The sequence below is a fragment of the Barbus barbus genome, assembly GCF_936440315.1.
Source record: "Barbus barbus genome assembly, chromosome: 20".
Classification (NCBI taxonomy): domain Eukaryota; kingdom Metazoa; phylum Chordata; class Actinopteri; order Cypriniformes; family Cyprinidae; genus Barbus; species Barbus barbus.
The window spans coordinates 27,731,365-27,792,312 of record NC_136748.1 but is presented as its reverse complement, the minus strand read 5'-3'; the positions used below and the strand labels follow the sequence as shown (position 1 = coordinate 27,792,312).

The window sequence follows — 60,948 nt, the reverse complement described above, 5'->3', positions numbered from 1 at the left end:
GTAACGGTGCCGACGAGATGGGAGTTGTGCGGAGCCATGTGCAGGCTTTTATTTTGAAACATGGTCAAAAACACAGACAGGGTCAAACAACAGCAAACAGGTATGGCACAGGCAAGACAAAAGAGCAATCCTAAATGGGCTTGAGTCAGATGACAGCAAACGTAATCCAGAGGGGTAATCCGTAAACGTGAGCAAAAGTCCAGGCGAGGAGCAAACACAGTCCGAAACAGCAAGCAAAGGGTTAATCCAAGATACGTTGGTAAGAATCAGGAACTAGGAAATCAGGAAACACAACGAAACTAGACTTGGCCTGCATTGGCGATGCAACAAATGCCTCGTTTACAATGGGTTTAATTGATTTTGTGTCGTCGCGCCAGGAACAAGGTATCACAATACAGTAAGGGGTGTAACGTTTCCGTCTCACGCTTGAGGTATTCGGCCAATCACAACGCACTGGATAGCTGACCAATCAGAGCACGCCTCGCTTCTCAGAACGATGAGCTTTGTAAAAATCGACGCGTTTCAGAAAGGCGGGGCATATAGCAGCAATAATGTACAGTATGTGGAAAATAATGTGTTTTTTGAACCTTAAACCGCATAAACACATTGCATTACACCAAATACACAAAACAATGTTCTTTTTAGCAACGTCATATGACCCCTTTAAGGTATTGGTATGCTATTTTGGACGCTATGTTTCACTAAGAGGCTTTGGTTGATTTTGAAACGGTATTTTGTTGCCTTTTTGCTGCGCCAGTATTTGGTGAGGAAAAACTGCTTATTCATTGGACATTGGGCTTTCAATCACATTATGTCCCGCCTGACTTTTTCGTATAGGGATTGGTCAGACTCTCAAACAGGCGGGATCTTGCAACAAATTATCAAATAGGTAATAAATTTGGTATCGTCATATAGTCAGTGGAAATTTGTTGTTATTTGGTATTTTAGTTAAACGTTCACAATCTTGTTTCATGCTATTGTCAGTTGTAAATATTGTAAAAATCCAGTTCTGAGCTTGATATTTGTAATTTCACCTTTACAGCGTTTAATCAAGTAGCATGTAATACCAAACTATTCTGTATAATACATGTAAAATGTCAGTGGGAATGCAACGTCTGTTTGACATCTGTTGAATCTGCCGTACTGTCAACAACTCACTAGTGTTTTGTGCCATGTATTTGCATGATCTAATTATTTAATCTCTTAATTTAATTGTATTGGTCACGGGTGTTAAAAATGAAATGGTTTATTATCATTAATTGTTAAAGAAAACTTAATGTTGGTTTTTGATGCAAAAGCCAAATGTTAAGGCCAAAACACAAATCAATAAAAAACATAGAGCATATTCAAACTCTGCCTCTATGATGTCACAAAGATATTCTAGAACTAGAATATACGGAACTCTAGAGTCATGAGACTTTAATCATAGTTTGAGATGAGAAGACTGCATGAACACATTTACTAAAGACCAACAGCTGGTAAAAAATGGAGAACATCAGTCCTACAGCTTTTAACGTGTTTGATGAAGCACGTTTACTGGGTGAACACACTGACTTGATCATCAGGGCAAATGACAGAGAATTTCAAGTGCACAAGATCATCTTGTGTGGCTGCAGTCCTTATTTTAGGTGAGCAGAAGCATTTAAACTGCAACTGTGTACAAAGTAGCCTATCTAGAAGAAATAATTATAATCATATAGACCTACATATTTTTCATCAATAACATCATAATGTTGAAACTGCCTAAGATGTCTAATGTGAGTGTATTGGCAGAATACAGGACAGTATTTAGATAAAAAAAATTCTTGAAATTTAATTCTTCTTTTTAATGGAATTGTAAAAATGTTTATGAGTTTATCCAGCATGTTGAATTTAATATATGAAAATAATCTGTTATAAATTACAATCTATGAAAATTACCATGAATTAAAGCAGCATATATTTTAAAGCAACATGTTATTCTACCTGCGAAAATTGAATTAAATTGTAAATAATATTTTTTTAGTGTGTGTAACACAAATACTCAATTAATAATGCCTGTATTTCTTTTTCAAATTTGTTTGCAGGGTTATTTTCTCCACTAATTGGAGCCCAACAACAGAACATTTCTATGATATTCCAGGAATGTCCCAAAACATCTTGTCTCTTATTATTCAGTATGCTTACACAAGATCTGTCCTCATTACAGAAGAGAATGTGTTGGAGCTCTTAGTAGCGGCTGATCAGTTCTTAGTCTCAGGTCTTGTAGATGCCTGCTGTCAGTTCCTGGAGTCACGTTTATGCCCGGAGAACTGCATTGGCATCTGCATGTTTACAGAGGATTTTCACTCCTGCTCAAAGCTCCGCCATAAAGCAAAGCTCTACATCCTGCAGCACTTTGAGGAGGTTCTGCAAGTATCTGAAGAGTTCCTGGAGCTCTCACTGGAACAGCTTGAGGAGATCATTGATAAGGATGAGCTGAATGTCAAACAGGAGGAGGTGGTTTTTGAAGCCGTGCTCCACTGGATTGATTACGCACCTGAAAGCAGGAGGAAACACATTGCCATGCTTCTGTCAAAGGTAAGACAGAGAAACTATCTTTCAACAGCTTGCACTGCAAAAACGTTTTTATTTCCTTTTTTTTTTTCTTTTTTTTTTAGCATGTTTGTCTTGTTTTCCATTACAAATATCTAAAAAGTCTTAAATCAGGATACATTTACTTTAGAAGGAAAATTACTTGAGATACTAAGTCTTGTGTATTAAACAATATACATTATTAACAAAATTAAGTGAGTTTACGCTTAAAACAAGAAAAATGTATTATCATTTTTATCAACATATTGAATTAGTTTTTATTCTTGTTTTCTGTATTTCATTTTAGTTTTATTTCAGTTTTAGTAATTTTGCTGTGTGTTTTTGTTTTTATTTTTTAAATAAGCCTATATAGTTTTTATTATTTATTTAGTTAGTTAGTTAGTTAGTTTTATTACTTTTATTATTTCAGTACATCAAAATGATGTTGCCTTCACAGCTGAAATAAAAAAATATATTTTATTGTATTTCAGGTAAAGTTTATTTTATTGTAAGTAATGATCATTTTAGTTTTTGGTTAAATATAACAACCCTGCCAATGGAGTAAGAAAAATAATCTTGTTTTACTTTTGAAAAAAGTTTATTTTTCTTGAGACACACTGAGAGATATTTTTCTTATTTAAAGCATAAACATGCTTAATTTTGATAATTTTTTCATAAAACAAGATTTAATATCTAAAATCATTTGTCTTTGTTTTGCTAAATGCATCTTGATTTTAGAAAGGTTAGATATTTATACTAGAAACAAGACAAAAAAAACTGAGTAAAAAGATATTTTGTAATGCTGCAAGCACTTTGGGCACCATATCAACTGCCTGTAACAGCCTTGCAACAAGCTAGCAATTCTGAAAGTTGAAACTCTCTTCACTGTGCTTCAGGTTCGAATGGGGTTGATGACATCAGAATACTTCATCAATAATGTAAAGAGCAATGCACTGGTGATGGAGAATGAAGCCTGCATGCCTCTTATCATCAGTGCAATGAAAGCTTTGTTTGAATTTGACATGGATGTACATGGACCCATCAGCTTAGAGCTCATACATCAACTGACACGCCCACGTCTGCCCTCTGCGATCTTATTGGCCATCGGAGGATGGAGCAATGGCAGTCCCTCCAATGTGATTGAGGCATATGATGCAAATGCAGACCGCTGGGTCAATGTGACTCTTGAGGATGAGCGTCCCAGAGCCTATCATGGCATAGCTGTCCTGGATGAGTTTGTCTACTGTGTTGGTGGTTATGACAGTGTGGAGTATTTTAACAGTGTGAGGAAACTCAATCTTATCACTCAAACTTGGAATGAGGTGAGAAATGTTGTAGGTCAACAGGTAACTTTGATGGGTAAATCTGAACAGGTCAAATGATGGGTGTCAGTTTGTACCTTGATATGGACCACAGTGCTTAATGAAGCTGGTTTAAAAAATAACACCATGGTTTTATTACCATGGTACATGTCCAAAAAATGGTAAAACCATGATACATTTTTGTTTCCCAACAATTATTATAGTTTTAGATATACTATAATATAATATAAATTACATTTAATATTAATATTTGGATAAGTATTATTTAAGTATATTTAAGAGAATACGTTACGTATAGCTTTTATATATATATATATATATATACAGTATATAATTTTATTTTAGACATTAGTAATTTTATTTAGTAATTTTGAATTCTATATATCTATATATCCGTATATATCTTAATTTTTTTAGTTTGACCTACTTTAGTACTTTTTTTAGTTTGACCTACTTTAGTAAACTTAATACAAATAAGAAGTGTTGCCTTGGCAACCTGCTGATATGAGTTTAAGGTTTTTTTTTTTTTTATTACATGCAATGACTTTTTTGTGTGGCTTTAGTTTTAGTTAACTATGATAACCCTGATAGTATAATATAATATAATATAATATAATATAATATAATATAATATAATAATGTTTGGACAAAAACAACCAGAGTTATCTTCATGACTGTGTCAAAAAAGTACATTTTTAAAGCATATTTATACTTATTATAAAGTAAATTTAAAAGTCCATCAATCATCATGGTAATACATTATGCTTGATTGCAACTGATAGAAGATAACAATGAGTGCATTGAAATGTATGTATAGACACTGACTTAAATGCTAAAAAATGTTAAAACCATGTTGTGTTGTAGGTGGCTCCCATGTATGAACGGCGATGCTATGTTAGTGTTACTGTTCTGGATGGGTTCATTTATGCCATTGGTGGCTTTGATGGACATGGACGGCTCAAATCAGCAGAACGCTATGATCCTGACATCAACCAGTGGACACTGACCGCATCCATGAATGAACGGAGGAGTGATGCCAGTGCCACCTCACTGCAGGGCAGGGTAAGAACAATCATCCGTGACCTGTAAAACAGGACGGGTGAAACTGAAAAATGTTGAACTATAGCACAAGAATATTCATGTAAATAAGAAACAGAATATCATATGAAATATACTGTCTGTTGTAAACACAGTTACGTGAAAGGCTTTAGTCATGAACATCATGCATATTATATTGTGTGTGTTTGGCAGGTTTATATCTGTGGTGGTTTTACTGGGACAGAGTGTCTCTTCTCAGCTGAAAGCTTCAACCCTGACACAAACCAGTGGACTCTCATCGCTCCCATGAGAAGCCGCCGCAGTGGTGTTGGTGTGATTGCTTACGGGGATCTAGTTTATGCTGTGAGCATTAAACACACACATCACTGTTATTTTAGAATTATTGACATACTATATTATAACTTTTATTCATATTTTGCATTTAATTTTTAAAACATTTTTAGGTATTTTCAGATTTTATTTTAGTAATTTTATTAGTTTTTGTTATTTAAATATATTTTTATGTCTATATAGTAACATGATTTTTTTTTGTACATCATTTTAGAACACAGTTAAACTAAATGTATTTTTAAATACATAATTTTTTTCAGTTTTATTATTTTAGTGCAAAAGTCTAAAGTCTAAATTTTTAATAATTTTCATTTCTGTTTTAGTTTATTTTAGTACCTCAAGTTAAACTAAATGAAAATGAGAAATGTTGCCTTGTTAAACTATCTGAAATATAATAAGTTTTAATAATCTTTTTTTATATATATTTTATTTTATTTCAAGAACAATTGTCTGAATAGTTTTAGTTAACTGTAATAATCCTTACACACCTACAGAATCATGGAAGCGCAGTTTAAAGGCTGTGTGTATGTAAATGCATGCATGAATGTGCATACAAATACACAGAATGCATTAAATAATATATATATATTTTAAAGGTTGGTGGTTTCGATGGTGCCAGTCGTTTGCGGAGTGCAGAAACCTACAACCCAGTGACTAACACCTGGTGTGATATTGCATCTATGTACAATCCACGCAGTAACTTTGGCATTGAGGTGAGATGTGGACAGTTATTATTTGTATTTGTTGAAACTATGAAATACATTACAATAATGATTTGGTAATTATGAATATAGGGAATATGTATTAGTCCCATATAGACACTAAGTGTACAGTTGCATCTAAAAAAACTCTAGAAGGCTTCATGGAAATGTCAAAATTAATCAATATTGCATGTGTGTTGGACTATGAAAACATCTCCCTAATTTCAAGAGTCAATTCTATGTTGTGGATTATTAGGTTTCATTGAAGTGTTTCATCAGTACTAAGATTTATTCATATAAAGGTAAATACTAGCTGAACATTATATAATTTCCTTTATGCCTTCTTCAAAATCCAGGTAGTTGATGATCAGTTGTTTGCTGTCGGAGGGTTTAATGGATTCAGCACAACGTCTGATGCGGAGTGCTACGATGAGAAGACAAATGAATGGTAAAACTAAATCTCACAGCATGAGCTAATGCCTCTAAATGAGGCCTAATTGCACAACAAAAATGAATGAACACTGAATATCACTTTAGTATTTCTTTGCATTCTCAGCCTGTTTTCTGCTTTCCACACAGGTTTGATGCAAATGAAATGGCAATTTTCCGCAGTGCTCTGAGTTGTTGCGTTATATCAGGATTACCTAACATGGCACAATATGCTGCCCAACGAGACGCAGTCCAGATGCAAGATGAGTCTGACAGTGAATGACCTGCTTCCAGCCTTCTCATAGCACCTATGAATAAATGCAATCAAAAAATGAGTTTGTATATCGTCCTGTTAGATATGGTGTTGTTCATCAGATTATAGGTTCAAATCCTGCAAGTGTAAAAACAATAAACTATCTCAGTGTTGTCCCATTAGGACTGTTCCTGTATTATTGTACTAAGTTGCTTCTAAATTACAACAAAATCTGAATCTTAATAAACTGGAAGTGATACATTTGTGTGATAAAAATGACAGTAAATGAGTAAAAATAATATTGGGAATTATGTTAAGTAAAATGTCTTGTTTTAATAAACGGTTTAATAATCACTGTAATTGACTGTCTTTCAGAGTGACCAGTGAATAACTTTTGGTCTTTTTTATATGATCACACATTGTGTATGATTGATTTAACTCCCAAATAGTTTGTGAGGTTTTCATTACTGTAGGCATAATAGACACATGGAAATACCACTTTATGTAACTTTTGTATTACATAACAATTTTCATTTATGACTTCTGAAAACAATAAAGATTGTAAACAGTAAAACCTGGAGGCATTTTAGGATGCCTACCTCATAAAATAAGGACATCATCAGTTGTACTGAATGTGTGTGTAACACTAGGCTCTCAGTCAGTCCAAGTTCAGCTGTGGAGTAAGTTATTCATTCATTCATTTATTTATTTATAAAATATATATATATATATTTAGCGCCATCGAGTGTTTAGAATGTCACAGTGCCTTGGCTTTGTTTTGGTTCCAACTGACGTCACTTCCTGTATTTTAAATATGGCGGATAAAAGCATGAAAATGTCCCGCAGGTTTTGGAGCTTATGAAAGTTATTTTATGACATTTATTTGCTGCTGACAAGAACACAAGCAAAACTAAGGTAGGTTTCGGCTGCTGGTGAGGCGGTATATTGATAGTGTGCAGCGTTTTACTGAATGAATGGAATATTTCATATTAATTCTCTATTGCTTATATAGACTGACCTTCCACTGAAGTATTTTGAATGGTGTTTGCAATAATAATCGTATGTATGTATATTTATCAAGTGAGTAGGTTAGTGCACTAATATCAATCTTTTGCCACGTCTGTTTTCTGTATAGAAATAAGTAGAATTATAGCTGCAATCTGAAGTGTACAGCAGAATAAGTGTTTACGTTTTTTAACCGTGATGTATTTTGTAGTATTTGCGTTGTATTAAAAGTTTATGTACATTTCCATATATGTCTACCTGAAATTAAACTGGTGTACAAATCAGCTACTTATCCATAAACTGTCAATTCATGTATTCTGTTACATTTAATGAATTAAGTCCCATGCATTTGACCTCAAAATGGTAAATAAATAGAAAACATGTTATTAATGAAACTTTGTGTCATTGTATCTCAGCAGGTTTCCACGATGAGCAGCAGGAGGAAACGTGCGCCGCCGGCGCGCATGAATGAGGAGGCCAAGAGGAGAGTGGAGTGGAATATGCATGAAGATCGGAGAAATGAAGGAGATCTGGAGTCAATCCCAGCACCGTCTGACAGCTGTCATATTGGACCGGTGCTTGAGAGAAACCAGGAAGAGTCAAACCAGGGTTTTACATCTTCTGCAAGACCATCAGAAGAGCGTCCAAGCTGTTCCACACTGGATTCTCTTCCAGATACCATAGAACTGAATGTGATGCCAATTTCTGCTCTGGATCAGGGGTGGAATGCGCTGATTGGAGAGTTTAACCTGTGTCCAAAGATTCCCATTATGCTAGGAGACAATTCCTTCTGCCTGCAGCAAACAGGTGACACATTAAGTATGAGTCTGAATAGTGAAGAGTTGGAGGTTGAGACTGGCAGAAGTGATCCCGTCTGGCGTGTGCCTGTTGAATGTTCATTTGGTGGAATATTGTTGGAGGATCTGGATTGGCTACAGAAGAGGAAGGTCACGCTTCAGGAGATGAATCACTAAAGGTGCGTATTTCAAAATCATCAGCATTAAGCGGTTTTGTGATTGACACCGTTCTCCAAACATTCAAACAAATAAATTGCTGTGTTTTCTCTCCATTTGTTTTTTTTGAACAGCTGAAAATGTTTCTTCTCGAATCGGGGTTGGGCAGACCAGAATTGGTCAGTGAAGGAAATGGGCGCATTAAAAAAGCCAATCAGCTAATGCAAAAATTAATGGAATTCTTCTATGACTTCATCATTCCCGGTAATCTTTAGTTTATGACTAAAAATGAATTTTTAAGAACTGTTTTTAGTTATATTGTAAAAAGAAACAAAAAACACAATACAGTAATGCACTTGAGCCTGGAGGTGGAGCTGCACTCTAAGGCCCGGGTGCATTAGTGTGATGTAATTTGCATAAGTGAATAAATTAAATGCATATTAATTAACAAACATTTGTCTACAACAAATAAACAATGAGCCTTAAAACAAATTACAGAAGGACCAAAATATGCAAAGTTTGTTTTTCATAAAATAATAAATATTTTCTACTATTTAACATGAGGTCATTCCTGTTTATTTTTATAAACTGAGTTACAAGTTGAAATTATTGCTGTGTGGCAACATATAATGTATTTTGAACATTTCCTGTAATATTCATTTGTGAACTTTATTCCAATGGTAGAGGTGATGGACAATGAAGAGGAGGAGTGTGACACTGATCTGGAGCGTCAGAACGTTGAGGAGCTGTATGATCACATCAGACACCTCCATCAGACAGAAGCAGCGGAGCAGAGTTTCGATGTCCAGCACCCGGGCCTCATCCCCGTGCTGAGACCCTATCAGAGCCAGGCGGTCAACTGGATGCTGAGGAGAGAGAAGTACAAAAGCAGCAGCTCTCAAGGTTCAGACATGTTCTACAAATGTTCATCATCATCTTTGCTGTATATAAGTGCATGAATTGGTTCAGTGCTTATTTACAGTGTTTGTATTTCTTGCACAGAACAGAGGTTGCATTTTCTTTGGTGAGAAATGGTCACGATTTGTGGCAAAAAGCTGTTTTACAATCCCTACACTGGATGGTATGATTCTTTTTCTACTTGGAGCAAAGCATACTGAAACTGTAGTTAAAATACTACAGTAGTGCATGGATTTTCTAATCTAATAATAACAACAGCATATAGTTTTATACACAAGTCATTGTTTAATTCCTTTGAACTCACTAACAGCTTGATTCGAGAGTTTCCTCTGGCTGGAGTGGACTGGCCTAGCGGGATCCTTGCTGATGGGAAAACCGTGGAAGTGCTGGCCCTTATTCTGTGTAACACCCGGCAAAACCTGGAGCACGGGGTTCTCACTTTGCCAGTGGTAAATTTAAGATTATACGTGCCCTTAAGTGCATGCAAATTAGTCAAAAAATAATGATGACTTTTCATTAACACTTTACAACAAAGTTTCATTGGTTAATGAAGGAAAGCTCTTCACCTGCAAAGATAGTCAGTGGCCCCAGATTATTGTTGTTTATATTCACTGCATGCTAAAACCAACACACTTGACTGCCTGTGTAGCCTTAGAAAGATTTAAGACACAGTTCCAGTGACAGTGATTTCTTAATTTATGTCAGAGAACAATTTGTCAGCAAAATCATCATGCAAAATAAATCAGCAATTTTTGACTTTTTGTATAGAATAATAAACTTATTCAAATTCAGTCATATCTGCTCCAGTTTATTTGCGTTCACAGTTCTTTACTAAAGAGCGTACATTAGGATATCTTAATTTTTTTTGAATTTTCCAGAAATTACACTTTTTTGTTTTACTCTTGTGTCTCTGTCCTCTCCAGGGACAATCTGTGAATTACTTTGTCCCTCCTCCACCATTAGAGAGGCAACGGACCATTAAACATGAGGTGAGGCCCAAGGAGAAGATCATTTATCCAGGTAAAAATGTTTTTAAAAAATTTTCATTTTACCAAAGAAGGACATGTTCCTGGATCAGCATCCTGATTGGTCCTGGAGCAGCATTTCTGTCAACCATGTTTCATTAACATGTTATCTCATCAGATAACCTGCTAGGTTAAGGTAGGTTTTAACCTGTTCTTTGACAAAAATGTTATTCAAGGACTGTCTAAGATTGTTGATCCAAGAACATGTCACAATTGTATTAATGAGTACATACTTTTATGCAATTTCTATCTTTTTCCAGCTGTGCGTGAGATGCTGTTGACTGCGATTAAGGAAATGAGGTTTGGGAAAGGAGCGTCAATCAATGCCATTTTTGCTTATCTACGGACCATGTACAAGTATGACACCCTAAAGAACCGGAACCAAACCCCAGTATATTTGTTTATTTTAAAATACAAATGTATTTTTTAAATAACAACTAAACCTTAATAAAAATGTATAATTTAATGCAAAATTGTATGAAAAAAGGGAAGTGTTCCTCACTAATTTAATGCAAAATTGGATGAAAAAAGGGAAGTGTTCCTCACTAAATGAATGCATGGAATAATTATATTTTGAAACAATGCATTTTATGTATTTATATGCACCAGTCTAACAATACATAGCAATAAATGTTATGGCCCATTCACAGCAAGAGCGATAACTATAGAGAGATCTAACCATCCACACTAATGCATGATAATGTTGTTTAAAGTTTTTATCATTCATTAGCTGGAAAAATAGCTCTGATAGTGATTACTATAATATAATTGCTCAGTGTCGTTATTTTTAAGTGTAAACCTCCCAGTTCTCATAGAATTAGAACATTATCAAAACTTGTAGTTATCGTCCTTGGTGTGAATTTTTATTTCGTTTTAGGTGTATCAGGGTGTAAAGAGACACGGTTTCATCCAGCCTCACATTCTAGCTGAGCAGGATGTGGTCATCACCACTTATGACGTGTTGTGCACTGAACTCAATTACGTCGACATCCCCCACAGCAATAGCAAAGACGGCCGTCGATTCCGCAACCAGAAGCGCTACATGGCCATACCGAGCCCTCTTGTGGCCGTGGAGTGGTGGCGGGTCTGTCTGGATGAAGCTCAGATGGTGGAGTGCACCACAGCCAAGGTGATCATATCATTGTCATATTCATTTTGCAGGCATTAATCCTGTTCAGTTTTAATCCCAGAGACAGCACAGTCCCAGAACAGCTTCATTTGGAAAGGCAAGGACATTCATTTTTATAATGGTAAAATCTCTTGTTTTTCTCTATTCAGGCTGCAGAAATGGCTTTGCGTCTCACATCTGTTAATCGCTGGTGTGTCAGTGGAACACCTGTGCAGAGAGGTTTGGAAGGTAAGCAGAATTAATATTGCATTGAAATATAGCTTGTTTATACAGATAAAAAATATCTTGAGATAAGCAGCATGTATTTGATAAAAAATACAGTAAAAACACTAATATTGTTAAATATTATTACAATTTAAACTAAGTGGTGTTCCATTAAAATGTATTCATTGATATAATTTATTTATTTATTTGTTTATTTGTTTCCAAACAACCTTTGATTCAAAATTTAAGCGCAAAATGCAGTAAATTGTAGTAGTAAATAATCAAGGGATGTTGTCCTCATTTAATGAACATATAAAAAATTATAATTTTAGTTTAGTCATTTTAGTCCCAATTCAAATATATTTACTGTTGTTTTCATCCAAAATTTTATCACATACTTTTCGATTAATTTTGTGTGCATTTGTATCATTGATTAGCTTTTTATTTATTTATTTATTTATTTATTTTTTCAAAATATATAGAGGCTTCATGCAACCCACAATCTGATGGAGCTTATGAATGCAAAGCATCCTGGGATTCCTCCAACCTTGAGAGATGACCGTCTCAAAGAAGAGGTTGGGTAATCCCTCATCGACTTAAATATGAGAAAGAAAATGAGATAAATTTGCTAATCATTTCTAGTTCTCTGTGTTTTCTTCCCAGGCTGAGCAGCTGAGGCAGCATTACATGGCCAAGGTGAACTCTGAGGTTTCTGAAGCACATCAGAACCTACAGCCTGTTCTTCAGCACATTAAAGAGCAAAAACGCAAGGTAAAATCTGAGTTATCGCACAGTTTCAGCTTCATGTTTTAGCTGAATTTTTTGTATGTACTGAAGTTTACTAATTGTATGTTCTGCCCTAGGTGAACCTTCGCTCTCCCTGGTGGCTGGATGTCATACAGCAGGCCATTCAGTACTCCATGGACGACGACCTTGTGGGCCGCATCCAAAATGAGCTCACTTGCAGTTATAAACAACAAGCCAACAAGCTCTCATTGGCAGACAAGTAATCCATCACTTGATAGATTGCGAATAATGTAGTTTTTGATGGAAAATAATTACTATTTAACAGAAATATCTTACTCATAGGTTTCGAGATGCTCGTGGTCTTCAGTTTCTGCTCAGCACTCAAATGGATGATTTGATGAAATCACAGAAAACGGTACAAGATGCTGTAAAAAAGCTGGAGGGGCCGCCATCTCAGCAAGTCATCGAGGAAGCAACACTCTGCCACCTGCGACCTGTTCGTCTGCCACTGAACAAGTAAAATATTTTAAATGTTTATGGACGTAGTGCATGATCTCAATTACAGTAGCAGTACCAAACTGTATAATGCATGGCCTAACTGTCAATGTTTTTATTTTATTTTTTTTACTTGTGTTTGAGAAATTATACATTTCACCTTTAAATTTCATATTTGCGAATTATTATAATTAGGGATGTAAGATATTGGATTTTGCCGATATCCGATGTGCCGATATTTTTCAACTCATTTTGGCCGATACCAATATATTTCCTTTTGTTTGGAAACAACACCAAGTCTCTCATGTGCAGAAATTATAAGCAAAATATTTTAATTTTGGTCAGTTTTTAACAAAAACTTATTAATTAGAATTAAATAAAAAATTATGAAGACTTTTTAGCAGTACATCGAAGCTTTGAAAATAACTATAAATAAGCTATATCAATCGCTGCCGATATCAGTCCGATAATATTGTGCATCCCTAATTATAATTGATCAACTTTGAATTTAAAATTTATTGCTTTAATATTTATTCCGTAGCTGTGTGTTTTGCAAAGCGGATGAACTCTTTACGGACTACGAGTCAAAACTTTTCTCCCACACGTAAAGTTATAAAACATTAGGTTAGTTTACAACAGTTCAAAAATTGTAATAGACATAATTTACTCATACTCACTTTATTCCTTTATGACAAACCTTTGTTTCTTCTATAGAACACAAAAGGAGATATTTAGCAAAATGTCCAAGCTGCTTTCAGCCTTACAAAAAATGACAAAAGCACACAATAACAGTATCATAAAAGTAGTTCATATGATTTATATTCTGAAGTCATGCAATAGCTTTATCTGAGAAACAAACTGAAATTGAATTTGTTATTTACTAAAAATCATGCTTAAAACCATGGTCACCATTTAGTTTCATTCAGTGGGAAGTAGCAGCTTGGCTATAGAAAAAAAATTCTGTTCCACAATAGAAATTGATAATGGTTTTGAAAGGGATTTGTTTAACCATTTGGCAAACTATTCATTTAAAATATATATGCAGTAAGGATAGTCAGTAAACTTTATTTTTTAATGCATTCTGGGAAGAGTGCTGGGAAGGGGCAGACGGCCATCTTTGAGGAGATGATTGAGGATGAAGAAGGACTGGTAGATGACAGACTCCCCACGACCAGTCGGGGTTTGTGGGCAGCCAGTGAGACAGAACGAGCCCTTAAAGCCATCCTGTCCTTCGCCAAGGCCCGTCGTTTGGAGTCTGGCCTCGTAGAGGAGGGAAATTCCTTCATGGATCTCTTTGAATCCTGGAAGAAAGAATATAAGGTTTGAGGTTGTTTTCTCATTGCATGATGAATGATGCAGTGCTTGAATGTCTTCATCATAATGTCCTGTGCTCTTTCAGCTGCTGCATGAGTACTGGATGTCACTGCGGGATCACGTGTCGGCCATAGATGAGCTGGGCATGGCCACCGAGAGGCTGCGTGTGCGGTTACCTGATGAGCCCAAACCCAAAGTGCTTCATATCATAGAACCTCACGAGGTGATGACATGGAGTCCCATCTGTAATGCTATTTGTGATTTTTAGACTAAGAGAAGTAAGAGCCATTATTTTTTCTATTTTTTATTTCTTTTACATGTGAACAGGTGGAGCAGAACAGGATAAAGCTGCTCAACGACAGGGCTGTGGCCAAATCACAACTGCAAAAAAAGCTTGGGCAGTTTCTCTATCTTACAAACTTAGAGAAGGTAATACATGCTGTATTATGAGGGATATTATTCAAAAAAATTGAACCCTCTTTTCTTTTTTCCTTTTTTTTTAACCTAAGACTATTTACACAATATATAGACCCAAGTCTTATAAAAAAAAAATATAAATTTTTTCTCAGAAATCCCCATTTCAGTAGCATTTACACCGAACTTTCCATGTTTATTCCTATCTATATTCTGATTTACGGAGATGTTTGTTCATGTGTAATTCACCCGATTTATATAACACTTTATCTATTTGTGTCTGTAGATTTAAATTATGATATATCTTTAAAGGCCATTTTCTCCTCCACCAAGTCAGAAATCTCCAGGTTTTTAAAGAGGAGTCAGTTATTATTTGCATGGTTAAAATAACATTTTATTCCTAAAAACATGGTGAAAATGTATTTTTTTCTGGCTGTTGACAGTATTTTCTGATTCACAGCGTGATAAAAAGAGATATCCAAAACCCTCTATGTAAAAACCTGTCAACAAAATGAAAAGAAATTTGAACTTGGATTTATCAAATGTTCAGATTTCCATTCTGGAAATACATACCAATAAGTGCATACTTAATTAGATAATGTATCATTGCCCAAAAATATTTGTACTATAAAACAATTGTCTTTAATTGTAATTAATCAACCTGTGAAAGTATGGTGAAATCAGTTAAAACTTTTTACCCTATTCACCTGTAGCGTCTCATCTTAAAGATATGAACTCTTAAGCTGAACTGTTTGCATGTGAGTTGAGTCACAGCTTCTCTTTAGCTTCCAGAAGTGCTTTGAGTAAATTGAAGATGGTATGTTGTGAATGTGAGTATGTCTACTTAGTAGATGAAACGCTCAAAAAAGCAAGAAAAATCCTGCTTTGCATGATATATATCCCTATAAGACACTGTTTACTTGTAGTAAAAAACAATTTTTTTTTTTTTTTTTTTTTTTTTGCATGTACAGATGAATGAATGTTGTATTTGATGTAGTAATTCATGTATTGATCATTTCAGTCTCAGGATAAGGCCACTGTAGGGTTGAATCCAGAACCATGTCCCATCTGCGCTCGACCGCTGGGACAGGAGGTAAAATCAAAGCAAAAATGAATCTGTAAAGTGTATATGTGTAAGTGTATACTCTGAACGTGACTTGCATGTGTTTTTATTATCAGTGGGCTGTATTGACCTGTGGACACTGTTTCTGTAACGAGTGCATCGCTATCATCGTGGAGCAGTACAGCGTCGGCAATCGACGGAGAGCCATAAAGTGCGCCATATGCCGACAAACCACTTCACATTCAGAGATCTCGTATGTGTTCACCACTCAGAGTGCCCACCAGGGGCAGGACATCCCTGTAAAGGTCAGAGACAATTCCTGTTTTATTTAGACGTTTAATATGTACATTTACAATGAAGGTAAAATACAACTGTGCAGTGACCACGTGACATTGTGAGTCAGGTCAGAGATGATCTGTCGCATCTCTGTAATCTCTCTCCCTTGCAGGGTAGCCACTCCACGAAGGTCGAGGCTGTGATTCGAGTCTTAAAGACAATTCAGATGACCGACCCGGGAGCAAAGTCTCTTGTGTTCTCCACGGTAACGCTCTCATTAAACGAGTTACTACATCAAACACCCGACTACAGCTCTTAACCTCTGACCTTACATTAATGCCTCTTTTGATTTCTGCAGACCAACATTCGTTCATCGAGGAGCGAATGCAAGCAATGCTTAAAACAGCAGAAAAGAGGTCAGTCCCTGACACATAAAGAGGGTATTTAAAAAAAATAGCTATAACTATCTTTGTACCAATTTACTGGTTTAAAAGGAAACTCATCAACACAGAAAAGAAAACTGCATCTGTCAAGCCACCTAATGGGATCTCTAAATACATAGTAATTGTATACTCAAGTCTTCTGTAGATTTGCTTTGTTTACTGAAAATGATCTTGAATAAACTTTCTCAAACCAACATCTTCTCCAGTCATAGTTCCGCGTCCATGAAGCATTCGGAGGCCTCCGTGTTTACAGTGGCAGATCTGGCCGAGCTGTTCACAGAGGACAGCGAGTCTCTTGAGTAAATGTCTCTCCAGACCTGCCAGTCCAAAGGCCAGTAATGTGAACACTACACTAACACCAGCCAGGAGACGAGCCGTCCGCTGCTCTCCAGCTTTCCTTTATGTTTGCTTTGCACATTCCCCTTTCTATATGGTCTGTCCAATGGTGTAATTTATTCATGATACTCGGTGTGAAAAAGAACACGGTTTGATGTACCGTATATACAGTATCAGTCCTGTTTACTTTCTAGATTTATTTTTAGTGGGTGTAATTTTTATCTATGCCATGTTGAGCATAAACAAGTGATTTTTAATATGATTTTAATGAACCAAATTGAAATTAGAATGCATTTCTTATGCTGTACAGTGGATTGGTTTTAACAGTAGCACTCATGTATTTGTGATTGAAGCGATCAAACCTTTTATAAGAAAACCACAGTAATTGCAGTCTGTCAGTCTGTGCTGTAAAGTCAATTTAAAAAAAACTATGTGAAATTTTATTGGAATTATGCTTTTATTTTTTTTAATCTAAATGCCTTTTATGATGTTTAGGAAGGAAATTGTTTGATTTTACAGCACTGATCTTTGTCAGAGCGTCTTCCGTTCAAACGCTCCTTTCAGTGGATCGTCTGTGCAAAGTTGTAGCAGACCATTTTGAACATTTATCTGGTGCTATTTGCGAAACAAAAGATATGTGATTCAGTGTCCGTAAAACTCGTCCAATAAAGAGCACTTGTAAAAAGTAAAACCAGAAAGTAAAAGGGAAGAGACTTTCTTTGTCCTAGAATGGACAAGGGCAGACGAGGAAACTCAACTCTTTCTGTCAAGCTGTACTAAAATGCATAATATCTTTCATGTCAGGTTATGATAACCCAAATACAGTATTGCACATTTTCTCAGACTCAAAATTGTCTTAAATGGAAAGAAATTATGATTTGTCAACAGAGGAATTAACCAAAAAAAAATTTTCCGTTTACAAGAAGAGATGCATTTTATTGTATATTTCCTTTGAATTTTGTTTAAAATTGAATTTTTCAGGGAAATGCTTAGCAGACTGATCATTTTATTGAAAATGCCCTGAAAATGCATTGATTGCAATGCCATCGCTTCACATTTTGGCATCTAACATGTGAAAATCTCCCTCACAAGGTTGAAAGACTGACCTCCTCCTCTGTCCAAACAGTCTTAAAGATATCAACTCTATGGCTAAGGTGTCAGTGAACTGCCCTTGACTCACTGTGACGAGATTTCTTTTCAAACAAGTCGTTGGGATTCCCGAAACAGTAAAGCGTTTGCCATGCCCTTTAAAAACCTATACAGACAAAAGAGTGAGCTAAAACAAAACACCGCCCCTGTACCTCCATTCCCTTTGCATGACAAACAAACTCCTTGTCGACCAACGCACTGAGAGGTGTAGTGCGCTGTCTGCTAAGTGGGTTGTCAGTAGTATTTTTTTCTACTTTTGCCTGAAATCTAGTTGGTCGGTGTTACCTTGGACTCCCCCCAACTTGTCTTATTCATGTGTGCAATCTCATTGTTGGTGTGGACATCATTCAAGCTGGTGTTCCAAAGCAACTGGAGGTTCCCACTTCATTAGAGCTGTGTTTCGGAGGGCTGGAGAGAGCGTCTCTGACAGCTAGTCGAGGTGATAACCGAAAAGATTTGGTGGAAAGGGCCGAAAACGGAACTACATTTCAGGAGAGAAGAAGCCAGAAAGGCTTTAAGGATGACACCTACTAAACTGGCACTGACATGGTCTTTGTTCTCAATATGGACAATAACTTCTGCTGTGCAGATTGAAGAAGGTAAGTCTGATTAAACACATGCAAAGAGAAATATTCAAGTGCATTACTTTATTGTTACATGCATATAAAACAGTTTGAATTTGTGATGTACATGTTGGCAAATTTTATTAAAATAAAGCTGAAAAGAGCTTTTAAATTCACTAATGTCTTCAGTGCATTATCGTTTATAACATTACAGCATCTACCATTACACTGCAATTAATGTATTGTATATTTTATATTTTAAAATTGTATATAAAATATACATTAATTGCAGTGCAATGGTATTTATAAAAAAGTTCAAATGTAATATATGAAAGAATATAAATATACTATTATTTTTAATGTTTTCTTTTTGAACACTAAAGCATGTACCATCCAATATAAAAATTTTATTAAATGCAAAATTAATACTTAAACATTCTTCCTCTCTATTTTCATCTAGAACTCAATGAGACAGTCATTTGCACCAACGATCAGATGCAAGTTATCATTCCCAGTGTGTTTTTTCTGAACAAGGAGCCATCTGTTTACGTATGTTCATTCCATTTATTTCACAAATGATTAAATAAATTGCAATGCTTGAACTATTTTGCAGTTTTATGCCATTTTTGGCTGATTTTCGTTTAGGTTTGGGATTTGCACTTGAATGATCCTGACTGTCGAGGTGTTGAGGTTGGGAACGACTATGTCTTCAGCATCAAGACAAACCTCACGGACTGTGGCACCATTATGGTAATCCTCATTAGCGTTGTCAAGTCTTTGTGTGTAATCATAAAACCGCTTCAGATGATCACAAGGACTGGAGAGTGGCCTCCAGCCGATTACAAATTGGTGTCGGGACATTAAAGACTTTTAAAAAGCTTGTAAACACTTGTTGCATGAAGGCAAACTACAAATTGGGCCTCTTTGGCTGTTAAACTTAAAAATACAAACAGTAAATTTCCCTATTTTTTCAATCCTTTCCTTGGTTGAAAGGTGACCGCATGCTTTGTTCAAGGAATAAGCAAACCTTCTAAAAACATAAAAAAAAATAATACACATCTCTAGCATACTCATAATTATGTGCATTGTAATAAGTGGCAACCACGAGGCTTGGATATCCTTTTAAGGAATACTTGTATTTATTTAATTATTTTTCAATGCTCATCGTTGTTGGTTTCCCTCCAAATTGGCTGGCTAGTCCTTTCAGAGCTCGGAGGGGAGGGCAAACAGCCATGCGGCTCTAAATTATCCTGATTTATATGGAAATGATTACTGTGTTTTCAGCCGTGGTGAATAGGCCAGCCATAATTCAGTGTCGTACTTTATAGTCCTCCTTTTATTCTGCCCTACAGCCAGCCTCAAACAGCACTACCACAACCCAGAGGACAAGCTTCACTCTGGCACAGCATAAATCTGTACTTGAGACCACGAGTATCGTTGAGAGCCTCTCACAGGACTCAGCAGACTATTTCTTGTAAAGCCAGCAAAAGGTTAACGCAGCTTAGAGAGGGGATGAATTCCCTCCTTCTCCGCGTTTAGGAGTTTTACAAGCTTTTTTTCATACTTGCTGGTTAAAAGTAGGGCATATCTGGATTAGAAAAATAAAATCCTTGGTTGTCGAAATCAGCTGCTTTTGAGAATTAGATCTAGAGAGGCAGTTTTCTGTCCCTTGTACATGCAGGATTAATTTAAACTGAAAAATGTGAGGCAAATAGCACTAAAATTTGGTCAAGAAGATGCTTGTTCTCTGAATCAGGAGGCGTGTTTGGGAAATAAAAGGGCAATAAAGTTTGTTTTACCGGATGTGGTAGGAGACCATTTAGCCCCGTCAGTAGCACGTTTGTTTCCTTGTGTTGACCTTTAACTTCTTACGTTTTATTGGCCTGTGAATGTCACTCAGACGTTATTAAACTCAATGATTATTATGCAAATTGAAGTTAGACAAGACAAAATATATCAAAAGACTTTCGGCGTAAACTGGAAAAGGAACATTCATCAAGATAAATAATTAATTTTAGCTAGCCTAACCTGTAAGGTTACAAACATTTGAAGGTTATTTGATGTCAAGGTTATTTAGCCCATGTTTGAATACTTCGAGAGTTTGAAAAAAATTGAAGTTTGCAGCTTATTTAAACTCTGATATATTATTATATGCATTGTTATAGATAGATTGATTGATTGATTCTTATTTGCTCAATCATTAAAAGTATTTAATTTTTAATTTCTGTTTCATGTTTTCCTCAGGCATCAGATGATACTCATATCATGTTCACCAACTCAATCCGTAACAATGAAACCGATATCATCACCAGAAGCTACATCAACATTACATTTGGGTGTCGATACCCAATAAACTACATGGTCCAGCAGCAAAACGGGGAGAATCTGATCAGAGTGGATGTCAGGTGAGCTTCTGCTAGTCATGACATCACCAGTTAATTAAGTTAATTAAGCAACTCTTTTTGGTTCAAAGCTCAGTCTGTCTGGGACTGCAGCACTCCATATGTAGTAACGGCTTTAATTATCACTATTTTTCCAAGCTTAAAAAAGGCAGAGCCCCTCACTAATTGTTTGTTTGTATGTAAACACAATAAAGGAAGCTCATGGTAACAAAAGACTGCCCTGGGGTCCAACTCAAGAGTTTCATTCAATATTCATTGAGCGAACCTTTCAGCCTCTTCAATGAGCTTCTCTGCCCCGCAGGACAATCACTCTGAACACGGAGGATGGAAATTTCTCGGTCTCCATGCTTCTGTATAAAGATGAAGAGTTTCAGGATAAATGGACCACTGTTCCTTCTCTCACACTCGAGGACAACATATATGTCAAAGTTTACATGGTGTGTGTTCATTACTCACTACGAGCTACTGAGGGCTTTCATGAAAGCTGCCGTGCATTTTCTTTATGCTGCAGTTAAGAGCTGTTTGGTTCTTTGTTTTCTGATGAACGGAATATAAAGTCATTTGCAGGATTTGTGTAAATGAAATCTTTCTTACATTCATTTAGTCGTTTTAAGTAAATAGTATTTTAGAGATAAATATTAGAGAGAGAATTATCGAATGAACAAATGAATGAACGATAGATAGATTTATTTTATAAAAAATTAATATTCCGTTTACCATCTTTTTTCTTGCAAGATGCTGACACACATTCTGTATATCTGCACATGAGCAATAATTATTATCTAATGGAGTCACTTCTTTAAATGTGCTAATGAAGCTTTCTGGAATTTCATCCCACAGATCCCAGCGAATCTTTTTCTGAGAGTGGAGAGATGTTGGGCCACACCAACCAACGACCCTTACAGCAACATTCAGTACACCTTCATCAGGGACAGGTCTGGGACACAAGTTTTAGTGTATAAGCCTTTGCCTATCAAGCTTTTATGTATTTATTTTGTGTATCAACTCCCTTCTGTTGTCCTCTGTGTAAATGCCCTCCTCCACAGCTTCATTAGTCCTTTGCTCGGGTTTTAAATGCTTCATTCAGTCATAATTATCACCAGAGGTGTGTGAGGATGTTGTTGAGACATGCTGTTGAAACTGTTGCTAAAGGAGCTGATGACAAAACAAAGCATGCAGCTTCAGTCATGTGATGACCATCAGCAGCCGTATGTTTCAGTTTAACAGCTGTGCTTGTCCTTGACTACTCAAAGAGATTCTCCACCAGGAAAAAAAAACATGAGAAGCAAACGGATCCAACTTAAATATCCTTCCCTTGAGTACAAACATCACACTGACTAGCATTTCTCTTCACATCAGCTGTCCAGTGTTGTGGAATGACCAGACACTAGCTGTGATGAAGAACGGTCAAGGACCAGAAGCTCTGTTCAGGATACAAATGTTCAAGTTTGTTGGCAGCTCCTACACAGATGTTTTCCTGCACTGCAACGTCCAGATCTGTCATAACACAGGAGGAGTTTGCCAGCCTGTGAGTTCCCAAGTCATCAAGGCTGCATTTATTTGATTAAATAAAAAAACTGTAATATCGTTAAATATTATTACAATTTAAAATAACTGTTTTTAATATAATCCAAAATGTAATTTATTCCTGTGATGCAAAGCTGAATTTTTATCATCAATACTCCAGTCTCCAGTGGCACATGATCCTTCAGAAATCATTCTAATATACTGATTTGTTGCTTCAGAAACATTTGTTTTTATTGTAAAATGAAAAACAGTTTTGCTGTTCAGTATTTTTGTGGAAACAATTTTGGTAACAATATAAAATTTTGGAATCAATAAAAAAATCTTTACCGTCACTTTTGATCAAATTAATGCATCCTTGCTGTATAGAAGTATTAATCTTACTGACCTCAGACTTTTGGACAGTAGTGTACCTAATGCTTAGCCAACACCCATAGTCAAAAAATACCAAAAAGTACTCTGAATGATTTCTAAAGTCCTAAAAGTCTGAATTCCTGCACTTTTTGAGCTTGCATTTTAAATCTTCAACAATTCTGCTAAACATCTCCTTTTATAATTCCATGTACAAGAAATATGCCAATTTTTAACAATGTGTGGATGAATAAATAATGACGATTTTATTGTTTTGATGAACTTTTCCTTAAAGAATATTTTTGAGAAACATTGTTTGCATCATAGTAACTTTAAACCCTTGGTGCGTCACAGAACTGCTCATCTGAACATGCATCAGTACGGACACGCAGGGATGTTGCATCATCTCACACTGTCTCATATGGACCAATCAGAAGGCTCAAAATTGACATGGAGAATACTAGTCCAAGTAAGTCTTAGAAACTCTTGTGTCTTTGAGTCACCATATTCGCTCAACTTATTTGAACATCCCCATTCAGATTTGCCGCCTGTGGAAACCTTTGTGTTGGGTGGTCTGCTGTTCATCCTGATTGTCATCACAGGAGTTTTTGGGAAACTCTGGCTCCAGAGCAGGAACTCGTATCCGACCCAAGAGGCCCAGCTCACTCTCTCCAACATCCACCATATCTCAGAGGTGGCCAGCTAACCTGGGATCTCATACACGCACAGTGTTGTGTGAAATATGTTGTCTGCTAACCTATAGTGCATTTTATAGTAGTTGTCTTTTATTGTGAAATAAATAAAAACGCTTTTTGATTTCCTAACAGCTTAACTTATTTAATATACTGTTAAAAATGAGTTAATAAGCCACTTTGTGGTTGTGAATAGTGCAGTAACATGCTCATAGATAATGTGATACACCTTGCTAGAGCACCTGTCTGAGGAGAACAGACTTCATACAGTACATCTAAAAAAATGAAGATCAGTAAAGTCAGTGAAGAAAATCTCTTGGTTTGCTATTTTAAAGTATGACTTAAGTTTACAAATAGCCTACATTATTCAGGAGTCACTGTTCAACATTATGTTGGTCTATCTGACTATAGCTCTTGCTTAGAAACCAAATTTTTTATAAAAATTAATATCAGGCTTTAAACATGCATCCTCATTGCCATTGGTAGGTTAACTATCTTTATTCGTTAGATCAATGTATGGTTTCAATAAAACACACAATTATGAAAAACAGTACCCTGAACACATACCATAGCTGCATGAATAAATGATTAGGACAGGTCTCCCTAACATTTAACAATAACAACACTCATAAAGGGCATAGGAATGCATTATTTCCCAAATGTACTGACAAATCATATTTTGTCTTAAATATACTGATATCAACAGTTTTCCATGAGGGTTAGATTAAAGGTAAAGTAAATATTTCAAATATGGAAAATAAAAACGTGACTATGAGAATATAGCTTTAGAAGTAAGTGCAACTGAATTGTACAATAGGCAAAAAACCGACATATTTTACAGTTAATGGTATCATACCGTGTATTTTGACATCAGACTCGCACTCTAAAACACTGAAAACAATACTATGGTAATGCCTAAACAGCATGGTATTATCATGGTACTTGTTAGTGTTTAGTCTCCGCCCATCTATGGGCCTCTAGTTTAGTGTATCAGGACAGAGAGACACAGATTTCAACAGACAGCAGTGAAAACAACATCACCGTCATTGTACTCGATTAAATATTCATGTTTTTAATTAAATAAATACTTCACTGTCCTCATTAAACTACTGAAGACTCGTCACAGATCAACGGTAAGACACTTTAATGTTTGTTTACTTTGAGTAGTTTCCTCACCGGCTCCAACACAATAACGTTGGGTCTTTGTTAAAATAGCAAAATGTTATTTTTTGTCTCTTACTAGCATGATAACTGTTCGTCTGTATACGACGTTTATTCATTGCGTTTGTGTTGTTTTCATTTAATCCTCCAGTTCGCGGCTAACCAGCTAATGCTAAAGGCTTTGTGTTTGTCAGTTTAACGAATTTAAACATTTATCTGTCATAATACAGATGTTTAAGGATGGTTAGTTCATTATTGATCTATAGGAGATCATGACACTGCCGGGTTCATGTTGTCAGTCGTTTTACTCCAGTTTTCAACAAAAGCTGCATCAGGTTTCATGAGTTTGACTGGATTCAGTTCAGTGCATCTGATTGCCATCATGTCATATTCCGGTAACATTTCACGTTAGTATCAGATTATATTTAGGATCATTTCATGTTTGGGATTATTAGGATCATCGTGTGTAGGATCATGTTTAGGATGATGCATCATGTGTCATTAAATGAACATTAGGATCCACAGGTTCCTTGATGACTGATAATTAACTCAGCTGTCAGTTCTCAATTATGGCATATGAGCAACTGTAATTAATGATTTTTTTATTTTGACAAATTATTCAAAATAATCAGATTTAACTATTTAATGACCTGTTTTGTCCATAATATGGATCTTATACTGTAACTGGCATACCTTGCTTAAGCATAAACAGTGTAGACTGGCTTGAATAATAACATTCTGAATATTTTAAATAACAACATTCGTGTTTTAAAAATATTAATTTTTTTCTTTGGTTGTGATAAAAGTCCTTTTTCATTCTCTTGTTTCATGGAATGCATCCCATTTGGAAATTAAATTAAGATTAAAAATGTATTATGCAGCAGTTATGCATTTGTCATATTTTCCTTACTCTCATACAATGAAGTGTTTCATTTAAGCATTAGATGCTTTTGTTGTTGTTGTTGTTGTTGTTGTTGTTGTTGTTGTTGTTGAAGTGTTTCATTTAAGCATTAGACTCTTTGTTGTTGTTTGTTTGTTTGTTGGAAAACTGTAGGAAGACATTAGTTCATTACCAACAGGTCACCATACCTGTTAAAAAAGTTTGGTATATTTACTTAGCAATTTTTGTGTTTTGATTGCTATAAATTAATCTATTAGAATTACAACTGTATTGCATTTTATTTTGTGATTTGCTGGACTGATAAGCAGACTTTTCTGTTCCAATGAAAGCACAAAATAAAATACAATCAAATAAGCATCATTTACAGATCAACAATAAACAAAAATGGCTAATGATGGTCAATTGTGCAAGCTTAGAACCATACGTTCTTGCACAAAAATGTAATCTACGTATGTACTGCCACAAATCTGAGCCCCTCTAAGACTAGAATCCTGAAGTCATGTCATGTTTGGGGTCATACTGAGATGCTGTAAGCGTGCTGTCTGTTGTAAGTCCTTAAGAGTGATTGCTTGTGCAACTCTATGCCATATTGCACATGAGCACTAGATACCAAACACCTAAGTATTCAGAAAACATCCTCAGATGTGTTTTGCCATTTCAAAAGGAGCCATCACAAGACATGTGGCAGGCTGAGACACCGGCATTGTACACAAACGTTTCGCAATGTTTATCTCCAGCTGGTATTACGAGGGCTATGTTGAAAGTCAGCTTGATAATTCAAAGCTTACACCACAGCATGACAGACCCCCCCACCCCCCCCCCCCCCCCCCCCCCACCCCACCCCACCTTGATCCAACTAACTGTTTGCATCTAGGTCATGCCGGCTGAGTCTAACTGCACATGTCCAGCCAAGCCCTCTCATGCTGGAGAGAGAGAGAAGCTTCTTGAATGACATTGCAAAATCCTTATGGAAGTGTTTTTTTTGAGTGGAAGCCATGACTGATTCCTGTAACATACCGTTCAGAAACAAGGGGTCATGTTCCTTCTCAGTCCTCGAAGAACCAGCGTGACCGTGCAACTTTAGGAGAGTTGTGAAATAGCAGTGCAATAGTCTAGTACTGCGAGAGGGCAACGGGGTCTGATTTACACTTATCCCTTTTAAGAGATGAGGGGACTTTCCCCATGAATGGCATACATAGATTTTAAGCCGTGTAGTATTGTACACAAACTAACGTCTAACGATCTGTTTTCTTTTCTTCCACAGTGTTTGGTTAATATTTGCAATGGAGGAGCTTCATGTCCATTGCCTGAAATGTGTCAACCGACGATGTATGATAAGACCAGAGCCTAGCATTTCCTGTGACCTCATGGGTTGCCCTCTCGTATGTGGGGCAGTTTTCCACTCATGCAAACTGAATGAACACCGTTTGCTGTGTCCATACGAAAGAGTCCCGTGTCTGAACCGTGGATTTGGATGTCCATTCAACCTTGCCAGGGTCAAAATTGCACAGCACCTTGAAACGTGCCCAGCCAGCATTGTGTGTTGCACTATGGAATGGAATCGATGGCCAGTGAGTTATGCAGATCGTAAGTCCTATGATAACTTGAGTAAGGAGGTTTGTGATGTGGAGCAGCTCGACATGGCTTTGGCCCTCCAGGATCAGCGAATGTTGCTGGAGTCGCTTAAAGTGGTGACCACTGTGACAAAAGCTCTGGTGGAGCAAAATCAGCACAATTCCAGCCCCCAGGATTCAGACCCGGAAAATGAATTAATTGAAACAGACGAGGAATTGTACTCAACTTCAGTGGAAAACAGTAGAAGCTTTGCCACCACTTTGGACGTACTCCATAGTGCAAAAAATATTGACTTGATTGTGGAGAATCCTGATGGTAAGGAACTGAATGGAGGTTGCAGCAGTGTTAGGAATGGCGATGGGGGCTTTAGTAATGACACTACAAAGGAAAGTGACACTGATTCGGATTCCGATCTGGGAGCAGTAGGTGGTGCTGACTGTCCTTTTCCAGTAGACCCTGAAGACGAAAGAGATGATTGGTTGGAGAACAGTGGATGTGGTGAATCTTCTGAAGAAGAAGGTGAAATGAATGGTGGGATAGAACTCAGTGGACTTCATAATGAAGGGAACGCTGACAGCCAGGTTAGACTTGAAAGGGTCAATGCCTCTTCAAATGTAAGGCAGGTTTTACCTGATCATTCCATACCTGTTCTAGCACGGGAGCCTGAAATAGCCCACTTGCCCCAACTACCTCTTCCTTTGCCCATCCCTGTGCCTAACCTGAGGCACAGCAATGTTCTGCACCATTTGCCTTTTAGAATTGAGGACCGATGGCTGGAGCGCAAGTTGGAGAATCTCAAAGTACTCAGGGGAATGAACTTGTTTACAATCAATGGGCGAAGGACTCTGTTTTCTGACCCCTATATTTTCAAAGCCAAGATGGAGGACAAGGCGGTGGACACATCAGACCTTGTGGTGGCAGATGATCCGATGGGTCTTCATGGCATTGACCTCGTTACCGCTGCCTTGCTCTTTTGTTTGGGAGACTCACCCGGAGGTAGGGGCATCTCAGACAGTCGCTTTGTAGACGGGTATCGAATTGACTTTGGCACGCAAACCTTCTCCCTCCCTTCTGCCGTACTGGCAACCAGAACCATGGTAGGTGACATCGCCTCAGCATCTGCCTGTGACCACGCCAGTCCACAACTCTCTAACCCCAGTCCATTTCACACCCTCAGATTAGACCTCGTTCTGGAGTGTGTGGCACGCTATCAGACCAAACAGCGCTCGATGTTCACCTTCGTATGTGGACAGCTGTTTCGCAGGGACGAGTTCTCGTCCCATTTTAAGAACGTTCATGGTGACATACATGCTGGCCTTAATGGTTGGATGGAGCAAAGGTGCCCATTGGCATACTATGGATGCACCTACTCCCAAAGAAGGTTCTGCCCTTCGGTACAAGGTTTCAGAATCATCCATGACCGACACCTGGGCTCCTTTGGGGTGCAACCTGGGTTAGCAGCTTATCCCGATGAGCCTCTGTCCAGAACTGACACCTGTCAGTTCAGGTCCCACTGTGACCATCTTAGTGACCTGCCTTTTGAGTTACTCCAGCACATTGCGAGCTTCTTGGATGGCTTTAGCCTGTGCCAACTCTCCAGGGTGTCTCACTCTATGAGGGACGTGTGTGCCAGTCTTCTTCAATCCCGTGGCATGGTGGTCCTGCTCTGGGAGAAGACAAAGCGAGATAATGGAACCACATCCTGGCAGATACAAGACAAGGTAATCAAAGAGTATTCACCTTGTTGTCTTGAAGCACCAAGCATAAAAAGCAATTTTTCACAATCTAATCTTGCTGATGTTTTTCATTTTAGGTGTGGCGGTTCAGTACGGCGTTTGACACTGTGAACACGTGGAAGTTTGCCAACATTTCCAGCATGGCCGACCACCTCAAAACGTGCAAGTTTAACACCATAGCACGGAGAGAAGAGGCTGTCCCACTTCCATGTATGAGTTTCACAAGAGAACTTACAAAAGAGGGACGCTCTCTACGTTCAGTGCTTAAACCAGTGATATAGACTGTAGTCAAAATTCAGATGAGGATTTCGTTTTATAATACAACATGCCTTATGTATTTAGGTGAACTGTGGGATTTGTTTGGTGACGTAATCATTAAAATAAGAGCCTCAACTTAAACCACTTGGAAGAGATGTTTTTTTAATAAACAATATCTACCTGCTGTAGTGATGATGGTTGTGCTGTCTTGCACTTTTGATAATTGTATCAAAATATATTCAGTTTTTTTTTTACAAATTCATTGCTTTTGTAGAGATATGTAGCTTCAAACCAGAAACACTGAATTGTTAAATGGTGATGACCAAACTGAAAACCATTGTCTTTATTTTTGTAATGTAGGAATACACAATCCAGGTATTTCTATAACATAGAGCAGTGGTTCTCAACTGGTTTTACATTTGGACCCAAAGTTACATTGTACATGAAATGGTGACCATATACATTACTGGACGTAACCTGTCTTTACTGTTCCCTTGGTCATGTTTTTTGTTTTTTTTCAAGTTTTCCTCCTTGAGGATGAATGTCAAGCAAATTGTCCATTTTGGCATTTCATTCAGTAGATGAATTTGCTCTAAAATACAGAGTTCGATTAGACTGCAAAATATATATAAATTGTTCTCTATTTACAAGTCCATTTATTTTACTATCCTACTTATTCATGACTGTATGGTTAGTTTCATTTGATCATTTGCCTTTTTTTGCCTGCTGTTGCTGAACAGACCTGCAAACCATTAACTGAGAACCACTGATGTAGACTTAAATCACCTGATTTCTCTCTCATTTAAAAGTCTATAAATGACAGTCTTAGATATTTATCCTATATCAGTTTGTCAGAACAAACACATAACAGTTATTTCTCTGAGAAGCATTATAGTATCCAGTTTTAGCTGTATACAACATATAGTACTTGATACTGTCACACACGACACTTCCAGTGGTCATCCTCTGCATCTTTTAATAAGTAAATGGATTCATGTAAATGTACTTTATGTTGATGGCATGTGCTGAATTATTACTTTTTACAATCTTCCCGATTGTAAGTCACTGCGCAAAACCTGCAGGACAGGTACAAGACTGTTTTTTGGTTGCACACAGTACATGTGCAGGTGTACTTCTCTGTCTCTCAGGGGTTTAACATCCAGCATATGCCATTATAGACAGTTTATCTGTGAGAAACGTGAGCTTGAGATTCTCTTCCACTTTTATTTGTTGATGGTTTAAAGGTCAGGTTTACAGTTCCTAAAGAGTTAAGTTTTACTGTAACTTTTTTCAGGTGTGTAGTTACGATGTTTCAGTTTGCTAACATTCTGGAATTTTGCAATATTTTAATCTGGGAAGAAAACAGTTCTCTTAACCTTGTTTAAAGGATTAGATGTGTGATACATTTTACTGTATGAGCTTTTTGAAAATTGTAAGTATGACAGTCCTTACATTTGTGTTGAGTGATGACAATAGAGCAATATTCTGAAACATTTGAGTTTCTGAATAATCTAATTCTAGCATCTTTGAAAACTGAAGAGGCATAAAATGCTTATTTTTGAAGAATTTATCAGAGTTGACATCAGTCGATGTGCAATGTGTTATAATGTCTTTGCTTGAGTGATTTTTTTCCCAAAGGAACAAAATGCATTTATATATTGCATAAAGCCTTATTTGTTTTTTTGAACAATTGTGATGTTTGAATTTATTCAAATATATTTACTCTAGGTTTTCCAGCCATTTACGTTATAATAGTATGAGGGAACTCAGGTATTAGAGGAGTTGTGGAAAGGTTAGGGTTGATTATTTACTGTGTGGTTTCCATTGTTTTTTGTTTTTTGAAAGGAAGTGTAGAGTTTATTTACACTCCAAACCCTGACATTTTTGTAATACAGTTTTCATATTTGTGATTTCATATGACCTCATGCATGTTAGTTCTCAAACCCATTTTTCTATTGTAAATAATCAAAACGTTTGTCCATCTAGGTTAACTAACATCAACAGTTGTATCATTATTTGCATTTTTTATATATATTATTTAATAAAGTGTGAGAAATCCAGTTTGCAAGTGTGTCATTTGTTTAGGCTCTAGATATGCAGCCATCCAAGTGTCAAATATATAAAATAAAGTTGTTAAGCAAAGTGGGCAGAGAAATGAATTTGCCTGTGTGACATCAATCATGTAATCGTGGGTGGATAATGCTTTGCTTCACTATTTACTTGGTAGTTTTTTAAGCATTTAAATAAAAGTAATCTAATATGCAATGCATACACATTCATCACTTGAAGTGCATGATGTGGCTTTGATTTTACAGATTATATTTTATAATAACATTACTCTATTTAAATGTCTTACCACCAGGTTGTGCTGCTGTATTTAGAATCAGAATATGCTAATCAAAAAAGGTCTAGGTACATTTCCTGTGAGACACACATTTGTCAATAAAACAATGAATTTGCTTCCTAAGAACAGTATTTAATGTTCATTAAAGTTGGATTTGGCTTTTAAGTAGCCTATATATTAGCATTAATGAGGCCATACAAATACTTTACATCTCATTTTCAGCATCTATCTCAGTATAATTTCGCCTTCGGGTGAAAAACGATGGTTTACTTACCGTAAACCTGGGTTCTTCGATAACAAAGTGAAGTGTTTCACTATGGGAATCGCTGAATCGTGACCAACTGCGGAAGCTCATATGACACAACGTCTGTCTTTGACAGACTGACCAGGCTCCACCCCACCTCTATCAGTCAGGTCGACCCCTGCCAAAGTCATTATAGAGAGATTTCTTCCTGTGCCCGTGCAAGGAGGGAAGTGCTGGTGAAACACCTCATTTTGTTATCAAAGAACCCGGGTTTACGGTAAGTAACCCAGTTCTTTTTCTAACTTTGTTCGGTGTTTCACTATGGGAGATATAGACCACTCCCGGATTGCAATGAAATGGGCACCGACCCGCCGGCTCCCAGCACTTCGTGTGCTAAGGATGGCCCAGACAAGTCCAGTCTCTAAACCGTACAAAAGTATTTGCTGCTGAACAAATATCTTGAACAGAAACTCCCCTGAGTAAGGCCCATGATGTAGCCATCCCCCGAGTGGAGTGGGCTCTCAAGCCCTTAGGCGGTTGAATACCCTTGCAGATATAAGCTAAAGATATAGCATCTATGATCCAGTGAGACAGCCGTTGACGAGACAACGGCTTCCCTTTGTGACGAGTAGCCCACGACACAAACAGCTGGTCATGAGTCTAAAACCTGCTGTTCTCCTCACATACATATGAAGAGCCCTTACCGGACATAATGAATTCAAATTCTGCTCCTCCGGAGAAGAGAACGGAGGAGGGTGAAAAGCTGCAAGTTCAGTAGATGGGCACCTATATACTGAGTCAACTACCTTAAGCAAAAAAGCCGGGTTAGGACGAAAGGAAACCTTAGTGAGCCCTGGAGCGAACTGCAAACATAACGGTCTAACTGACAAAGCCTGTAAGTCATTCACACTAAGGCTATGAGCAGCACCATCTTAAAAGAGAGAAATTTAAGCCCAACTCCCTCCAATACCTCAAAAGGGTCTTGAGAAAGGGCTTCTAGGACGATGGATAAATCCCATAAAGGAACCATCTGTCTAAATACCGGCCGTTTACGACACGCCCCTTTCATAAAACGACTTATCAAAGGGTGCTGGCCTGCCGATTTCTCACCAAAACCTACATGACAAGCTGAAATAGTTGCTAAATACACCTTAATGGGGGAGAAAGCCTTCCCCTTATCTAGAAGATCTTGAAGAAAGCATTGCCCTCTGCGTCCTTGTCCCCCGGGTCACCCTCCTCCTGCGTGAGCAGGCCCTCAAAGAGCGGAGGCATATCCAGGGATTCGGCTTCCATCATGTCCGACCAGCTCGTACTGGCTCGCGTCAGATGGTCAGTCTCCGCAGACTATGTGGCCGCTCCAGACAGACAAGGGTCCTGCTTGTTAGCCACCGCCACTCTCAGCCTCCTTTCCAGGATTTTCACCAGCAATGTTTGTGGATCCGCCAGCGACGTTTGAGCGTGCTTCGGGCCCATACACACGATGCACATGGGGTGAGGGTCCCTGCCCGAGATGGTAGCTCCACATGAGGATGGACACAGGCGGGATGCAACCTCCCTGATCTTCGACTCATTCCCTTTGGCGGGGGTGATGGCCGTCGACATGTGATGCAACCGTCAGACTCTTCACAACAAGTTAGCCTGCTGGTCTAAGGAAATTAAACCTTCTGAAGGCTCGCCTTGACGCGTAAACCTCTAATTGACTTAACGTCACCTACCGCAATAATTTAATACGCAGTAGGCCAATTAGAATAACTCGCCTTGACGCGGACACTATTCTAATTGTTAGGATATCACTCAACACAATCCCGTCCAACTAACCTCGCATTCAGTGACGGAGTCCAGTGACAGCCCGTCTGTTGAACAGTTTAGAGAAATCGGCAAAGTCAGGATGTGCTGAGAGAGCTTGCTACAGTCTCCCATGGGAAAAAAAAGCAAATTACTTTGGCGGGGTCGACCTGACTGATATAGGAGGGACAGACAGACAGACAGACATTGTGTCATAGGAGCTTCCGCAGTTGGTCACGCCCAAAGTGATTCCCATAGTGAGTCAACACAGAGTGAAGTTAGAAAAAGAACCAAGATACAGTACATGTCCTGAATGGGTTCAGATCTGAGGGGCTAGACTTGAAATTGGCTTTTACAGCAGAGTTCTCAGAAAAGTTTAGACAGACAAATAATACACCCAGAAACATCACCAGGTTTCTTAAGCTAAACAAAGAAGCACAGCTTTCTGGAGCAATAATGTTCTTCAATAAAAGATGCATACCTTCATAATAACAATCTTTACAGAGACTATGGATATCTCCTTGATCCTTAAGGAGGTATGTTTTTTAGCAACAAATCTATTGTCTGCTTTGCATTGTAATTAGTATTATGTAATACCGTAATTACCAATTACATAATGAATGAAGGGTTCCTTAACCGATGACCCCATTAAACAGGCATTAGAGAAAAGTTTCCATCATCTCCTAAAACAAACGAGAACATTTAGTGTTTAGAGATGTGGGCAGCTTTAATATGGCATTCTGGTTAAAGAAATATACACTTTTCAGTGTGCAACATTGTAACTGCAAGAAGAAAAAACAACAACAGGAAAACATCAGTGTAGCCGAGACAATAATCAGACAAGATTAAAATGGCATCCTGTTCAAAACATCCTTAATTAATCATGCATTATTGATATTCAGTTGAGTTTGAGGCTGATTATGAGTAATCTTTTAATTAAATTATGCCTAAACATGGCTTTTAAAATTCATTATCAAAATTTGATTGAAAATAGAGCAGAAACATCCAAGACAAAAATATATATTTATTACAATGCAGCTTTTCCAGTTAAATCCAAAGTTTAATGGTGACACAGAAGCTTTTCAACAACATCGGCAGTGTTATTACCAATCTAACTTTAAGGATTTACTGAGACACCAAAACACACAATATAGTGTCATATGTAAGATGCACACAGCAAACAAATGTATGAAATATATTTTGGAATAACGATGGAGGAAACAGCTATTACATGTCCAATAACAATGGAATCAGAAAAAAACTCTCCACTTGTGTGATTCCTTTTCAAATTCTTGCTGCTTTTGCCATATAGATAGACAACAGTGCAGCACAATATGTAGATGAGTTTACAACAGTTTCAAATTAAAGCTCCTTGGTGGATTGGCTTCTTACAAAAACGCTGCTTTTCACTTCACAAGATGATAATTAATCAATGGACAGGTGTAGATTATTATGATGTTTTTTTCAGCTAATTGGACTCTCATTCTGATGGCACCCATTCACTGCAGAGGAGGATCCATTGGTGAGCAAGTGATGAAATGCTACATTAAATCCAAATCTGATGAAGAAACAAACTTTTCCTTTAAAGCAGAATTTGCATTGCTCAGAACTGATTGTCATGGTGAGAGAATGTGTACATTTTTATCAGTGGCTTTAAAGCATGACGGCAGTCTCTCTGGGAGGAAGTTGTGTGGGGTCTGATCGGCGAGCGATCTGTCTGTACGGTCATCCTCTAGCGAACAGCTCACGGATAAACAAACACATCTGCTCTGCGGTCGACTCCAGCTCTTATCAGTTTGAGGAGCAGAAGACAGCGATGATGAAAGTCCTGTCACACTAAAACAGCATCAGTCATCTCGGTGTGAGATGCTCTTACATGGGTGATGCAAGATGAAATCTTACGCAAAGAACTCAAACTTCAGATCCCAGGCCACCACTATCTCATCTTATTGAATTATCTCATGTGAAGTTGCCAAAAACATCCTCAGATCTAAAGGAAAGAGGGTACATTATAAAACATGGTTTCTGGCACAGAACTAAAACAAAATATAAATGGTAGTTGTGACTTTTTTCCCCACAATTCTGAGTTTATATCTGGGAATTCTGACTTTTTTTCTCAGAATTTCAAGATATAAACTCTAAAATGTAACCTCAGAATTCTGAGATAAAAAGTCATATTTATTTATTTATTTACTTATTTTTCACTTTTTTATCTTTTATTGATTGATGGGACCAAAAAAATAGAATTGTGAGATGGAAATTCAGAACTCATAATTCAAAATTATGAAATAAACATTTGTAATTACCTTTTTTTAAATTATTATTTTGTGGTGGAAACAGGCTTCCTTAAGTTTGAAAACTTAAACTGTATAATTTATATTATCTGTCTATAAAACAAATTAGTCTATAAGCAGAGCTGGGTAGATTACTTCCAAATTGTAATCCGTTACTGATTCTAAATTACATGACAAACATTGTAGTCGGTAACATAATTGTCAGGCTTGTGTTGAGTTGTGTTTTCTATCCATGTGCTCCCCATGTCCTAGTTTTACCTTGTGTATGCCATATGTGGTTATGTTCCTGTTCCTGTCCCCATTTAGTTAATTCTGTTCCACCTGTGTTGTATTAATGATCTTGTTTAGTTCAGAGTATTTGCGCCCTGTGTTTTCCTGTGTCTAGTGTCTGGTAGTAATGTCTATGTTGTGTTTCTGTGAGTTTTACTGTCTTGTGTTACCCTGTTTTGGATTACTTATTAAATACTTTAGTTTGAGTTTATCCTCGTCTCCAGTGTTCTTCGTTTTGTCACAGTCTGCAATCGTGACAGAATACCGGACCAAACAGTAAACTGCGCCCATTCTCCTCGTTTTCTGAAAGTTTTTGTTGTTGTTTTTTTTCACCCGCGGCATGGAAGTCGCCGCTCATTATTCCACCCTAGCCCGCAAGGAGTAAGCATGGAAATTCGGCAAGATCACCGCGAGGACAAGTTCGCAGCTCACTCAAGCCTGCCGGTCGGTCCTCAGTCAAGTCTGCCGGCCGTGGCCAATCCAAGCCCGCCGGCCACTCCAAGTTTGTCGACTGTGGCTCACTTCAGCTCCAGCATCCTGACCCAGAGTCCAGTGCCGGCTCCAGCGTCCTGACCCAGAGTCCAGTGCCGGCTCCAGCGTCCTGACCCAGTGTCCAGTGCCGGCTCCTGTCCCAGAGTCCAGTTATGTCCCCTGAAGCCATGTTTGAAAGTCTTGTGTCCTTAGGAACAGTTCTAGTCTGTCTTGTCTTGTCCATAGAAGCTCTTCTGGGGGCAGGCGGCTTCTCTTATCATGGCAACGGAGGCCATTCCCAAGCCGTTTACTTCTCCGGTTGCCTCTATGGCAGCGGTTCTTGAGTCTACCCTGACAGGGCCCCTGACTCCACGTCTAGCCCAAGGAGGGCTGTTGTGCTCACGTCAGGCCCAGAGAAGGGCTTCCGATTCCGAGCCTTGCCCAGAAAGGGCTCCTGTTGCTGAGTTTAGCCCACGGAAGGCTCCTGTTTCTTAATCCAGCCCAGGGAGAGCTCCAGTCCCTGAATCCAGCCCAGGGAGGGCCTCTAGACCCGAGATTCTCCTCAAGTGATTTTGTTTTGGGGGGGGGCTAATGGGATCCGGCTGTAGTGGCTGGATCGAGGGGCTCCCAGGACTCCATGACCCACCATGGGTTCTGGAGCTGGTACCGCCCTGGAGGCCTTCAGTCCTGTGATAGTCTGTCCTTAGAGGCCTCCAGAGTGCCCCCCCCCCCTCGCCGGTAGATGTTAGGTGGCGCATGGATGTGCCTTCCGGGAGGGTGGAGTAATGTCAGGCTTGTGGTGTTTTCTGTCCATGTGCTCCTCATGTCCTAGTTTTACCTTGTGTATGCCCATATTTGGTTATGTTCCTGTCCCCATTTAGTTAATTCTGTTCCACCGGTGTTGTATTAATGATCTCGTTTAGTTCAGAGTATTTAAGCCCTGTATTTTCATGTCTAGCGTCCGGTAGTAACGTCTATGTTGTGTTTCTGTGAGTCTTCCTATCTTGTTACCCCGTTTTGGATTACTTATTAAAGTCTTTAGTTTGAGTTTATCCTCATCTCCAGTGTTCTTTGTCTTTCTCACAGTCTGCAATCGTGACTAATCCATTACATTACACATTTTAGGTAATTATCATCAGATTACTTCTGACCTAACTTATCACATTGATTTAAAAAGGATAATCTTGTACCATAATGATGTAAAAATACAAAGAGTGAGAACATTCCTTTCATTGAAATTAACAACATGAAATGCATTAAACACATTACATCAAGGTTTCCCAAACTGGGGCTTGTAAAGGGGGTTTGTGAGTTTAATGAAAGGCAAACATGTAATTAAATCACAAAAAAATTTAATTAAAATAAATCATTTTAAAATGACAATCAAAATAATTCACTGACTAAAGAAGAAATATATGACCATTATCCAATGTTAGAGAACAGTGAACAAGCAAATGTGGTACTTGATAATTAAAATATTTATTTTTAAATCTCAGGGGTACTTAAAAGGGTCACTGATTATGATTTCATTTTTTAACTTTGTGTAATGTTGCTGTTTGAGCATAAACAACATCTGCGAAGTTACGATGCTCAAAGTTCAATGCAAAGGGAGATACTGTCTTTTACAGAATTGCTAAAGTAAATATATTAGGTGAAAGAGGTTCAGATGACAGAGTTTGAGAATGTCTGCAAATTAAGAAATATAAAATAAGAAATAACGAGAATTTGTGCATTTTAATGAGTTTGAAAGACAAAAGCCTTTCAATAATACATAATAAATAAATAACCTACTGAGTGATAATTCAAATAAAAACGAATGTGTTCATCAGTAGTTGATGCAAAGTTGAAACACTTCTTAAACCTGAAATGATTTTTGTAAATCCATTGGTCAAATGCTGTGTCGCCACCTGACTAATGACTGGTCTATGTGTGAATGTCCACAAAACTGGACTTTCTGAGTCGGAAAGCGGTAGCCTAATTTAGAAAGGAAAATTTTAAAGATTTCGAGAGTTACAATTAGAGAGAATCAATAAATGATGAATCATATATTGCTATTGTGTGAATATGTAATCATGTAATCAATAAAAAAGTAACTGTAGTCTGATTACGAGTATTTTAAAATGTAAATTACTGTAATTACAAGTACTTCATTTTTGGAATCTGATTACGTAATCCAGATTACATGTAATCAATTACTACCCAGCTCTGTCTATAAGTGTAGAAAACATATAAAACGTTTTTCTTGCATGCAAACATTTGACACATAGGCTGTGTCCAAAATTACATACATTCTAAGTAGGTACTTTTTATTTATAATTACTTAGAGACCACTCTATAAGTATGAATCCAGATGTAATCTGTATTCCAGATGTACTGCATTCATCATGTTGTCATTGTCGTGATCTTCCAGTGTCAGTTGTGTGTCGCTTCACTGCCATTCACAGATCCTCTGCCGTGGCCTCATGGGAAAGTGTCAAAGTGTCCATTTGATGCACAATTCAGAATCTTGTCAGAAATAGTAGGTCATCTGGGTTCTTTTTGCCTATTACTTTCTGAATACTGTCAATTTGGATGTACTCTCTTTTTACATACCGTTTTGTCTTCTGTATTGTAGGGAAGTATGTGATTTTGGATAGAGCCATATAGTAGTAGTTGTTTTGCTAGCATTCGTAAGGCATCAGGCCACCAGAGGCGTCAGAAACACATCAGTGGCCCTCAGCGTGTATCAGGTGACATGATGCAGGTACCTGTCCGCCTCCAGACTCTGAGAAGGTTCCAGCTCATTCATCATCATCATCTCAGTGTCGGATGAGCTCTGATGTGTACATGTAGCTGCTCTCTCATCAGTCTGAGTGTGGATGTCGTCTGCACTACTGCAAAGATAACATTATTGATGACCATGATGACAGATCATTTTGCATACTCTTTTATATAATATTGTCATTGTTTACATAATATTGCATTTTGCATAATACATGATATCTAATTAATTAGCAGTGATTTCAAAGGCAAGCATCAATATTGTTATTGCTCATATTTATGGTTAAGGATTTCAAGAAACCTTTCAGCACTTTTAGTCTTATTGTATAAGAGTTCAATTATATTCTGTGCTCAGATTTAGAAATTGAGCCCTATTTTTTAGTTTGATTTCAGTGCAAATTAGTTTTAGATTTTACATTTTTAGAAAAGAAAAAAAAATCATACCATATTTATTAAAAACCCATGCTGAAAAATGACTTGTATGGTGGCTAATCAGTGGCATGACAGACAACAAATAATAAAAAAAGTTTATCTATAATAAGGCGAATTAAGGACAAGTAAGTCATGAAATTAAGTTGTTAAATGCATATGCCTTTAGTTAATTGAAATAAAATAAACCTTCGCTGAAATAAAATAGTTAAAAATTATTTTAAACTTTCTCATTTTAATTTAGTTTAACTTGATGTAATAAAAAACAAACTAAAACTGAAATAAAAATTAATAAACACTATAGACATATTTAAAAAAAAAAAAAAATTACTGAAATGTCAAAATGAAAACAGAAAATATAAAAATATAAACTGAATCAAAATATCAATAAAAACTCATAATAGTATCTCAGTTATACTAAAGTAATTTTGGCGCAATGCTTATTCAAATTTTAATATTTTTAGGATCTCTGGGATTAAACATGAGCATACTGCCGTTATGTGTCTGTATAGAATTAGTCCAGGTGCATGAAACCAATTTATTTGTGATGGTCACAGTGAGGTCAAATGTGAAATATTCACTTGTCAGTCTGTTAGTTCAGGTGTCAGAGTGACTGACAGAATGACAAACTGCTGCACACATGAACCCTCTGTGATCTGCCGCGACTCACATTTTTCCTGTTGACATGTGAGATTCTGCTACAGGTAAGATGGCACTGGATTCTCTGTTGTTCTGTGTCGACCTAAAAATGAAAAGTGAAAGTTCAGTGTGATGCATGTACCCAACTGTAAAATGTGTAAACGTCTGAAGCATTTCCTTTTTTATTTCCCAGCAGCTGTCAAGATGAAATATACAATTAGCAAAACAGCTTGTTAAAGAAAGAGGCAAAACAATTCAGCTTAAAAGAAAACGCACTTGTAATAGGGTGAGAAAAAGAGATGCTTTATTATAAAAATCCTGCTCATTAGTGGATACGGACTGCAATCAGTGTTGCCAATTAAAAAAATATTTTCTGTTGTATGAATACACCGTTTCAGTATCTATAGTGGACACTTAAGGCACACTCAAAATGCCATTACATTAGTTAAAATATCAAACCAAGTGGCGTTTATTTAAAAGAAAGTTGGTATAAGCACAACGTTTCGAGCCTAAACTTGAAAGGAGAACTGACATTATGCATCCATTAAAAATCACTGCAATAAAACAGGAAAAAAATCATAGATCTGAGAAAAGCTTTTAAGCGATATCAGTGTAGCATTTTAGTAAAGCTGTTAATTGGTTTGATATTTTCTATGTAATACAACAACATTCATACATTTTAATTGTGGCCACTGCATATTACAGTTTTTCTCAGTCGCTTTGGTACATTTCTCAAATCATCCTTGACATTTGCAAAACAGTAAGTGCATTTCTCAAAACAGCCATCTCTCAAAAATAAATATCTGTGTCAATGAACATGTCAGTGCCATCTGAATGACAAGTCCTTGTGTACGGATAAGACAGTCAAATTACTTAGTCATGTTGTCAATATAACAGTGTACTCTGGAGGGATGTTCTGATGTAAGACAAGATTCAGATTTACGCTTTTACGGTTTGTACTGTAATTTGATGACAGATCATGTCATTGCGATACAGAAAGGAAAAGACAGCACAAAGAAAAAAAAAAACAGAAGTAGAAATGTGAACATGGGACAATCTCCTTGGGGAAAACTGTACATGCAGTGCTGTAGGAATTACAGTGCAGTCTTCCTACACCTCCTGACGTTCCTGTCTGTTGGGCCACAAATTCTCATCCACATCACAACGAATATCTTCTCTTGCGATGCAGCTTGGAAAGAATCTTTTAGAGCGTCTTATCCAGCCTCTGCTGTGATGTCATCACACGCTGCATCCATGGCAGCCAGAAGGGTCATCTGTATATGTGGCTGGCGATCATACACTTTCCATCTCCATGCTGTGAAAAGTCAAGATTCACCTGGGAGCAATTTACCAATTCAGGACAGATTTAGAAAAAAAGTCTAATGGAAATATGCTTGACATATTATGACAACTTGTTCAACCATTTTGCATGTAAAGACTATGAACTAATGCCTAAATGTTGTGGGGGGTGAGACTATTCAACAGAGACCCATTATAATACATTTTGATCAACATGACATAAGCAATTGATAATGTAGGAAGCAGCAGAGAATTGTACATAATCATTTGCATGGATGTACCAAAGCATTTGGAAACTTGTTTATTATTTATTAAACTCCTTAGAAAATAAATGAAACTGCTTTTTTGATGTCCACAAGTGACACGATGATGTGAAGATTGAACATATAGTTTTGAGAATTTCAATTCTGATCTGAGAAATGTACCAAAGCGACTGAGAAAAACTGGAAGAGCGAATACACAGCTTGAATTCCCTGATGTCGTTTAGTGGATGAAGAAATTAAAACAGATTCAAATTAAATCAGAGAATGAGGAGGGACTGCAGATTCTCACTCATACTCATCTGGACACGTGCTTACAAACGCAACAGGGCTGCGAAACATACAGACAGCAGAGTGAGAAAATATCATAGATGTCAACAAGAAAACCTCATGAAAGCTGATCACACGAGGGCATTACTTGGCCTTGCAAACTCCTAAACTGCCTTAAAGCACACTTTTCACACCTATACTACTTCAGTTTGACCACTAAAAAGGTCCAACAGTGTTTATGCATCACAGCAAATCAAATCAAAAAAAGCTTTTCCCCTAAACCATTATGAATAATTATAATCTGCAACACATTTCAAATCACTGTTCGTTATGTGGTAGAAATTATTTGAAACATTTTTACACAATTACTACATAAATAATATTAGCTTAAAAAAACTCATTGCTTCCCGTTCACAATATCAAATCAAATTGAAATTTATTTACATAGCAAAATATAAATCAACAGTTGACTATTGTGCTGTACAAAAAAAAAAAAAAGACAAAGGACAATATATTTCCACTGATTTTTCTTCACACAGCATCACATCTCAAGCTCTTCACTGTCACTGTCGTCTCAATAAACAAACATGTACACTAACCTTTGAAGGACTTTATTATTGGCAAAATTGTTGATTGCGGTGGAAATGACACCATAACTAAGGGATAGTTGTAATTTGTGCAAAACAACAGAAATAAATAAATATAAATGGTTAATTGTGGTGGAACTAACACTTTACCTAAGGGATATTCATAATTTGTGCAAAATAGTTCAAATAAAAGTGACTGATTGTGGTGAAAACGACACCATAACTAAAGGATAGACCATTTGTGTGAAAACAAATAAATAAAAAATAATGTGGTCTGAAGTGGAAATGACACCATAACTAAGGAATAGTCATAATTTGTGCTAAATAAAATAAAATAATAAAATCTAAATATTCACTGTGGTGGAAATGACACCGTAACTAAAGGGATAGTAGTAATCTGTGCAAATTAAAATAAAAAATAATCCAAGAAATATTAGGTAATGATTGTTTCTCTTTGTTTAGATCATTGTTAAAAAATGTCATTTTTTTAAATATATAATGGATTTTCATTGTTTAACATTAAACATCTGGGTCTGGGACAATAAAATGAAATACTACAAAACATAAAAATAAGATACAGTATCTCACAGAAGTGAGTACACCCCTCACATTTTTGCAAATATTTTATTATATCTTTTTATGCGACAACACTGAAGAAATGACACTTTGCTACAATGTAAAGTAGTGAGTGTACAGCTTGTATATTACTGTCCGCTCAAAATAACTCAACACACAGCCATTAATGTCTAAACCGCTGGCCACAAAAGTGAGTACACCCCTAAGTGAAAATGTCCAAATTGGGCCCAATTAGTCATTTTCTCTCCCCGGTGTCACGTGACTCGTTAGTTTTACAAGGCCTCAGGTATGAATTGGGAGCAGATGTGTTAAATTTGGTGTTATCGCTCTCACTCTCTCATACTGGTCACTGGAAGTTCAACATGGCACAAGATGATGCACAAGAAAGCCTGCAAACAGTTTGCTGAAGACAAGCAGACTAAGGACATGGATGACTGGAACCATGTCCTGTGGTCTGATGAGACCAAGATAAACTTATTTGGTTCAGATGGTGTCAAGCGTGTGTGGCGGCAACCAGGTGAGGAGTACAAAGACAAGTGTGTCTTGCCTACAGTCAAGCATGGTGGTGGGAGTGTCATGGTTTGGGGCTGCATGAGTGCTGCCGGCACTGGGGAGCTACAGTTCATTGAGGGAACCATGAATGCCAACATGTACTGTGACATACTGAAGCAGAGACTGGGCCGCAGGGCAGTATTCCAACATGATAACGACCCCAAACACACCTCCAAGACGACCACTGCCTTGCTAAAGAAGCTGAGGGTAAGGGTGATGGACTGGCCAAGCATGTCTCCAGACCTAAACCCTATTGAGCATCTGTGGGGCATCCTCAAACGGAAGGTGGAGGAGCGCAAGGTCTCTAACATCCACCAGCTCTGTGATGTCATCATGGAGGAGTGGAAGAGGACTCCAGTGGCAACCTGTGAAGCTCTGGTGAACTCCATGCCCAAGAGAGTTAAGGCACTGCTGGAAAATAATGGTGGCCACACAAAATATTGACACTTTGGGCCCAATTTGGACATTTTCACTTAGGTGTGTACTCACTTTTGTGGCCAGCGGTTTAGACATTAATGGCTGTGTGTTGAGTTATTTTGAGGGGACAGCAAATTTACACTGTTATACAAGCTGTACACTCACTACTTTACACTGGAACAAAGTGTCATTTCTTCAGTGTCACATGAAAATATATAATAAAATTTTACAAAAATGTGAGGGGTGTACGGACTTCTGTGAGATACTGTAAGTAGCAAAAATAAATTAAAGCAGAAAGTTTAAAAGCAGCTGTAGTTGACAAAACAGCCATAAGCAGTCACTCATATAATGAATCCGGACATGTAATAAAGACACTCAATGCAAAACTACTATTGTCTGTGCTCTGACAATAACAACAGCCAGAGAGAACAGCTGGTTTATTTCAATATTAAAGACTGCCATGAACATGATAAATGTCCCGTCTCTTCATTTCCCCCTCGATCTCGCTAAACAGACACCTGATTGCTTTTGTAATTAAATTCACATCCACGAGAGGGAAGCAGCATTTGTGTGTCGATGATAAAGCGGCAGCTTTGGAATTACATGAATGAACGGCCTCTTATCTGTTCCAGCTTTCGAATGACACATGAAAAGACCTTTAGTAATTCATGAACTCCTCAGCAAAACAGAAGCAGAGAAGCATGTTTCCCATGAGGCTGAGCGATGACAGGAAGTCATTGCTACAATAGAGAAATGGCTTCCTGTAGTCAGGATGTAAATTTAGGAAGTATCATACAGTTTATTCTTGCACTTTTTAGTCAAGAATTAGAGAGGTCTCATCTGGAAAGATGCTTCTTGAATATCTGCACTAGGAAAACTCACGTCTCTAAATGCTCTTCCTCCAGGATGGTCTGCACGGGCAGGTAGCCGAGCCGAGGGTGTTTGGTGAAGTACTTCTTTGAGCGGAACTTGTTTTTCAGCACCTTGGTGAAGTCACGCACATCTTCTCCTGAGGTGGTCTGTAACAGAGATGCTGTAGGGAAATGTTCTGTTGTGCATAAATAATTACAGTGGCAGGGACAGGAGTGTTTCAGCATTCGGTTTAGAAAATTCTGAGAAAAAAAATCTAACAAAAATATTAATTCACCTACACCTACACACACATATATATATATATATATATATATATATATATATATATACATATATATATATATATATATATATATATATATATATATATATATATATATATATATATATATATATTATTAAATTATACAATATTTCAAAATAATAATAAAATAAATTTTTACAATATTGCACTATTTCCTCCCTAATTTTTGAACTATTTACCACAACGAACCATTTGAAAACACAACAAAACACAAGCGTCTTCCAGATGCTCACAGGGGTGCAGTACTCCACCATCGGATAGCTGAGATGATGGTCCTTGGAAATCCTTCCCGAGAAAAAACACATCTGGCACACATTGTAGTTGAAGTGCTTCAGACTCCGATACCTAAAGGATAAACAGATGCTTAACACTAGCAGCTATGAATTTTGCAACACTGTCTGATACTGTCATCGAGTTAAACTGAATCAAAACTGAGCTGATCAATGACACTATTGTTTTCTGTAGAGCTGCTTATAGCGGAAATTTAATTTGATTCATAGTTTAAGAATTTAGCAACATTAACTTCCGGGGGCAGTCGTGGCCTAATGGATAGAGATTTGGACTTGTAACCCAAAGGTCATGGGTCCGAGGCACCGAACCCCCAACTGCTCTGGGTGTGTGTTCACGGTGTGTGTGTGTGTGTTTGTTCACTACTCACTGCTGTGTGTGTGCACTTGGATGGGTTAAATGCAGAGCACAAATTCCAGGTATAGGTCACCATACTTGGGCACGTCACGTCCTTTCATTAATACTTTTTTCTGTTTATTATTGCAAAGCTTCTCTAAAGCAATCTGTATTATATAAAGCGCTATATAAATAATTGTGACTTGACTTTTATGGCACTGTCCACACAAATAATATACATTGGTGAATCATTACTTAATTTTTTAAACAAATGCACAAAAAAACCTTGTTGCCCATTCTGACATGATATTGTTATTATTATTATTATTATTATTATAGAGTTTTGTTATATAATTTTACATTTCAACACTGTTTATATGAGTAATTTGAATGTTTATTGCTAAAAAATAATGAAATCACAAATATCAGGGTTTTACACTGAAAGTTAGACACATTCCAAATTCTGGTAAAGGGATTACAAAAATTTCAAACCACATAAAAAAATAACAAATAAATAATAATAATAATAATAATAATCATATATATATATGTATAATATAATATACATATATATATATATATTTAAATATTATTAGTATTATTATTATTATTGATAGCTAAAATAATAAAAGTAAAAAAATATATATAATAATCAACAATAAAAAGTGTGACATTGTTTTTATTATTATTATTTAAATTTGTATAGTTTATAATTTTATTTATTTTAAATGTATATTTTATTGTATAATTTTATAGTAATAATATAATAGCTAAAATGCAATTTTGTTTGACCTCTTGAGGTTGACAAACAACATTGTCTGAAAGTTATCCACCTGATGAAATTTTAAGAGTTTCTATGTCATAATTGTCCAACCTAAAACAAATTTCACCATAATTCACTTTGTTTACCTGAAGCCCACCATGGGACACTCTTTACAGATGTTACATCTGGCCTGATGTTTGGCGGTTTCTGCGGCGGCGACTCTATGAAGTACAGGCAACCAGACCATGGACTGCGGCTCCAAATGCATCCAGTCCACAAACTGCTGCAGCTCGATGACGTCATCTCGGCCCACCTGAACCCCAGACGACAGACAAACCCCTCATTCATAACCACAATGCACTCACGACGCTCTATAATGGAGCTGTCTGAGTCTAAAAGCACTCAGATGGTCTATTTATCATTTCAGAAGCGTATTCAACTACAACCCAAAAACTATAATATGCCATCACAACCTTATTAGCCTGAGGGGAAGGGATCCATTAGTAATTTTCAAGTGAAGCAAATGGGGCCAATTGTGATCATTTGTGTCTCCCTCCTGACATTAAAACTGCTACTACTGTTATGAATCAATTACAGCAGGCCAGTTAAGGCAGGACTATCAAGAGTCTTTCATTACATGCAACATTAAATGAAAAGAGCTCCACTGTGACCCAAGTAAAACAGTGAATTATTGGAGGATCCGTCCAGGGCGGCTTTCAGGAGAGCTGAACGGATTTATAAATACTCCATTACACCAGTGGATGTGGTCCACATCATAAAGCGCTCCATCATGTGATATTATGGGAAGGCGCACACACAAATCAATCAGATTTCATTTAAATATCTCTCGGTAGCTTGTGCGTCAGCTGTCGAACCGAGCGCTAAGCGTCTGAAAGTGGCGATGTAAATCCCCTGGCAGGCCTGCCACTCTTATAACTGAGCTCATCATTTATTTATATGTCAAAACTCAGTCAAGTGTAATGATGAGCCCCTATCCCCAAATAAACAAGTCTGAGCATCCGTTCAGCAGCTCCCTTTAGGAATATATAATGTCTAGCACACCTGAATTATGTATCATAGAATCCTGTTCATTGATTTGCATGTCAGAATTTTTGTTAAACATTGTCATTTTTTACAGTACGCATATGTTTTTTCACTTTCAGATTTTGTGCTGGTCATAAATTGAACTTGGCCAAATGATGGACTTCAGCCAAAGGAACAATTTATTGCTCAGATTTGTCTTACAGATCTGTACTGAACATAGTCTGAACATAGAACAGAGTTTGTACTGAGATCTGATTTTTCAAGAGCACACTTTGGTGTTATGACAAATCTCAGCACAGTTTAAATCATCGAGATTGATCTCACAAGGTTACTATCTAACTCACCGAAATAAAGGTAAAATAAAATGAAATAAAAATATTAGACAAAAACAATTGAGATGTTATTTTGGCAATGAAATTAGTTTAGGTTGAAGCACTAAAATAACTAACTGGAACTAAATCAAAACTACAACTGAACTAAAACTAAAACTGAAATAAAAGTAAATTAAACCTAAACAATACTATAAAAATAAAACAGAAAATAGAAAATAAAATGAAAACTGCAAAATAAAAATAAAGCTAATTCAAAATAATAAAACTACAACAGTCTATAGAAAAATCTGACTCATGAGTCTCCATTTAATCTCAATGCTTTGGAATAAGCACTAAAATGACTAGCTAGAATTAAAACATAAATCAGAACTAAAACTAAGACTGAAATAAAAGTAAATCAATCCTAAATAGTAATATTAAAAAACTATGACAAAATGACAAAAGCACAAAAAATTGTAAAAATGTTTACAACAATATAAAATAAATCATAAATCTCGTTTGACCTTGATTTAATCTGAAACCCAAGGCAACTTTCTAAAATACGTTTAGGTTGAAACACTAAGCTGAGTTAGAATTAAATAAAACATTAAGAACTCAGAACTAAAACTAATAAAACAAAAGCATGCACATTATTATAAATTAAACTAAAATTAAATTGATAACTGAAAATATAAAAATAAAAGCAAATTTAAAATATTCATACAATTATAGTACATAAATATAATACAGAAATAGCACTAATTCTCAGGAGAACAATCTGACACAGGTCTTCATTTGACCTGATAGAAAGATATGCAGAGGGGAATCTCATTCTCTTGTTTTTTAGCCTGTAGGCAGTGTTAACTCACATACTGAAAGCAGCTACGGACACTGGGCTCCATGTTACTCCCTCCGAACGCGGCGGCCTCCCCGAGCTGGTGTGGGATTTGGATGCTGTTGTGTAGCAGTAACGCCAGCTGCCTCTGGTTACAGACGCCTGCGGCGCCGGCCACCTGAGCGAACAGATCTGTAGAGGACAGCAGGAGCGATGATGAGACCAGGAGGATGAGTGGCTAAGATTTTAGACTTAAGATCCAATTTATAAATGTCCTTGTAGGAGCCACAGCAAGGACAGTGTTGCATTCAATTCCCAGTACGTCTGAGACACTGAGATCAAAGTTTGCAGTGAAATTGTGCACAGACATTAAAGTGAAAGAAAGAAGCCAGTGTTTCACAACATAACTTAATTCATTTATAAATTAAGAGCAGGATAGAATATTTTATGCCACATATATTCAATATCAAAGTACTTGCATTTGTACTTCTCCTTTAGAGGTCCTTTTGAAAGAGAAAACAAGCCGATCTTCATGGACAACACTTGAACTTTTCCACTTCTGTCGCTAAAAAAAATAATAAAGACAGCAAAAGGCTAATTCAATCTGAACAGGTTTCTTTTTCAGTGTATTATATATATATATATATTTGAAGTCAAAACTTTACATACACCTTTCGGAATCTGCAAAATGTTAATTATTTTACCAAAATAAGAGGGATCATACAAAATGCATGTTATTGTTTATTTAGTACTGACCTGAATGAGATATTTCACATAAAAGATGTTAGTCCACAAGAGAAAATAATAGTTGAATTTATAAAAATGACCCCGTTCAAAAGTTTACATATATTTAAAGGTCACTGTTTTAAAGATAAAACCCCATACAGACCTGTCGTAGACCTTTAGAAGCCAGTTTAGACACAGATCCACACACAAAGGCACATTAACCAGATCCGGATGCACCTGCTGAAGTTCACGGTAGATTGTGCAGAGACAGTTTATGATGCCAGGAATCTCCAGTAGCTGCCCATTATGCGTGAGTTTGTGTTGATCAAAGACGCTCTGGGCGATACTGAGCTCCAAAAGGTCCACTGAAACAGACAGACAGATTTCATCTCCACTCATTTCTGTCTCCACAATGAATTCCATTCAGCGCATTTTAATGAAAGTCACCAGAGCGTTACTCATCCGTTGGCGTGTAATGAAAATTCCCTACTGAAAAGGCAGCAAAAAATTATATTTCTTATCAGCCTTCATCAGATTTGCAATCAATTATACATTTCAACAACTACACTTTCTCAACATTACCCACATCCAAAGATATGCAGCTGCTGTCTGTTACCAAAAACACCATCCGGCTAACCTGACTGAAGGCTATTTCTGCACAGCTTGTACTGTACTAATGTTGTCAGCGGGTGGCTTGCCGGCTCTAACGCCCTCAAAACTCCTACTGCAGATCAAAGGCTTATAGTTAGTGTACCAGAAATGTCCTGACAAAATTAGCAGATAGAGCTCGAGATTGCTCGGTTAAAATTGCCTTTGTCTTCTGCAGTAATCTGTTTACTTCCAAAAGTCATTTCGAGTGAGAAGTGATGAGGGGTTTTTCACATTGACAGTAATTTGCAATGCAATGATAAATGTTCACACAAATATGGTATTTGGTACAAAATCCCCCACAGACGAACCATGGAACTGTATTTTTAGGAAGTAAGAAGTATAAGACTTCAATGATAAGTTATCACTCACAGCAGAGGGCTTTCTGTAGCCGGCGGCTCTTCATCGCTGTGCGGTAAGCAGAGAAACGCACATGGCTCAGATCACCTGCACATTGAGGGTAAAACATAAGGGATTTATATATTATCAAGAAGAAAAGTCCTAGTTCTCAAGTTCAAACAAAGAGCAAAATGTTAGAAAGCATGCATACTGGACATGTTTAGTGAACCATACAGACACTGATTGACAGGAGCAAGAACAAACCCATTGACTGAAATAGCTGTGTCATCTCAGGATGATCCCACGAGGTGGTCTGCTGCTCATGACTGAAATATAATAAATAATAATTAACATCAATTCACCTTAAAGGAATGTACCATGGAAAATGTATTTTGGTATCTGTTAAGCATAAGAATGAAATTGACAGAAAGAGCTTCTCACAGTTATTTGAAGGTTGTAAGAAATCAATACTTTTATTTTGTAAGGATGCATTAAATTGATTAATTAATTAATTTCTATTCATCTAATACTCCTGAAAAAATAAGCAAAACATGTTTTCATCATGTATAATAATAAGAAATATTTCTTGAGCAGCAAATCAGCATATCAGAATGATTTCTGAAGGAAATTATTATAATACATTTTAGTAAGGGTGACTGCAACTAGATTAAAATTTGTTGAATGACTTCATTCTAATGCAAAACTGAGCACATGGGAAATCACATGAACAGCATGATGTGACATAGCAGAGATGATAATGTATGAAACAACTCACTTGATATAATAAGGGACACCGTTATGAAAAACAGCTCTTTGCCAAGGGAACTGAACGGAAACTGGTTGGGAGACAGAAGTCATGACATTTGAATAACTTTCATGCAGTATGGTTTTTATTATACAGTGGAAAAAGTATTTAAGACGAATTGGGGTTTCTCTACGTTTCTGAACAATGATTTTTCATGACTTCTTCAGCTGTTTCCAATTGCCGGATGAAGATTTTTAAGAAAAAATTAAAAAAGAGCAACTTCTAGCCAATGAGTATAACTAAAAAAAAAAGTGCATTACCATTCAAAAGCTTAGGGTTTAAGATTTTATAATATTTTTTAAATATTTTGACTCTTTCTATTGTATTGTAATTTATTCCTGTGATGCAAAGCTGAATTTCCACCATCATTACTCTAGTCTTCAGTGTCACATGATCCTTCAGAAATCACTTTAATATGCTAATGTGATGCTCAAGAAACATTTCTGATTATTATCAATATTTTTGTCAGGAATACATTTTTTCTGAATTCTTACATGAATAGAAAGTTCAAATGAACAGCATTTATATAGATATAATCTTTTCAAATATTTTGTAACATTATAAATATCTTTAGACACTTTTAATCAATTAAATGCATTCTTGCTGAAAAAGCGTTAATTTATTTAAAAAGTAAAGTCTAACTGACCCCAAACTTTTGAATGGTAGTGTAAATTCACTACAAAAATTACTTTTCAGTTACTTTGTTCCAGGCCTAAAAAAAAAATCACCATTTTAGAATTAAAAAGGCTTTGACTATGGGAGTACTGACAAATGCTTACAATTTTTTACCCAACTTACCAGACAAGAAGTCGTGGGAGAAATATCTCTTATCCATTTGAGAGCATTGCATCTGCTGGTGCTGATTACCCACAATCCCCTGATAAGAATTTGAAAAAGAAAAATATTCTCAAACAATCAAGATTGAAAGATTATGACTACACCAAATGGCAAGATAACAAATTATGCCTAACATCTTGCTGCTATCAGACCATAATGCGCTGATCGAAACAGACCACCCCACTGGAGACACAATGGTAGCTCAGATCAGAGAAAATTACAGTGCTTTAAAGGCTTTTTCATCCTATGAGACGACTAAGCAGGGGGCAGTCTGAAGAAAAATAAAGACATTGTTCTGAGAATGTGAGAAATAAGTCTCTGGTACTTCACTCCTGAAATGACCAGACACTCATTATCCAACACGCCTGCCTTCAAGAGTCTGTGGAGACACATCTCTGCCAAAATATAATGAGTGCCCTTTTCATCTTGTGTGATAGACAATGCCACATCCCAAAAGCACAAATGGTGCAACTCTTTCAGTTATATTAATATAACTATTACATGAAATCCCAAAATGCTCACTTTGGGTGAAAAATGTTGTTGTTCAAGCTCCAAAAACGAGTCAATAGCAGCCTGACTGTGGTTTGATGAGGGGTGTTGGTGAAACAAGGCCCAAGAGTGTCATTGGGCAGGTAGCAGCTTAATTATCTATGTTCTCCAGCTGCCCAGATCGATACGGAGGGTCAATATTTCTGTCCACAGGATCCTCAAAACAACATGACAGTCACACACTCGTCAACGCAATCAAAAACAAACTGGACTCCGTGTAGTTTGAGTGATCCTAAGGCATGATTAAAAATAATCGATTCTTCAAGGTCAACACTGGGGGTTGAATGCACTGAACATTTCAGAGTGGGATGCCAACCGGCTCTAATGATCTGTTGCCCATGTGCCACAAATTGGCATCTTTATAGCTATTATGTGGGCTAGAAAGAAATATTCTAAACCTGAGGTGTAAATAATCTAAAATTTAAAAATCATCTTTTGACCCTTAGTTTACCCAAAAATAAAAATCTGCTAAAAATGTACTCACCCTCAGGCCATCCAAGATGTAGATAAGTTTGTTTCTTCATTTGGAGTAATTTAGCATTAGATCATTGGCTCACCAATAGATCCGCAGTGAATAGGTGCCGTCAGAGTGAGAGTCCAAACAGAAGATAAAAACATCACAATAATCCACATGACTCCAGTCCATTAATTATTATCTTGTGAAGTGAAAAGCTGAGTGTTAGAGTGTAAGGACCATATCCATGGCGTTTTCATTTTAAACCATTGCTTCTTGCCAAAAGAGTCCAAAATCCACCATAATGCTTCCTCCAGTGAAAAAGACTGGAGGAAGCATTATTGTTAAACATTATTAGCAAGCCCCCCCATTGTCCTCTCACATCAAAATACACTGGACTCAAAAAATAATATCCAAAATACAGCAATATTATGGATAGAGGACTCTTGAAGTTATAAACTTCTTAATGATGGAGGCTTAATTGATGGACTGGAGTCATGTGGATTATTGTGATGTTTTTATCAGCTGTTTGGACTCTCATTCTGACGGCACCCATTCACTGCAGAGCATCCGTTGGTGAGCAAGAGATGTTATGCTAAATTTCTCAAAATCTGTTCAGATGAACAAACTCATCTACATCTTGGATGGCCTTAGGATGATTCAATTATTACTTTTATTTACATTTAGCATCACTATGGATACATACAGCTTAAAGAGTATTTCAGATTATTTTGTGACCATTACTGCACATCTCTGAGTTTATCCAATGTAACTCCATCTTGACCCTGATGTTTGACATTGTATGATCAATAGGCGGCGTGGTCTGATGGCATTGCGTGTATGCAGCCTCTACCTAATCTGACCTGGTGGGACGGTTCAGTCATACAGATGCATTTACTCACATGAGAAGTCTTCCTACGGCATTTATTTAAATGCCCTTGTACAGTCAAATCTGAGACTGATCTATTCACTGGATCTGCCTTATTCTATTCAGGGCTAAAATTACAAGGAAAATTTCATATTTGATCATCACATGAGACATGAGGGATGAGCCGCCTATGACATTTCCAAGCATATAATAGAGTTCTAAGTCTGTGGAGGTCAAACTGGAATAAACTGAACACACTGACATCTGTAGTACCAGAGTAAATTTTCCCTCTTCTCTCAAAAACACTGGTAGACTCCTAATAATAATCTCAAATATGGTTATCATATTCCTAAATGTTGAACAGTAAAACATGTCATAAAAAACAAATACTAATAAAATATAATAATAAAAAGGGCCCTTAAAACAAAAAAGACACATATTCTATCTTATATTGAAAGGTGATCATTTTAAGCTTAAATTTAAATCAGACATTAAAACATTTTGAAGAACAATTCTGAAACATGAAATAGAACAAGTATATGCTACTAATTGAGAAACAACAAAAAATAAAATAAAGAAAATTAATTTTGGTAGCACATAAAAAATAAGGTCCTGTTTGTTTAACATTAGTTAACTACATTAATTAACATGAACTAACAATGCGAAGTTATTCTAAAACAGTTATTAAGTCTTGGTAAATGTAAATTTCAACATGTACATTATTAAAATCAAAAATGGTAATGATCTAGTATTTTTTGGACCCGATTAATAATACTGTAACAAATGAATTGCTGTGAGTAATGAACTCGCGAAGATGAAGATGAAAGTAGAAGTCTTTAATATACCCACACAAGGTAATCCACAACAGGAAGGGTTAATGCATACACATTGACGAGACCGGACAAAGAAACACAGAACTGACTACAACTTATATGGGAGAGTAAATGAGAATAATTGACAAGACACACATGCACCTAATGGCACAATCAGACATAGACAGAAAACTAGGTCACACTGAGCACATGGGGAAAGAAAACACAACAGAACGTCCATGGGTGTGACATGCTCATTAGTTCATTTTATTTATTGCATTAATGGACCTCGTTTAAATCCTTGACGTAATTTTTAATTTGAACTCACTATATTTTCCACGTTCTCCAGCACACAGTTGACCACGCTGTGTTCCTCAGACTGCAAGCTCTGATTCTCCATCTCAGCCAGTCCGAGGTCCAGTTGGTTCATGGCATGTTGGAGATCCTGAAGTTTCCCCAGAGCCCAGTCAACCTCGTGCTGCCAGCTGGCGGCCTGAGCACTGAACCGCTCCCAGTGCTGCTGGACCTCAATGGCCTGCTCCTGAACCGCTTGAGCCAGCTGACGAACCTTCTCCTCCTGAACTGTCTCTGCTGAAAGTTAAAGACAGCATCAGTCAAATGACTTGTTCCACGTCATGTCATTCTAGAGTGATTATTTAATCCAAGTAGGGTTTTTTTGTGATCTGTGGGTTTCTGTATACTATGGTGACATATATAGACCACGATGACCATGACATCCTTTGCATTGTTACAGTAGATTACAACATCATAATAGCAGACAGTAAGCAACTTTAAGCTATGATTAGCAGCGTAGAAGTTTCAAAGTCACACAAACTTAGGCTTCCTCTGTCTTATTTGTGGCTTGGGAAAGTTCAATTACTTATGTTTACATTACATTTATATTTAGTCATTTAGCAGACACTTTTATCCAAAGCAACTTAAAAATGAGGACAATGGAAGCAACAAAAGAGCAATGATATGCAAGTGCTATAACAAGTCTCAGTTATCTCAAGTCTTAGTTTTCTTTTTTAATTATATAATAAATAAAAAGAAAACAGATAGAATATAAAAAGAATAGAGCAAGCGATGTGTTGCATTTGTTAATTGTATAATAAATAAAAAGAAAACAAACAGATAGAATACAAAAAGATTAGAAAAGGCTTTTTAAAGAAAACAAGCAGTTAGTAAATGAATAGATTGCAAGTCTAAAAGGGACAAGTTTTTTTTTTTTTAAAGAATAGAGAGTGAGTGAAATAAAGATGGATGAGATGTGTTTTTAAATCCTTTCTTTTAAATCGGTTTGTTTGGACGGTTCTTGTAAAAGTACAGATTCCAATTCTATTTTGATGATTTAGTTTTTGTATGGCTTTTTGTATAAATTAGGGACAACATTAGTTATATTTAAAGTAAATTTATATGTTTACATGCGTTATTGTAATTGTTTATTCTTTTCTTTTTTTAAAAACTGTGGTTCTGATTAAATTATACATTTTAGAATGGGATAGCTATATAAATTATTTAATTGAGTAGCTTCAATCTACTAATTCTCTTTGTCAGCAGGCTACTTTAAAAAGATTATCAGCTCATATATATTTGTTCATGTCAGATACATGTAAACTGGGTTTTACAGGACTGAATATTTTAGTAGTTAAGAGTCCTAGTCCTAACTATATTACTGTGGACCAGCACTTACCATGTCTCTTTACTCTGGAATCTAATCTTTCCTTTGTGATCGGCTGCTATAAATCCAGCTCAGATTTACATCCATCCCCTTCAGCACTCTCTCACTTTTCACTTTGTGTCCTATAAGGTTTATTGTGCCCACTGAGCCATTACAGAGACACATAAATCAAGCAGAAACGACGCTATAGCCTAAAACTATGACCTCCAGAAATGAAAGGTGGCGTAAAAAATTAGTGTTTGAATCCAGGAGACGACCATTTACATCAGAAAGACAATACACATAAAATTTGACACTTGGTGGCATCTTTAATAGAAACAGACAAGTGAGGACAAAACCAGACTGATAGGTGAAATCTGTCACTGCAACAAAGTGTGTTTAACAGAGAAATGTGAGATTTTAATGTATGCTACCACTCAAAGGTTTGAGGTCAGTAAGATTTTTTAAAAGAAATTAATACTGTTATTCAGCAAAATACATAAATTGATCAATGGTAACAATAAAGACAAGTAAAAATCTTGAAAAAAAACACAAAAAAACTCAAATATATATATATCGTGGTCGTGGTCAGAATTATTGGCACCCTTGGTAAATATGATCAAAGAAGGCTATGAAAATTAATCTGCATTGTTAATCTTTTTGATCTTTTTTTTTTTTTTAATCACAAAAATCTAACCTTTAATTGGATAATAAGAATTTAAAATGGGGGGAAATATCATTATGAAATAAATGTTTTTCTCTAATACACATTGGCCACAATTAATGGCACCCTTTTATTCAATACTTCTTGAAATCTCCATTTGCCAGTTTAACAGCTCTAAATTTTCTCCTATAATGCCTGATGAGGTTAGAGACCACCTGACAAGAGATCAGAGACCATTCCTTCATCCAGAATCACTCCATAGAAGTTCCATCTGACCACAGAAGCCAGTTCCATTTGAAGTTCCAGTCGTGTCTGATAACTGAATATGCTGGAGTTTGTTTTTGGATGAGCAAGGAGAATTTTTCTATAAACCCTCCCAAACAACATGTGGTGATGTAGGTGCTGTTTGATCATTTGTTTTAAGGTTTTCTGAGCCCGAGACTCAACTGTTTTCTGCAATTCTCCAGCTGTGGTCCTTGGAGAGTCTTTAGCCACTCAAACTCTCCTTCTCACCGTGCATTAGGACGATATAGACACACGTCCTCTTCCAGGCAGTTTCATAACATTGTATGTTGATTGGAAATTCTTAATTATTGCCCTGATGGTGGAAATGGGAATTTTCACTGCTCTAGCTCTTTTCTTAAAGCCACTTCACTAATTTGTGAAGCTCAATTATCTTTTGCTGCACATCAGAAATATATTCTTTGGTTTTTCTCATTGTGATGGATGATTAAGGGAATTTGGGCTTTGTTTTCCCTCCTATTAATATTTCTGTGAAACAGGAAGCCATGGCTGGATAATTTCATGTTCATAATCACCCTGGAGTGCTCAAAATTGTGAATATGAATGGGAATATACTTCAGAGATATTTTACTCATAAGAATTTCTAGGGCTACCAATAATTGTGTCTAACGTGTATTTGTGATTTTTTTAAATAAAAGATCAAAAGGATTAATAATGCAGGTTTATTTTCAGAATCTTCTTTGATCATATTTACCAAGGGTGCCAATAATTCTGACCACGACTGTATAAATATATATATATATATATACCATAATTATCACAAAAATTATTAGCATTTTCAGCATTGATAATAGTAATAAATATTTCTTGAGCAGCAGCATATCAGCATATTAGAATGATTTCTGAAAGATCATGTGACACTGAAGACTGGAGTACTAATGCTGATAATTCAGTTTTGCATCCCAGGATTAAATTACATTTTTATATATACTGAAATAGAAAATTGTATTAAACTGTAATTTCTGGTTTCATATTGTAATATTATTTCACAATATTACTGTTTTTACTGTTTTTGAACAACTAAATGTAACCTTGGTCAGTAAGTAAGAGACTTCTTTCATAAGACTTCTGCTGAAAATGTAGCTTTTATGTTTAATTATTAAAAATAAAAAATTAATGACCCCTAAACTTTTGAACACGTAATGTAGATATGTATAACCTGTTGTGCATTACATGCTGTATAAAACACATGCCCAGCCTATATAAAACAAAAACTCAAATAAGATCTCTTTAATATGTGAATTAACTCTCCTACACACTGTAAAAAATGATCGTGATTTTAACGGTAAAAAACTGTGAAAATGCTACGGTAAAAACCTGTTACATGGTTAACGGAAAGTTCCTGTAAAATTTACAGGGAAAAACCGTAAACTGACGTTCCGAGAATTCCCTGTATTCCATTTCAAATTCTGTTTGAATTTGACGTTTTTTTCTTTGAAATAACTGTTTCTTCTTAGTTTTTTCTTATCGGTTATGTTTATTAGGGTTGTATGTTACATCTAATGTTGTTAAATGAATGTTTATAGCATATTTCAGTTTAATGAGTCTCACCATGATGGTGTTTAAAGCTTGTGTGAATGACACTGTGCACCTTCTGTATATTCTATTGTTTAAAAATTGCTTGTGATGGGCTTTGGCTCATCATGCGACTTTCTCATTTTCACCTGCATTTGGTGGTTATCAGTGTATTTCAAAGGAAAAAAACAGATTTCAGTACTTTAATAGGTTGGTATATTAAGATTATATCAGTTAAAGAAATTACGGTATTTAACTGTAAATTTAAGTTAAAACCGTAAAACATAAAACGTTGCTACCGTATTTTTTACGGTAGAATTCTGGTAACCACAGCTGCCAGTTTTTTTCTGTAAATTTTACGGATTTTTTTTTACAGTGCACAGTAAAAGAAGTAAATTAATTTTGGTAAAGTCTCCTGCTTCTCAGATGTTTCTCTTGAGAAAAAGACCCCTATAAAACTCATATCTGCCCCCTCCAGAGTTTCAGAAGGAATCTTAACAATGTCTCAAACTGTGCTGAGATTTGCCAAGACATCAAAGCCTGCAATCCAAAGATTTCAGTATGAGCCCAGGCATTTCTTATCGAATTCTCCCAAGACCAAATGATCTGAGCTTTGTTATCCACAACATATGCTGATTCTTTTATGAAACATAACTGAGAATTCCTGTGCCATGAAAGAGAAACCTCCCATAAATTATATGTTCCTCTGGGGGGACGTAAAACTGACAAAAGCAGTCTCTCACCTGCAGCTGTCTCTATATTGCTCTGGACTTCCATTGCTGTAGGTTGAACAGCCAGAGACAGACACATCTGATTCACATCCTGCCTCCGTCCAATCAACTCGCTGTGCAGGGCCTGCGTTGAACAACACATTAAAGATGCAGAGGTGTGACATTTAAACTAAATCACACAGATAAAGCTAGACATTCATTACAGCTCATTCCAGACAATTTAGAGGCGGTGAAATTGGAGATATAATTACTCGAAAAGCAATGTATAAAGCCAAACATTAGCTGAGCGGAAAGTGACAAACTGATGAACAAAATCGTTGAACCAGAGGGAAGATGTTTTGTGGTCAATATCAGAAGGAAAACCTTTGATTAATTCTGTGTGGTTTTTTACTGATAAAACAAGATAATATCACCAACAAATCAGATGCAATAATGAGCCGTTGACTCTAGTAATGATGGAATAAATGAGGTACTTTACTATAAAATACTGTTTAATTCAATCACGATTACATATATAAAAATACTTTATAATATTGTTTACTGCTATTATTATGTGAGGTCTGCTTGACAAGACAGACTTATTGCAAATAATGCAATGTTTTAATGCAGTAAATGCAATAAATGACAATGATAAACAGTGCTGTGCATCTAAAGGACATCAATAATTCAGCAGAGCAATAACAAACAAAACAATATCACAGCTTCTGTTTGAGAAACAGTAATCAAGGGGTTTAATTATTTTGTATTGTATCTTGTAGAAACATCTATATTATCAAGGGACAGCAAGCTGCCTATTTAAAAAGGC

General features: G+C 36.7%; 3 protein-coding genes and 1 pseudogene across 5 annotated transcripts; all 4 read left to right on the top strand.

Annotated features, from left to right (window-relative positions):
* Positions 1 to 1,413: 1,413 nt before the first annotated feature.
* On the top strand, positions 1,414 to 7,002 carry LOC306886177 (kelch-like protein 10). The gene is made up of 8 exons (XM_079443097.1): positions 1,414 to 1,628; positions 2,067 to 2,559; positions 3,450 to 3,875; positions 4,740 to 4,937; positions 5,127 to 5,276; positions 5,861 to 5,977; positions 6,322 to 6,413; positions 6,545 to 7,002. The coding sequence occupies exons 1-8, from the start codon at positions 1,486 to 1,488 to the stop codon at positions 6,675 to 6,677; spliced, it is 1,752 nt and encodes a 583-aa protein (XP_079299223.1). The 5' UTR covers positions 1,414 to 1,485; the 3' UTR covers positions 6,678 to 7,002.
* A 452-nt stretch (positions 7,003 to 7,454) lies between these two features.
* On the top strand, positions 7,455 to 17,868 carry LOC306886773 (E3 ubiquitin-protein ligase SHPRH-like; annotated as a pseudogene). Its single transcript, XR_013785950.1, has 24 exons — positions 7,455 to 7,562; positions 8,069 to 8,628; positions 8,740 to 8,869; positions 9,290 to 9,508; positions 9,608 to 9,686; positions 9,834 to 9,972; positions 10,447 to 10,543; positions 10,809 to 10,939; positions 11,426 to 11,677; positions 11,827 to 11,905; positions 12,131 to 12,141; positions 12,364 to 12,456; positions 12,545 to 12,652; positions 12,745 to 12,887; positions 12,971 to 13,144; positions 13,665 to 13,727; positions 14,215 to 14,443; positions 14,523 to 14,660; positions 14,765 to 14,866; positions 15,873 to 15,944; positions 16,031 to 16,219; positions 16,363 to 16,455; positions 16,549 to 16,606; positions 16,840 to 17,868. The product of XR_013785950.1 is annotated as an E3 ubiquitin-protein ligase SHPRH-like (transcript).
* Positions 16,933 to 23,781, top strand: LOC306885999 (pancreatic secretory granule membrane major glycoprotein GP2-like). Its single transcript, XM_079442847.1, has 9 exons — positions 16,933 to 18,717; positions 19,142 to 19,230; positions 19,327 to 19,431; positions 20,926 to 21,086; positions 21,385 to 21,520; positions 21,924 to 22,018; positions 22,443 to 22,611; positions 23,313 to 23,427; positions 23,498 to 23,781. Exons 1-9 carry the CDS (start codon positions 18,639 to 18,641, stop codon positions 23,662 to 23,664), a joined length of 1,116 nt encoding a protein of 371 aa, XP_079298973.1. The 5' UTR covers positions 16,933 to 18,638; the 3' UTR covers positions 23,665 to 23,781.
* Positions 23,782 to 24,622: 841 nt separating this feature from the next.
* On the top strand, positions 24,623 to 31,336 carry LOC306886671 (F-box only protein 30-like). Of its 2 annotated transcripts, none has more exons than XM_079443971.1 (3): positions 24,623 to 24,783; positions 26,977 to 29,008; positions 29,101 to 31,336. In XM_079443971.1, exons 2-3 carry the CDS (start codon positions 26,996 to 26,998, stop codon positions 29,302 to 29,304), a joined length of 2,217 nt encoding a protein of 738 aa, XP_079300097.1. In that variant the 5' UTR covers positions 24,623 to 24,783; positions 26,977 to 26,995; the 3' UTR covers positions 29,305 to 31,336. The 2 variants fall into 2 exon arrangements, with proteins under 2 accessions (XP_079300097.1, XP_079300098.1); XM_079443972.1 differs by lacking the exon at positions 24,623 to 24,783 and adding an exon at positions 24,791 to 25,218.
* The last annotated feature ends 29,612 nt before the right edge of the window (positions 31,337 to 60,948 follow it).

Bases quoted from the DNA above. Each gene is read 5' to 3' on its own strand.
- LOC306886177 (XM_079443097.1), top strand. From the start codon at position 1,486: ATGGAGAACATCAGTCCTACAGCTTTTAACGTGTTTGATGAAGCACGT. The intron at 3,876-4,739 runs GTGAGAAATGTT...GTTGTGTTGTAG, and splicing joins TCACTCAAACTTGGAATGAG to GTGGCTCCCATGTATGAACG. The intron at 4,938-5,126 runs GTAAGAACAATC...TGTGTTTGGCAG, and splicing joins CCACCTCACTGCAGGGCAGG to GTTTATATCTGTGGTGGTTT.
- LOC306886671 (XM_079443971.1), top strand. From the start codon at position 26,996: ATGGAGGAGCTTCATGTCCATTGCCTGAAATGTGTCAACCGACGATGT. The intron at 29,009-29,100 runs GTAATCAAAGAG...TTTTCATTTTAG, and splicing joins CCTGGCAGATACAAGACAAG to GTGTGGCGGTTCAGTACGGC.
- LOC306885999 (XM_079442847.1), top strand. From the start codon at position 18,639: ATGACACCTACTAAACTGGCACTGACATGGTCTTTGTTCTCAATATGG. The intron at 21,521-21,923 runs GTGTGTGTTCAT...TTCATCCCACAG, and splicing joins TATATGTCAAAGTTTACATG to ATCCCAGCGAATCTTTTTCT. The intron at 22,019-22,442 runs GTCTGGGACACA...TCTTCACATCAG, and splicing joins TACACCTTCATCAGGGACAG to CTGTCCAGTGTTGTGGAATG.